The following is a 72,089-nucleotide window of genomic DNA, read 5'->3' as shown; positions in this document are numbered from 1 at the left end:
TACTCACATAAGATGAAGAGTTGAATAAGGACAAGGCTAATAGTCCACGTGGTAAAACAGTTAGGAATAACTTAATTTTATCAAAATAAACTTATGGTAGATCTTGCTTTGAGAAATCCATAGACATGTAAGAAGTATGTCAAGAACATGTAAGGAGTATGTCAAGAACATGCCTTTCGTCTCATAGGAAACCTCAAATCAAAAGATGATTATGTCAAGAACATGCCTTTCGTCTCATAGTAGGAAACCTCAAATCAAAAGATGATTTCCATGTGTTGGCTTTGGGAAGATATGATGCCATATTAGGGATAGATTGGTGTAACAAACCTCCGAGATTAAACAAGTTATGATTAAAGATAATCCTTAGTTTTGGATGCTACAGATTTCAATAATAAATTCCAGCAGGATTTCAGTGGTTTTTCACAGTAGTAAACATTCTAAGTGTTCAAATTAAGTGAAAATACAAGATTGAGTTTTCAATTAGTTAGTATACTCAAAGAAATCCTTTAAGTGTGTAGATAGACATGCAAATCAAAATTTAATTTAAAAAAGTAAAACATGACCTATTTTTGGAGTCAAATTTCACATATAACTAATTTTGGCAATTCCGCTCAAATTGGGTTGTAGACCGCATGTGTTCTAGTAATTTTAAGTACCCACATAACTAGTATCTGATAACTCTGCATGAAGTTATACCTGCTGTAGATTACAGCCCTGACAGCAAATCTGAGAGGCTTGCCAAATCTACAAGAAGTTCTTCCACAACTTCTAGAGAGTAGACATGGATTCCCTCAATCAAGACATCAGAAAAATATATCAGGGAAGTATACAAACACTCCTTCTATTATTTTTCTTTAGATTCTTGTGATATGAAATAAATAAATTGATAAGTGTATACGAGAGAATCTGAGTTGATATAGGGCGTACTATACGATGAGTATTTATTAACTTTATTAATTATACATGGTCATCCTGATCTATGAGACTCATAGCATAAACACTTTTGGTGGGGTAAAGAATTAGAAGATAGAATATTTGACTAGTTTATGACTAGATTCTAGGAATAACCTTCATTAGGGGCTAGTTTGCAAAGAGTCTATGTGTCTGTGTGTTTAGAATCAGATTTTGAGATAAACACGAAAGTTTTAGAGGACAAGAAACTCTACAAGAGTGTAAGAGATTATAAAAAGCCAAATCCCTTTTATTTTTAAGTTATTCGAGTGCAAACTGGGGCACTTAGCTCTTTTTGGTAGTTTTATGCTAAAAACACAACTTTGGCTGTTTTGAATACTCTCAAAGAGACTTTAGAACTCTTTTTTAGAGAACCATCACTGAGACGTGCTTATAGAGCATTAGAAGTCCTAAAACTCTGTAGTTTTGACTTTTCTCTAATTCCAAATAGATTATTCCAAATAGATTGGAAGATATTACTCTCCCAAAGAGACCAATTGTTAGACTTTGCCTTAGAAATTGCTATCAAGATTGACTACCTTGTCTATATAGACCGAAGGACTAATGCATAAGCAAAGTTAAGACTTATTATAGTGACTAGAGATGACCTCGCTCCTTAGAACATGATAATTGATTATGCTTAAAACAAGGACTCCCATGTGACTTAAAAGATAAAGACAAGTTAAAGACTCTTTAAATTAAAAGCTTGTTTTATACTTGAAATTGATTGTGATTGATTTGAATATGCATGCCTTGAAAAATTATGGACTAGAGATGATATGTATGAGTTATGATTGCTTTGTTTTGAGATAATGATTGACATGCATGCATATGACTGATTGATATGTGTGTGTACGATGAGACTCGACATGAGATTTTGAGATTGGGCCGATCGTCTACCTAGGCAGGGAATGCCAGACAGAGAACGTGATTTATGCCCTCTGGGAGCCATTTGGTATAACCCAAAGTGGACGAGATTTACTAGAGACATACTCGGGATAGCCATGATGTCCAGTGTGGAGGTTGGGTGGATAGGCATTGGACAAAGTCCGAGATTGGCTGGATTTTGTTCATTATGAGACTAACCATGTTGTTGAGCATGGTGATGATGATAGAATATTTGAGATAGAAACATAAATGGTCATTGATTGAGATGCTAACCTTCACATTCATTATTCTACATACACATCCATGTTCGTACATCCACATCATACATCAAATCATACATCCAATCCCATATCCGCATTCATACATACACATCCATATCCACATCCATACATCCACATCCACATCCACATCCACATCCACATTCACATCCATACATCCACATCTCCATGCAGACATCCACATTCACATTCACATTCACATCCATACATCTACATCTAGATGCATACATCCACATCTCCATGCATACATCCACATCCCCATTCACATTCACATCCATACATTCACATCCACATCCACATCTCATCCATACATCCACATCTCCATGCATACATCCACATCCACATTCACATTCACATCCATACATCTACATCTACATGCATACATCCACATCTCCATGCATACATCCACATCCACATTCACATTCACATCCATTCTCGCCCTATCACAACCCATATACATCTTATCCCGTCACATACACTTCTTACCTCATCCTATACACATCTTATCACACCCATTCTCGCCCTATCACAACCCATATACATCTTATCCCGTCACATACACTTCTTACCTCATCCCATACACATCTTATCCCGTCACATACACTTCTTACCTCATCCCATACACATCTTATCACATCCTAACTCATCCTATCACATCTCATACACCTCTTATCACATCCTATCACATCTCATACACATCTTATCACATCCTATCACTTTTCATACGCATCTTATCACATCCTATCACTTCTCATACGCATCTTATCACATCCTAATATCTATTTATAGGATACAAGAGAATTCTTATATTTGATATAAGATTTCTTTACGCATCTATTTATGCATGAATTCCATTTCAAGGAGAATAACACTTTCAAAATAAAAATCAATCTTTTATGCATCATTCCTATGCATAAATTCATTTTAAATGAGAATGATACTTTTGAATTAAAATTCAATCTTTTATGTATCTTCCTATGCATAAATTCATTTTAGATGAGAATGACACTTTTGAATTAAAATTCAATCTTTTATGTATCTTCCTATGCATAAATTCATTTTAAATGAGAATGACACTTTTGAATTAAAATTCAATCTTTTATGCATCTTCCTATGCATAAATTCATTTTAAATGAGAATGACACTTTTGAATTAAAATTCAATCTTTTATGCATCTTCCTATGCATAAATTCATTTTAAATGAGAATGACACTTTTGAATTAAAAATCAATCTTTTATGCATCTTCCTATGCATAAATTCATTTTAAATGAGAATGACACTTTTGAATTAAAAATCAATCTTTTATGCATCTTCCTATGCATAAAATCAAAATAGATGAAAATAACTCTTTTGAACTAAAAATAGATTTCTTTATGCATCTTTCTATGCATAAATCCAATTTAGTAGGAATTACACTTTTAGAATAAAAGAATTTCTCTTATACATCTAATTTATGCATACCTCTGCATGAAATCCAAATATGATAAAAGTAACACTTTTACATTAAAATAATAATCTTTTATGCATACCTCTATGCATGAAATCCAAATATGATAAAAGTAACACTTTTACATTAAAATAATAATCTTTTATGCATATCTCTATGCATGAAATCCAAATATGATAAAAGTAACACTTTTACATTAAAATAATAATCTTTTATGCATACCTCTATGCATGAAATTCAATTATGATAAAAATAACACTTTTACATTAAAATAATAATCTTTTATGCATACCTCTATGCATGAAATCCAAATATGATAAAAGTAACACTTTTACATTAAAATAATAATCTTTTATGCATACCTCTATGCATGAAAATCAAATATGATAAAAGTAACACTTTTATATTAAAATAATAATTTATCTTTTATGCATATAATTAAAATGCATCTTTTATGCATGAAAATGATACTTTAGAATATAGAAACCGTAAGGATTACTCTTTTAGGATAATAAAAGATGAATTTTATCTCACTAATTTCTAAAAATTTTACCATAACCTCCTTTGTATGGCTGACCATTTTTTAAATTTTTAAGTCATTAAGACTAATTAAAAGTGCACCAAGAGTATTGAAATTATCCTAAAGTAAATATTTTTTCATTTAATTAAGACAAATATTATAAAAACTTGACTTTAGTCATTAACCATTCACCTAGGATAGAGAATGGTTGGTTTGGCTAGAGAAGAGAGGGGAATGCCTTTTTGTAATGAGGCATAACATTTTTAGAGAAGACATAAAGCATAAAAACCATTTAAAACCATAAAAATAAGTTTAAAAAATAGAAGAATCACCAACTTACTAATGACTTTGATAGCTTTCCTTTGGCTTGATGGTTTGAGGGTTCAACTCTTGTTTGGACAAGAGTGGCCACCAATCTTTGGAAGAGGAAAATGTCAAAAACTAGTGAATTATTAATAAATTCACAGTTCTTGGCTTGGGAGAAGTAGAGTAACAGTGCATAAAATACTATTGAGTTTCAACAAAGGGGAAGGCCTCTATTTATAGGAAAAACTGAGCTCCTAACCAAACAAACTGATTCTAGAATTTTACAATTCAATTTGGTCAATTTTTGACCATTTTTAGGTCAATTGAGCTAACTTTTTGCAAGTAGACTTGAAGTAGGAGAGAGGAGAGATGAAATATCTCAATTTTTGAAGATTTAAAACTCAATTGCACATGTGAAGTAGGTGCCTCATTCATGAGGGGAAAATCCCCATGCGAAGGTGTCAAAAATGCATGATTACTTCTAAATATCTCCCCTTTTTAACTATTAGCCTTGTCCTTATTCAACTCTTCATCTTATGTGAGTATTTACTTCTAAATATCTCCCCTTTTTAACTATTAGCCTTGTCCTTATTCAACTCTTCATCTTATGTGAGCATTTACTCATTTTTGGATACCCAAAATATCTTATATTTTTTATATTACGCATAGTTTCTTACTAATAAACCTTGTACATAGTCAACTCTTCATCTTATGTTAGCATTTACTCATTTTTTGGTATCTTCTTTTACAAATTGGATTTATCTCCTCCCCACACATGGATTGATCCTATTGGTCCACAGGAACCTTAATCGGACCATAATCCAAAAATTTCTGAAAATCTAGACCCTTAGGCTAAGGTCCTTTATACCCATTTCCAATTAGTTCCAATTGCACATTGGAAAGTTCTTTTTGAATTTTTGTTTCGGGAAAATTCATTTTAATAAGATGAGATATTTTTCTATCCAAAAATATTAAAAATCTGAATATTATCTCTCTAGAATATTTTCTCTCTCTCTATGTTAAAGCAGTTAGAGACAAGATCTTTTATAGTTCTGAAGAGGGATTGATTACAAGGGAAGATGCTGGATATCTTGAGAGGCTGGGGAGGAATCTTACAATATGTATCACCTAAGACCTGTTACATCCGCAATTGAGTGTTCTCGCTGCCCAACCTAGTAGGCGCTGATACCAACTATGACGGTCCTGAATCTAACCATATCTTAACTGTACAACTTAATCTAACCATATCTTAACCGTATAACTTAATATAAGAATTCAACTCTTGTTTGGACAAGAGTGGCCACCAATCTTTGGAAGAGGGAAATGTCAAAAACTAGTGAATTATTAATAAATTCACAATTCTTGGCTTGGGAGGAGTAGAGTAACAGTGCATAAAACACTATTGAGTTTCCACAAAGGGGAAGGCCTCCATTTATAAGAAAAAGTGAGCTCCTAACCAAACAAACTGATTCTAGAATTTTCCAATTCAGTTTGGTCAATTTTTGACCATTTTTAGGTCAGTTGAGCTAACTTTTTGCAACTAGACTTGAATTAGGAAAGAGGAGAGATGAAATATCTCAATTTTTGAACATTTAAAACTCAATTGCACATGTGAAGTAGGTGCCTCATTCATGAGGGAAAAATCCCCATGCAGAGGGGTCCAAAATGCATGATTACTTCTAAATATCTCCCCTTTTTAACTATTAGCCTTGTCCTTATTCAACTCTTCATCTTATGTGAGTATTTACTTCTTAATATCTCCCCTTTTTTAACTATTAGCCTTGTTCTTATTCAACTCTTCATCTTATGTGAGTATTTACTTCTAAATATCTCCCCTTTTTTAACTATTAGCCTTGTCCTTATTCAACTCTTCATCTTACGTGAGCATTTACTCATTTTTGGATACCCGAAATATCTCATATTTTTGATATTACACATAGTTTCTTACTAATAAACCTTGTACATAGTCAACTCTTCATCTTATGTGAGCATTTACTCATTTTTGGATAATTTCTTTTACAAATTGGATTTATCTCCTCCCCACACATGGATTGATCCTATTGGCCCACAGGAACCTTAATTGGACCATAATCCAAAAATTTCTAAAAATCTAGACCCTTAGGCTAAGGTCCTTTATACCCATTTCCAATTAATTCCAATTGCACATTGGAAAGTTCTTTTTGAATTGTTGTTTCAGGGGAATTCATTTTAATAAGATGAGATATTTTTCTATCCAAAAATATTAAAAATCTGAATATTTTCTCTCTCTAGGTTAAAACAGTTAGAGAGACAAGATCTTTTATAGTTCTGAAGAGGGATTGATTACAGGGGAAGATGCTGGATATCTTGAGAGGCTAGGGAGGAATCTTACAATTCTAAAAGTGTCATTTTCATTCATACATAGAAAGATGCATATTGATTAATTTTTATAAAAGAATGATTTTCAATAGAATTAAATTCTATGAAAGATACTTATTGATAATTTTTTTATTATGAAAGTGTTACTTTCTTCATTATTGATTTTTATGCATAAAAGTATATTTTTTTATTACATACTAAAAGTGAGATTTTCATCATAAATTATTTTTATGCATAAACATATGCATAAAAGATATTATTTTTATATTAAAAGTGTGATTTTCATCATAAATGATTTTTATGCATAAATGGATGCATAAAAGAAATTCTTTCATATTAAAAGAGTGCTTTTCATCATAAATGATTTTTATGATGATAAATGTGTGACTTTCATCAGAATTAGATTTTATGCATTAATAGATGCATATAGAATGATTATATTTAAATAAGGGCTCTCTTAATCCTCTGTTTAATTTTCACAAAAATCGTAAAAATGAATAAGTAGATAATCTGTGAGAAGAAATGCTACCGTTTCATATTCACTAAGATGGTCATGAGAAAATTCAATTAAATTATCAAAGTTGGAGATCGAGATAAATGATTATTTTATTCCTCATAAGAAATTCATGTTTTAGAAATCTGTAAGCAAATATTCGTTGAACGAAATTTAGAAAAAGAGAAATTGAAATAGTACCTTTCGAGAAAGTTTAGGAAGAACCTTTCCAGACCCAAACTCTGATTCAGACTATTGACCAAGACCTAATTCCTTCGTCAATGACGATGTGCTCAGTTCAGGAAAAATGCACTCAAAATACCCACCGAATCTGAAACTAAGTTAAGACTTTTGATTTTGATCTAAGGATCAAGTTAATAGAATTCGAGGAATTCTGTTTGGAATTCTGACCTGGATCTAGAAGTATTGAGATACGGATTTAAGATTATTCATGGTTTTCAAACAAAATCAAAATTGAAAACTTGCATAGCAACCCTGTTTTCTTAAACGACTGTCTTACGCCTGAATGCTGGAGGGATCATTTGGCATATATGTTTATCTAAGGGAAGTTCGGTTGCAATGTTCAGCTCTGGCGGGGAGTGTTCGAGGGATAGCTCACGTGGCAAAAACCTGCCCAGGTCTTGACCAGCCTGGGTATGGTGAAAAATGGTGTGCTTCCGGTACAATGGGCGAGGGTCGACGAAGCGGTCGCTGAGTGAAGTACCATGACACCTAAGGAGGATCCTGGAGGGTTCTGACCAGGCGATGCACGGGCTCGCAGTGCTTAGGACACCCATATGTATGTCAAGGAAGATATATATATGAATGTTGACGAAATGATGATTGTAATCTGTTACTGGATCTCGTTGCTAACCAGCTAGTCCCAACGGAGAGTCCAGAGTGGAACTGTTTTCGTGAAACAAGGGATTGAATGAAAATTTTGAGTTATGAAATCTGTGATCATACTTGTTTGTCAATGGATTATTATTTTTATTAAAGTTTTAAAGAGGAGTGTGTGCGTATCTGTTTTCTAAAGCTAAAGTTAAGAAAAGCATTTCAATTATGGGTGGGTGAGTACTTGTTTGGTTCTACCGATTCCAGTGGTAGGGTGGTGGCTAACCCATGGGCCGGATGGGGTTAGGCTGGAATCAGTGGAGTTTTAATAATCAAGATGAAAAATCTTAGGATTACGCTAGGATTCAAGTAGCCAGTTAATTCCCTGATAAAATTCTCAATTGCGTGGATCAACGGCTGTGACTGATCTTGATTAGGAAAAAAGCGTTGAAATTACTCAAATGATCAAATTATATCAGTGATAGTTTCCTTCTATCTCATTTATTCAGGTGAAGGATAGTTTAGAACTGATCTCGTTAGAAAAATTTGTTAAGAAAAATAAAAAAGGTGGAATCGTCCCCGCGCCTTTCTGAGCGCATGGGAAATTTTCCCGCTTTTAGTTTTTGGAATGACCAGCAGCTTAGTCTCGTGCTGCCTGGACATTCGAGGGCGAGGCCCCGAGTGAGAAACCCTGCCCCGCGCATGAGGGGGCTGCTTCCGCTGTCAGCTTACTGGGCGTCAGGTGCGCGGAGGGGGCATAGGGATCTCACAGTTGGTATTAGAGTGAAGTTGAAAGCTAATAAGGATAAACAAATTCTTATCATAAATTGATAATAAAAACTCAGAAAAAGCATTTTTCATAATGTATTTTCATTCCGTAAGCTTCTTTAATGAAGAATTTTTAATCAAAGAAATTGTTTTTATAGATGGAAATTTCCTATTTATCTGGTATTCCCGACCTCACCCAGTCTCAAGATATGACTACGTTCGCCTTCGAGCATCTCATTTCTTCCGCTTCAACTCGAACAAGCCGAGCAAGACTCGCACGCCATTTTGAGGATTTATATTTTCCTAACCCAGTGGAGAGACTACAACATAAGTGGTTTGCAGGCAGTATGTCCACGCCTCTTGCGACCACCGTGCAATGCTATGGGGGCAGAACCTCTCATTGGCTATGATTCTATTAAAACTGAAAATGGTGCGTGGCATCATTCTATATCATTCGACGCCTCAAAATTTCAGACTTTCATGCCAAGTCTACAGACTCCTTAGTTGTTTTATTCCTAAGGAGAAAATAATAGCTCCCTTGTCAGTAAGTGAAAGTTTGTATCGGGGCATGCCTATGACCCAGTACCGTCCTCTTATGCAACTCCCCAGGAGATTTTGAATTTTGGAGCCAAGCTGCTCTATGTACATATTGCAACTTTTATATAAATAAAGAAATGTTTTCCGGAGAAAAATTCCCTGTTGTATAAGTGATTGTTTATGGACGATCTGATAAAGAAAAATCTGTTATCGGACATATGTCATAGATCTCCAATAAGATCATTGTCTTGTTTAAGAAATTATTTTTCGAACCTCTTAAGTCTTAGGATATTGTGGATAATATCAAAATAAAAATTTAATAATATATAAATTTATAACAGAATCATGAGACGAGAAAACCGTGGCCGCACAGCCAGCAGACCCTCTCTCTGAAGATGACGAGCTTGATCCTAATGTTCGCAAGGCTCTTCATAGGACTCAGCCCAGGACCCTTCAAAGGAGAAGAGGAGAACCTGGGCGAGGCTGTGGAGAAATGGGTGGAAGCCATGGAAGAATATTTTGACATCACATGCTACAATGAGCGGAGCAAAATGGCTCTTGCCCGGCTGAAAATAGTGGAAACAGCCAGGGTAGCATGGAGGAACCACTGTGACACCAACCGTCTGGACAGAATTACTCAGTCCTGGAATGACCTAAAAACCTATCTAAGAAAGAGATTTTGTCCTCCTGGATTTCTGGAAATCAAAATGAACGAATTCTTATAGCTAAAGTAGGAGAGCAAAACCATCGAGGAATATCACCAGGCCTTTGCACTTCTACTCGAATATTCACCACCACTAGATGAAGAACAACTCATGGCCAGGTTCATTCGGGGAATGAACGAACCCTTGGACACACTGGTCAACAATTCCAAGCCACTGTCCATGGCTGAAGCAGTAAGAATGGCAGAAGATTTTGCCAAAGCCTTTGTAGTAAAGGTCCCGCCAAAGCCTGCACCCTCTAACTTTAAAAGATTCCAAGCCCAGGGAAGTACTTCAAACTTTCCACCCCCGAAGAGGCAGCAAGGCCCGAATAAGAATCAGGATGCAAGAAGATTCCGAAGTGAAGGAAGACCCTTCCTCGCGAGTACTTTCTCAGGAGCCCCACCTCTTTCAAGAAATCAGAGGGATGAGCTCAGAAGTGAAAACGGATGTTTTGGATGCCAAGGTTTTGGTCACCAACTGAAAGACTGCCGACTCCTGCCATGTCAAGTGGACAGGGAAGTCAAGAACCTTGAGCTCAGAGACCAACCCCTTCATACCAGTCTAATCAGAGTCCGTCTCACCCAAACCAAGGAAACCCCAAAAGAACTCCAGCTCAGCCATCCGCCTCTGTCCAGAGTAACCTCAGAACTCCTTTCCAGAACTAGGGGAAACCAAAGAGAAAGAGTTCCACCTCAGACTGCAGTAGCCAGAGCAGTCACAATTTCAGATGTAGTAGAAGAGGAAAGAGGGCAGATCTATGCTGCAATTGAAAACCAAGGGCCTAACTGTCAATTCTCAGTCATCAATACTCCAGCAGAATATCAGGGTAAGCCTTTTAAGCTTTTGATTGATTCAGGCAGTTCTCATTCATTCATTGCCCCTGGATGCTTGCGTAAGCTAGTCTTAGAACAGAAATCAGGGAAACCTATGCAAGTTGAATTGGCCAGTGGGAAGATTCTTTTCACTCACCATGAGACAGATCTTATCCAGTTCAATCTAGATGGTAATGTAACCGACTGTCAGTTCAAAGTTTTACCTCTGGGAGTTTTTGACGGGATCCTTTGAATGGATTGGCTCCACAAAAATCAAGCTGACATACACTGTCACAATGGAACCATTTCCTTCCATGACCTTCACGGGAACAAAGTTCAAGGAACTGGGATCCCCATACCTTCAGTTAGTAAAAGCTTCTAGGTTGCTGAAAGGACTTAGAAAGAAGCAGCAAATTTATGTTGTCAAAATGAACCCAGTAGACTCAAAGCTTAAGGCTAAAGAACCAGAATGGTTAAGTGAATTTGATGATCTATTCCCAGCAGAACTAACTGAAATGCCTCCAATTCGGGAAGTAGATCATGTGATTGAATCGACCCTCAGAGCTCAGCCAGTAGCCCTGCGCATGTACAAAATGCCAGTTCCTGAAGCCATTGAACTAAAGGAATAGCTTAGACTCTGTGTGGACTACAGAGGTCTGAATCAACTGACAGTTAAGAATAAGTATCCTATCCCAAGAACTGATGAGCTTCTGGACAGGCTAAATGGATCCCAGATCTTCATAAAGATAGATCTCAAATCAAGGTATTAATGAGCAAGATATCCCGAACACAGCCATCAATACTCGCTATGGGCATTATGAATTTATTGTCATGACATTTGGATTGACAAATGCCCTAGCTACATTCAATCGCTTAATGCAGGACATTCTCAGAGAATACTTGGATGATTTTGTTCTAGTTTTCTTTGATGACATTCTGATTTACTCAAAGAATGCAGCTGACCATGAGACTCATGTCCGAAAAGTTATGGAGATTCTAAGGAAGCACCAACTCTTTGCAAAAAAGAGTAAATGTACTTTCTCTACCGACGACCATGTTGAATACTTGGGCTTTCTAGTATCAAAAGATGGGATTTCTCCACATTCCGCGAAAGTCCAAGCAGTCATAGATTGGTCTGAACCAAAGACAATGAAAGAAGTCAGAGGATTCTTGGGATTGACTGGTTGGTATAGAATTTTTATACCAAAGTATGCTCTCATAGCTTCCCCCTTGACTAATCTTCTCAAGAAGAATACCCCGTTTCAATGGTTTGCCAGGTGTGTGCCAGAGTGCTTTTGATAAGCTGAAGACCGCCGCCTTGGTAACCACTCCCGTTCTGAAGCTACCAGATTTCTCTCTACCCTTTGAGGTAGAGTAACTGATGCAAGTGGTTTTTCCCTGGGAGGTGCACTCATGCAAGAAGGTCATGCAGTAGCCTATGAATCCGGAAAGCTCCGAACGCATGAGAGGAATTATGCTGTCCACGACCTGGAATTACTTTCAGTAGTCTATGCCTTAAAGTTGTGGAGACATTACCTACTGGGAAAAAGATTCACTTTGATGATGACATATCATCAGAGCTTAAAGTGGATCTTTACTCAGAAGGACCTCAACATGCACCAAACAAAGGTGGATGCAGACCCTGCAGGAATTTGATTTTGAAATCAAGTACCGCCCAAGCAAAGAAAATGTGGTAGCAGATGCCCTCAGCAGAAAAGCCTCCTTGCTTGCAATTACTATAATATCAAATTCTTTGATTATTGAAGCAAGAGAGAAGATCATGCAGGATAGATTCTTTGGCCCTATTGCTACCCTACTTATGCAGCAGGAAAGCAAAACTCCTCAGGAGTTGAATAGAGTTCAAGGGTACAGCTTGGATGATGGCATTATGTATTATAATCGTAGGCTTTTTGAATGAAGCCCATGATAGCCTTATAGCAGGACATCCAGGTTTCATCAAAACCTACATGTCTGTAAGAAAAGCTTCTTTCGGCCTGGTCTGAAAAAGGATATACTGAATCATGTACATCAATGTTTGACATGCCAGAAAGTCAAAGCTGAAAGAGTAAAAATGCCTGGGAAGTTACATCCATTGGACATCCCCCAGATGAAGTGGGAATGTATCAGTATGGACTTTATTACTGGATTACCTTCAGTGCAATCAGGTTACAACTCCATTTTCGTGGTAGTTGACAGACTAACCAAAGTTGCCGATCTAATCCCAGTAAAAGAAACCTACACTGCAGTGGATGTGGCCAGAGTGTTCCTCAAAGAAATCTTTAGATTGCATGCCCTACCCACACCAGGAGAATAGTTAGTGATCGAGATCCCAAGTTTACTTCAAGGTTCTGGACTGCATTTTTCGAAGCCGTGGGAACTTTTTTAGATCTCAGCACAGCTTATCACCCTGAGACCGATGGTCAAACTGAAAGGGTAAACCAAGTAATCGAAGATATACTTCGGTCATACTGTGGTAGGGAACCCAAGAAATGGCTAAGCTATCTGCACCTAGTCGAGTTCGCCTACAATGCTTCTTATCACCGAAGTATTGGGATGAGCCCTTTTAAAGCTTTGTATGGACAAGATTGCTTAACTCCATTAACTTGGTCCGACCCATTGATTAGGGTCGAGATGTCCAGACAGATGCTTGACGACATGGAGCAGCAGATGTAGTCAATTTGTAAAGATATAAAAGCTACCCAGGATAGACAGAAGCAATATACAGATAAGAAGAGGACATATAGAGAATTCAAAGAAGCAGATATGGTCTTCATTCGAGTACGGCCCAAAAGAAGTTCTTTATCCCTTGGAAAGTACAAGAAGTTATCCCCTAGATATTGTGGGCCATATCTGATTACAAATAAATTAGGTGACTTAACCTACGAGATTCTTCTGCCTCCTCATCTCAAAGTTCATAATGTATTTCATGTAAGCCTTCTAAAGAAATATGTGCCAAGCCCAAATCATGTGCTTAATGATGATGAAATCCTAACCTCTTCAACCACCAAGGGCAGATGGAACTCCAACCTGAAGAAATTCTCGATGTTCGAGAAAAGATTCTCACGAATAGAATTCTCAGAGAATTATTGGTAAAATGGAAGTTCTATCCTTTTGAAGATGCTACCTGTGAGAATGAAGCCGATCTGTTTGCGGGACTACCCCCAGTTTGCGAGATGAGGGCATCTCACGTTTTTCAAGTGGGAAAGAATGTAAGATTCCTCCCCAGCCTCGCAAGATGTCCATCATCTTCGCGTGTAATCAAATCCCTCTTCAGAAATATAAAAGATCTTGTTTCTACCAGTTTTGGCCTAGAGAGAGAAAATCTTCTAGAGAGTGGTAATTCAGTTTTTAAATATTTTTAGATAGAAAAATATCTCATCTTATTAAAATAAGCTCCCCTGAAACAAAAGTTCAAAAATAATTTCAAAAGGTACATTAGAATTAAGTATAATCTGTTCAAGAGGCATTATCCTGGGGGGTGAAGATTTTTTTCGAAATTTTAAATTAAGGTTCCTATGGACCAATAAGATTCATCCAAATGTAGGGAGGAGATAAATAGAAGAATAAAAGAAAAATCCCCCAAAAATGAGTAAATACTCACATAAGATGAAGAGTTGACTAAGGACAAGGTTAATAGTTAAAAAAGAGAGATATTTAGGTGAAATGATACATTTTTGACACCTCAGTATGGGGGAATTCCCCTCATGAAGGAGGTGCCTATTTCACATGCTTTAATGAGTTCTAAAGTCCCAAATAATGAGATATTTTTATCTCTCCTCTCTCCTGTTTCAACTAGATCCAAAAAGTGAGCAAAACTAACCTAAAAATGGTCAAAAATTGACCAAACTAATCTGAAAAATTATAGAATCAGTTGGCTTGGTTAGAAGCTCACTTTTTCCTATAAATAGAAGCCCTCCCCTTTGTTGAAACTCAATAGTGTTTTGCATTGTTACCTTGTCTCTCCCAAGTGTCAAAAACAATGAATTTTACTCATAATTCATTAGTTTTTGACCTTCCCTCTTCCAAAATATTGGTGGCCACTCTTGTTTCAAACAAGAGTTGAACCCTCAAACCATCAAGCCAAAGGAAAGCTCTCAAATTATCTATGTAAGTTGGAGATTCTTCTCTTTTCTAATTCTTTTATGGTTTTTTATGATTTTTGTCTTCTCTAAATTAAAAATGATGTTATGCCTCATTGCAAAAAGGAATTCCCCTCTCTTCTTTAGCAAATCCAACCATTCTTTATCCCAGATGATTGATTATTGGATAAAATCAAGTTTTTCATAATGTTTCTCTTAATAAGTAGAAAATGTTTACACTAGAATGATTTAAATACTCTTGGTGAACTTCTAATTAATTTTAGTGAATTAAAAATTGAAAAATGGTCAGCCATACAAAGGAGGTAAGTGTCATTTTCATTCATGCATAGAAAGATGCATATTGATTAATTTTTATAAAAGAAAGATTTTCAATAAAATAAAATTCTATGAAAGATACTTATTGATAATTTTTTTATTATGAAAGTGTTACTTTCTTCATTATTGATTTTTATGCATAAAAGTAAATTTTTTTATTACAAAAGAGTTACTTTCATCATATTGATTTTTATGCATAAAAAAATATTTTTTTAAAAAAGTGTTGTTTTTATCATTATTGATTTTTATGCATAAAAATATGCATAAAAGAATATTTTTTTTATTATAAAAGTGTTACTTTTATCATTATTGATTTTTATGCATAAAAGTATGCATAAAAGAATTTTTTTAATTATAAAAATGTTACTTTTATCATTATTGATTTCTATGCATAAAAGTATGCATAAAAGAATATTTTTTTACTATAAAAGTGTTACTTTTATCATTATTGATTTCTATGCATAAAAGTATGCATAAAATTTTTTTAATGATAAAAGTGTTACTTTTATCATTATTGATTTCTATGCATAAAAGTATGCATAAAAGAGTATTTTTTTAATTATAAAAGTGTTACTTTTATCATAAATGATTTTTATGATGATAAAAGATATTTTTTTATAAAGTGTGATTTTCATCATAAATGATTTTTATGCATAAACATATGCATAAAAGATATTTTTTAAATACTAAAAGTGTGATTTTCCTCATAAATGATTTTTATGCATAAAAGATATTTTTTTATATTAAAAGTTTGATTTTCATCATAAATGATTTATATGCATAAAAGATATTTTTTATATATTAAAAGTGAGATTTTCATCATAAATGATTTTTATGCATAAACATAGGCATAAAATATATTTTTTTATACTAAAAGTGTGATTTTCATCATAAATGATTTTTATGCATAAACATATGCATAAAAAATATTATTTTTATATTAAAAGTGTGATTTTCATCATAAATGATTTTTATGCATAAATGGATGCATAAAAGAAATTCTTTCATATTAAAAGAGTGATTTTCATCATAAATGATTTTTATGATGATAAATGTGTGACTTTCATCAGAATTAGATTTTATGCATAAATAGATGCATATAGAATGATTATATTTAAATAAGGGCTCTCTTAATCCTCTGTTTAATTTTCGCAAAAATCACAAAAACGAATAACTAGATAATCTGTGAGAAGAAATGCTATCGTTTCATATTCACTAAGATAGTAATGAGAAAATTCAATTAAACTATCGAAGTCAGAGATCGAGATAAGTGATTATTTTATTCCTCATAAAAGAAATTCATGTTTTAGAGATCTGTAAGCAAATATTCGTCGAACGAAATTTAGAAAAAGAGAAATTGAAATAGTACCTTTCGAGAAAGATAGTTTAGGAAGAACCTTTCCAGACCCAAACTCTGATTCAGACTATTGACCAAGACCTAATTCCTTCTTCGTCAATGACGATGTGCTCAGTTCAGGAAAAATGCACTCAAAACACCCACCAAATCTGAAACTAAGTTAAGACTTTTGATTTTGATCTGAGGATCAAGTTAATAGAATTCGAGGAATTTTGTTTGGAATTCTGACCTAGATCTAGAAGTATTGAGATACAGATTTAAGATTATTCATGGTTTTCAAACAAAATCAAAACTGAAAACTTGCATAAAAACCCTGTTTTCTTAAAGGATTGCCTTACGCCAGAATGCTGGTGGAGGGAGCATTTGGCATATGTGTTTATCTAAGGGAAGGTCGGTTGCAACAGCTGGCGAGGAGTGTTCGAGGTACAGCTCACGTGGCGAAAACCTGCCCAGGTCTTGACTAGCCTAGGTATGGTGAAAAATGGTGTGCTTCCGGTACGATGGGCGAGGGCCAATGAAGCAATCCTTGAGTGAAGTACCAGGACACCTAAGGAGGATCCTGGAGGGTTCTAACCAGGCGATGCACGGGCTCGCGGTGCTTAGGACACCCATACGTATGTCGAGGAAGATATATATATGAATGTTGACGAAATGATTATTGTAATCTGTTTACTGGATCTCGTTGCTGACCAGCGAGTCCCAACAGAGAGTCCAGAGTGGAACTGTTTTCGTGAAACAAGGGATCGAATGGAAATTTTGAGTTATAAAATCTGTGATCATATCTGTTTGTCAATGGATTATTTTTTTTATTAAAGTTTTAAAGAGGAGTGTGTGCGTATCTGTTTTCTAAAGCTAAAGTTAAGAAAGGCATTTCAATTATGGGTGGGTGAGTACTTGTTTGGTTCTATCGATTCCAGTAACCCATGGGCCGGATGGGGTTAGGATGGAATCAGTGGAGTTTTAATAATCAAACTGAAGAATCTTAGGATTACGCTAGGATTCGAGTAGCTAGTTAATTCCCTGATAAAATTCTCAATTGAGTGGATCAACGGCTGTGCTTGATCTTGATTAGAAAAAAAGCGTTGAAATTACTCAAATGATCAGATTATATCAGTGATAGTTTCCTTCTATCTCGTTTATTGAGGTGAAGGATAGTTTAGAATTGATCTCGCTAGAAAAATTTGTTAAGAAAATTCAAAAAGGTGGAATCGTCCCCGCTTTTCAAGCATGGAAAATTTTCCCGGTTTTGGTTTTCGGAATGACCACCAGCTTAGTCTCGTGCCCAGACATTCGAGGGCGAGGCCTCGAGTGAGAAACCCTGCCCCGCGCATGAGGGGGCTGCTTCTGCTGTTAGCTACCGGGAGTCCGGTGCGTGGAGGGGGCAGAGGGATCTCACACTTCTCTCTGGCCGTCCTGGGAAATGGTTCAATTGCATCCACCCCCCACCTCTCAAAATTGTCATATACCAGCATGATATTCCTCGGCTCCATTTTTAAGATTCTTTTTCCCATTCTCTGGCACTCATGGCAATACCTACACCAGTGTTGAATATCCATTGATACTTTTGGCCTTTTTTGAGCTCCTCGAGCAAGCGACCTGAGAGTAAGTAATCCACCACTTTAGACAGGTATTCTCTCCCCCTGTATAATGGCTCTTCAATTTTTACAATTATTGGGTCCTGATAAATTACCTCCTGGGCTAACTCATGTGCAATATGATTGTCCTCCCGCCGCACATGTTGAATACTCCATGCTGTAAATTGACGCAGCAGCCTTCTAACATCGGTCAGACATCCTTTTAATCTCGGATTCTTCATCCGCCAACTACCCAAGACCTGCTTTACAACTAACAAGGAATCTCTTTTTATAATTAGCTTCTGAATTTTTTGTTTTAGAGCAGCCTGCAGCCTCTTAAACAACGCTGCGTATTCAGCCTCATTATTACTTTCGGCTTTCAAACGTATTCCATCTTTTCGAATCAGCCCGCCTTCTGAATCCTAGATTATATAACCCCGGGTGGCCTGATGTATACTCCTCTTATACGAACCATCAAAGAACAAGACATGAGCTCCGGGAATGATAATTTGTTCCTCTCTTTCTATCTTTGAATCCACTTCCTTCACTAGGATCGGGCCTTCCTTATGCGTCAGATCTCCAAGAGTTGCCTATCTTCAAATAAAAATGAGAAATCATATTCTTGAAGCTCCACCAACCATCGCATCATACCTTTTGAGAGCGAAGTACCATTCACCAACTGAGGGAGAAGAGTATAGTTCGCGTCTCAGAACCACAAATGGTCTTGTCAAGAGATATAACCTGAACTTCCTGCAGGCATATACCAGACTTGACAAAACCAATTCAGCCTCTGTATATTTCCTTTTTGCTTCCGTCTTCACTCTACTTGCATAATATACAGGTTTCATGTATCCGGACTCATCTCCTCTCTGCATTAAAATTGCTCCAACCACATCCGGACCAAAAGATGGATTCACATAAAAGACCTCGGAGAAATCTGGGGCTTTTACACTGGAAATACCTCCCAATACCTCCTTCACTTTCTCAAACACTTCCTCGCATTCTTCATTCCATTGCAATGGTTCTTTCTTCATGGCCTGTTGAAGAGGATAAAGCAATTGAGATACTAAATGAATAAATCTCGCCATATACTTTACCTTCTGGACAAAAGTCTGCAGCAACAACTGCCTGGATGTTGATGGTGCAGATAATAAGATAAGAGCTTTTATTTTCTCTTGATCAGCTTCAATTCCATTTTGAGATATCATATGACCCAACAGCATCCTAAATGACATTTTTTTAGGATTCAACTGTCCACCTGCATCATCCATTTTAGAAAATACTTGCTCCAATTTATTGCCATGCTCCTTTTGAGAACTATATACACATATATCATCCAAAAAAGCTCTCACAAAATCATCCGTAAGAGGTGCAAGTACTCTATGAGTATTCCCCTGATACAATGAGGGCGCATTTTTCAAACCAAATGGTACTACTCGATAACAATAGCAACCCCACGGTGTAATGATAGTGGTTTTAGCTTGGTCTTTTTCAGCAAATTGAAATCTGAAAACACCCAGAGAAGCCATCGCATAAACTATGCCTCTCGTATCCAGCCATCCTGTCTAAAATATCATCAACAATGAATGGCAAAGGATAGTGATTGCTTATTGTTGTAGCATTTAGAGGCTTGTAATCAATACAAACTCTCCACCCACTTGTATGCTTTGGAGTAATGACCACTGGATTTGCCCAATCTGAGTGATCTACTGGATAAATTAATCCTGCCTTTAATAATTTACTCAACTCTTCTCTCAACACGGGCAATAGCTCTCTATTTATTCTTCTCAACTTCTAAAATACTAGCTTCACACCCTCTTTCAATACTATAGGCATTGGTTCTCATTTGAATCCTCGGATCTCTTCATATGAGGTAACGAACGAATCTGGAAATTTATGTATTACCTTCATATATTCCTCTTTTTCCACTGACTGCAAACTGGGATTAAACATACCCTGTAATAGCTTCTCTTTCTCTGCACTGGGTGGTGGAGGCTGCATCAGACTGTCCATATCTTCAAGTCTACTTTCTTCTTCCTCCTTTGACATCTCTTCAGCTTGCATTATATACTCATCTTCTTCTTTCACTAAAAATGATACTTGACCTTCATTATCAGAAGTAGAACTTTCTTCCTCAGTTTCACTATCTGTATATTCATCAACACTTGTTTCTTTAGGCTCACTCTCGATTTCCAGCTTGCTACTCATATTGAACTTCCTGGCTCTTCCTCTCGTATTATGTACAGTTATAGTACCCTTCCTCCAATTTTGGATGGCACCCACTTGTCTGAGCCAAGGCCTACCTAAAATCAGCGGATAAGCTCCCAAACCAGCCGGCATAATATGGCAATTTATGCTGCAAATCACACCAAAAGCAGTCACACTGGTACTCCTATACATATACCCAGACACTTCACTTTTGCTCGAAGTCTAAAATCTGAATTAGCAATTCAGCTTTAACCCCAATCTCTCCATTTAGGACTGAGTCATTACGCTAATTTGTGCACGGCCATCCACCTATGCCTCTCCAACACTCACACCTCCACACCAAGCATCAACCCACGGACAGATATCAGGAAGGTCTTCCACAGACATCAACTCCATTTCACCTTGCGTGGGCTCCTGCTCATTTGCTTTTCTCGGATTTGCCAACATCTTCCACTCTCTCTTGAGCTTCGGACACAATCCAAGCAATTAGGCAAAAGTTATTTTGGCTGCCCTTCCTTTTAAATCACCCATCAGGGTGTATTCTTCCTGACCTTGATCGATATGCAAATCTGAAGTTTTATAGCGTCTTCTTGGATTTCTTTTCTTCTTCTCTGGTTGAGGGCTGATGTCAAATTGGACATGTTTTCCTTTCTTAGATGACGGTTCACCTTCTGTCATTGCACTTCTTGTCCTCTTGGCCATAGGCATGATCTCTGGAATAGTCTCCACTCCTATCAAGCTAAGAGCCGGTCCCTTTCCTTTATCTTCTCGTTTAACTCCACTGGTAGAGGGCTGACTTGGATCTTTTACCTCAATACTGTGATCTCCTGATCTATCATTAGTTCTTTCCATCACGGGATACATTTCACCACCCACCCTGGCCGGTTTATCACATTGAGGGCTGATATGTCCCTGCTCCCCGCAATTCCAGCATTTGACATTGCTTAAATAATAGCCTCGTTCTCTCCCTGATCCTCCCATATTTCCTTCACCTGTTGGCAAAATATCTCTTCTATTATTCGGAGCACCCCGGATCCTTCCCCTTCCACCTGCTTCCATCCAATTCAAACTTAAAGACTTCATGAGTTCCACTGCATCATGAATGTCTCTCTTCAAAGTATCCTCCTGTTCCGGAACAACAGCAGCTTCTCTTTCAGGATGCATACTCTCAATCTCTGGCATCTTCACAAACTTCTTTGGCACTTCTTGTATTCCCAACTGCCTCAGACGCTTCACCTTCCACTCCTTCTCTCGAGCAACTTTGACAGCTTCCTCAAAGCTATCCAGATTCTTCAGCTCCACCTTCAGGCGGAGGGTTGGCTCCCAGCCACAAACCGGTCTCTCTTTATCATCTGCGGGGGTACTTCACGAATCAAAGCCTCACACCATAGACTCCACAGTCTACCAAACTCAATCAAATACTGATCCACATCCTGTCCATACTCTTTCCACACATCATTCGGGCTTCTTACACGGGCAAACTGTGTCAAAAATGCAGCTCTAGCTACACGGTACTTAGGGTCCTGTTGATGAGCATTCCTGTGTGTAGTCACAAACATCTGTAACCATGCTTTTGCATCACCCTATAAGCAATAAGTCAAAATCTGAGAGAGGATCTTCGGGGTTGCCCTGTCTTTCATCAAAGCTGCTCCATCTTTTCCAGAAATTTAAACGCACTTTCATGCGGTAATCCCCAATATTCTGGAAATTCCTCAGCCATCTCTTCAATCTTTCTTCACACAAACCCTTGTCTTCTTTCACAAACCGAAGGAAATTTCTTCCTCTATGGAGGCACCAAAAAGTGATGACACGGAAGCGGTATAGCTATATATGCCTTTATAGGGTGTCACACTTCCACACACTGATACAAACACACCTAGAACACCAGACCCAAGAGTATGTACAAAACTTTATTTCAATTCAAGTCTTCATCTTTACAGAGTTGTACATCCATTACATCCTCAGAACCATCATCATCTAACACCCATTCATAATCAGCCCACTCCCCCTCAGCGATATGAACTATGACTGTCCAGTACCCTGCATCACTCTCAGAATAAACAACCTCAAACATAGAACCATCTTCAAAGTACAGTTCTTCGATATCCGGACATAACTCCAGGACAAGATACAGATCAGAGGTGGGCTATCCTCAAAGATTTTCTTCAAATTTACAAAACTATATTTTCAGGACAGTAAACTATTACAACACAAACAACCGCAAAAAAACCCTTACAAACACTGAGAACAACTACTCAGATGTCTATTGGAAAGATCCTTCACATTCTTTGTCAGACATTGTCTCAAAGACAAGTACTCCAGCTGAGAGCATGTGAGCAGAAAACATTTGGAAGTTCATCCATTGCTCATCTCTGATATGCAAAATCACAGAGCAAATATAACCATGCACTTCTGAAAACACTACTATTGGATTGATTTCATCTCCAAGGTTTATGGAATTAACCCGTGGTCCCAACTCCAAGATCAAATACATTCCTTAGATGTAATTCATTTTCAGCATTAAAGCCTCCAGGAAAATTCAGCAAACACTGTGTCTCCTTTGCTATAACTGGGCCAGGCAATTCAGCCTTAAAACAGTCCACTTCTATTGCATGTAACTGCAAACAAACTCCACAAAACTCTTCCAATTCAACTCCTTCTGCTACTACTGTTTTGCTATAGCTACCATTTCAGATCAGAATCAGCTTTTTCCCCTCCTGTTCTGGACCTAAAACACCGCAAAAACACCTTCCCAGGGCCGTCGCACTTCCAAATACCCAAAACAGTCCTGGATTTTACTGTTTTCAGCAAGTATATTCACAAAAAACTCCCCCACAGGTCTCTCAAATCAGAAATACAGCATCCGCATTCGAATACTAACAAAAGACGGCCTCTAGGCACAAAACCAGCCCAAAAACTCCTGGAAACATCTTGTTTTTATTCAGGGCAGATTTCAACAGTCTCCTGCAGCTCCTTTCTACATGCCGCCTTCTTTTCCTGGCTCCTGGCACGCAACACCTCGGGAACATCTCCACAAAAATACAACAAATCAAAACACCCAAAACAGATCTGAAATTCTCGAAATTCACCAACGTTCCTAGCCAAAACCTCCTCTTGTGGCTTCTCCCCTGGCCCACACAAAATCTGAACTGAAAATTCTTCAAGAACCCAGCAGAACACAACCAAAAAACACCTAGAAGTAGCTCGTTTTTGCTCAAGGCAGATTTCAGCAACCTCCTACAGGCTTTTTCTACAGGCCGCCTTTTTTCTGGTTCTTTGCACCTGGCTTGTTTTTACCTTTCCTGCTCCCGAAAACCTTCAGCGTGGCCCCCAAGCTGGTCGCCCTACTTCTTGGTCTCTTGCCTCTGGAATCTTCAAAAATCACCTGTTCCTCGACGATGGAAATGCAATTCTTGGCTCTCTCTTGTTTCCCACGGCCTCCTCTCAGCAGATTCAGCAACTCTTGCTCATAATCTGCTCTCCGGGCATCCGTAGCAAGCTCCACAACCGGTCTCCTCTGTATCCACAGCTTCACAGCTCCTCTGACAGCTCCTCCAAGCTCTCCATCTCCACGCAAAACTGCCAAATGAGCTCTCGGAGGCTCTAAAAATCGGGCGCCTACTCCAAGAGGCTTACTGAGCCTTCCCGTGCTAACACTTGGCGTCCTACATGTCCTCCAGGTGTGTGGAACTGACACACACAGGCCTGCATGCCTGCAACCTACTCCAAATCAAGCTCCTACTGACACACAGGAGTCCAGTCACAACCCACCATCCATGTCATAGGGTACGTTAATTCCTCTTCAAAAACCTTGGAAATTGTGCTAAAACCTTTTCATTTTCTCTCTTTACTTTCTCTCTCCTGTACATTGAATTTTATCTCAACCAAAACTCAAAACTGACTCAAACTGATTACATATTCCTGAAGCTCTTAGTATTCTGCACAGTATATACACATCATCGGTCTCTGTTTTTGTCCACACAACGTGTTCTTCTTCAATTTATGATTATGATTTCATGTCTTACAAGATTGATCTTTGGTAACAGTTTTGTGTAGGGTTGATTGGTTCTTTGATTATATGTTGCCTGCATGATTTTATAGCTCAACTTGTTGTAATTATAATTGTTTCTTAATTGCATCCTTAAAACCAAAACTAGTGCTGGTGCATAGATGGTACAGTGCTGGTGAATCCTATCAAAACGGTTTGTCAATCGGAGTTCTGAGTCAAAAGTTAGGACAGTTCAGGCAAACTGCATCTAAAACAGTAAAACAGGTCCTTTGTGAGAGCAAACAGGTAGTTGTCTCTGAGTCGGTTGCTTCAGATGGATGCTTGCTGTACAAGCTACATTTAGATACAAAACTTGCCGTGCAAGATTTGATCATCAAAGCTTTCTGTGAAAGCTTCAGATGGATGCTTGCTGTACAAGCTACATTTAGATACAAAACTTGCCGTGCAAGTTGTGTCATAACGCGGTGTTTTTTCTTAGCGCGGTCCTTTTTATTATTATTATTTTCATCTTTTATGGACCTCTAAGTTTGCTTATGTGCATGAGACACAAGTCTCCACTTTTAGAGTTCTAATTTTGGTTCACATTCTATTCTTTAAACGATCACTTTATGCTCGTCGTCTGGTGCATGCCTATTTTTGGCTATGTTTCTCATATCTCGTACATGGGTCTACAAGTTTTGCGATCTTATCTTGTACGTGTTCTCACAATTCGACATGGCAAACACCATACTTGTTAACGGATCTCCTTCTAGGCAGTGTTCTGTTCCTCTTTTCCAAGGTCAAGGATTTCCTGGTTGGAAATACAAGATGCTATTAATTTTGGAAGGAGACGAATTGGCAGATATTGTTCTTGGTATTCTTGCATGCCCTCCTCAACCTATTGATCCACTTCAAAATGATGTTATTATTACCGAAGGTCCTATTTTTGAACAGTGGAAAATTGATCATACACATGGATTCTCTCGTGATAAGGCTACTCGTCGGTATATACTTTCTGCCCTTAACGATTCACTCATGCTAGATGTTTATATCGTTATCCACGTCATATGCTATATGGGACTATCTTATCACTATGTTTGAGAAGAATACTATTATAGAGATTTTGTATCTCCGTAATCTTCTTGGCAAGCTTCAATTCAAGGCAGGTACATCCATGTCTAGTCACATTGAATCATTCAAAGGTATTATGAATCAACTTTCTGCTGCAAGGGATCCTATTCCTCGAACTCAATTGGTTACACACCTTCTTGATACGGTGAAAGATCCTTTGTATGATAATATTGTCACTATATTATCTAACAAAAGGATGGAATTGACTTTGTATTTCTTCGATTGAATATTCTCAACATCATGATCGTCAGAACGTCGGTAACTTATGAAACGGTCATGATTGCCCAAGAGTACACAGAATCAGAGACAGCCTTTGCTATCCGAAGACGTCCATTTCAGCAACGCCCTTCTTCCTCCTCCCAATTTACATCTCATGGCTTCCAAAGAGGAGGTAATTCTTCTCGTTTAGATTTCCTCAAAAGCATTGTTCTTATTGTGACAAAACTGGTCACTTGGTATCTGAATGTTGGGCACGAGAGTACGATGAAGAACACGGTATTACAAATAAGCAACCTCGTTTATCAAGGGGTTCTTCCTCTTCTGCAACCTGTGAATATTGTGGGAGCACAAGGCATTCATCCAATCGATGCTTCAAGAGGCATTATGATGAAGCTCGAAATCAAGCTTATGCTACTCAACAAAATCCTCATGATGAAGACAATGTTCATCAAGAGGCTAATTTAGCTCATTATAATGTCTCTCCAAAAAAGGTACTACATGTTCGTGATGATTCTCTCTTTATTGTTGATTCTAGTGCTACTGGCGACATGACATATCAATTGCAATGGCTACACAATTATCATCTAATTCCTATCAAGAAAGTGGTTTATCTTGCTGATAATACAACTTGCCAAGTAATGGGTATTGGGGCGACTTGTATTTGGGAACTTCTTCCTCAACCAAAATACTGCGAGGAGTTTTATATGTTCCTGAATTACAAAGAAACTTACTTTCTGTTGCATGGCTTGTGGATCTTGGTCTATTTGTTGAATTTGATAATACAAAGTGTCGCATCGAAAAGGATGGCACCACTATTGCGGTTGCTCCTCGACATGGTAATCTCTTTGAAGTTTCATTGAATGAGGATGTTGCAAATGTTGTTACATTTCTAGAAGATCTGGATTGTAAGCTATGGCATTATCGGTTTGCTTACTCAAATATCTCAAAGCTTCTTGATATTTATCGTCATGATCTTGTGAGAGGTATGGACCTCAAATCTCACCCACATATGGGGATATGTGAATATTGTGCTCTAGGCAAACATCATTGTAAGCCATTTCCAATGTCTACAAATACTCATTCAAAGAATCTTTTGGATCTCATTCATACTGATATTTGTGGACCCTTTCCTCCATCCAAGTCTTGCTACCGTTACTTCATTACTTTTATTGATGACTATTCACGGGATACAAATGTCTTTTTGCTATGACATGAATCAGAAGCATTGGACACATTTAAGAGGTACCAAATATCTGTGGAGAATCACATTGGTCAAAGAGTCAAAATTCTTCAAAGTGATAATGGTGAATATATTTCTAACTTATTTCATGATCATTGCATCAATCACGGCATCCACCATAAGTATACCATTCCATATTCTCCCCAACAGAATGGAGTTGCAGAGCAAAAAAATCGTACAATTTTGAATGCAATCAGATGCATGCTTATTCATTCTGGATTATCTCGCTCTTTTTGGGCAGAAGTAGTATTGACAGCCGTTTTTGTTCAAAATCATCTTCCAACTACAGCACCTTCTGGTAAGATTCCAATCACAGCTTGGACAGGCCAAACTCCTTCTGTTGCACATTTCAAAGTCTTTGGGTGTATTGCTTATATTCATGTCCCAAAAGAGACACGACACAAGCTAGAAACTTCAGGTTTGAAGGTTATTTTGACAACTCAAAGGGTTACAAGTTTTACGATCCACGTTCTCAAAAGGCAATTGTTAGTCGAGAATCGAGATGTTATATTCAATGAGCAATTGATGGGAGGTTTGTGGTCCACAGACGATGCTGATGATACAAAAACATTACTCACTTCTTTTCCTTTTCTACTTTTGGACAATGATTTGCATGATGACAAAACTCTTTTGATGGATATTGGAGACAAGTCCATCCTACGGTTTCAAAGGAGACTGCTACAGATCTATTATTGTTAATTAAGTTATGATTCCAAGAAGGCTTGTTTATGACATGGATAGTGATGACTGATTTACAAGATCAAGATACTTTGTGTAATGCCTCGAGATCTATCTAGTTTCTTATTTAGAGTTAAAGTTTAGGAAATTAAGACGAGTTTAGGAGACCTGCTAGACTCTAGCATATACATGACTAGCTTAACATATAAAATCGTTTATCCAAGATAAGATCTATCGAAGACATGAATGAAAGAGAGCACAATACTAAGAGAAAAGAATCTTATAGTATTGAGAGTCTAATAGATGCAGTGAATACGGAGTATGTTGATTTTATCCAAGAAATAGGTAAGAAATGAAGAATTAAGTTAAAATCTTATTATATCAAGTTATCTTAGATAAGCAAGTTGTCAAGCCATTCTTTCCAAGGCTACTTGAATAAATCTCAAGACGAAGACATATAGATATTTATAGTTTTCTTGAAAGTCAAAAGCATACGACTTCTCAAGTACTATATCAAGTATCATAGTTGAGTAAGAAAACCTATTTCTCAAGGTCTAATGATTGAGGATAAGATGTCTTATCGTCGAGGACGAAGATTTGTTATTGGGGAGAGAATGTAATATGCCTCGAGATTAACCAAGTTATGATTAAAGATAATCCTAAGTTTTGGATGCTACAGATTTTAGTAATTATAACACTTTTTCAGTGGTTTTTCACAGTAGTAAAGATTCTAAGTGTTAAAATTAAGTGAAAATTCAAGATTGAGTTTTCAATTAGTTAGTATACTCAAAGGAAGCCGTTAAGAGTGTAGATGGACATGCAAATCAAACTTTGAATAAAAAAAGTAAAACATGACCTATTTTTGGAGTTGACTTTCACATACAGCTGATTTTGAGAATTCCACTCACAATGGGTTGTCGACCGCATGCGTTCTAGTAATTTTAAGTACTCACACAACTAGTATCTTATAATTGTGGATGAAGTTATACCTATTGTAGATTACAACCCTGACAGCAAATCAGAGACGCTTGCCAAATCTACAAGCAGCTCTTCCACAACTTCTGGAGAGTAGACATTGATTCCTAAATAATCAATCAAGACATCAGAAAATATATCGGGGAAGTAATCAAATACTCTTTCTATTATTTTTCTTTAAATTCTTTTGATATGAAATAAATAAATCGATAAGTGTATACGAGAGAATCTGAGTTGATATAGGGTGTGCTGAACGATGAGTAATTCTTAACTTTATTAATTATACATGGTCATCCTAATCTATGAGACTCATAGCATAAACACTTTTGGTGGGGTAAAGAATTAGAAGATAGAATATTTGACTAGTTTATGACTAGATTCTAGGAATAACCTTCATTAGGGGCTATTTTGCAAAGAGTCTATGTGTCCGTGTGTTTAGAATAAGATTTTGAGATAAACACGAAAGTTTTAGAGGACAAGAAACTCTACAAGAGTGTAAGAGACTATAAAAATCCAAATCCCTTTTATTTTTAAGTTATTCGAGTGCAAAGTGGGGCACTTAGCTCTTTTTGGTAGTTTTATGCTAAAAACACAACTTTGGTTGCTTTGAATACTCTCAAAGAGACTTTAGAACTCATTTTTAGACTGAGACGTGCTTTATAGAGCATTAGAAGTCCTAAAACTCTATAGTTTTTACTTTTCTCTAATTCCAAATAGATTGGAAGATATTACTCTCCCAAAGAGACCAGTTGTTAGGCTTTGCCTTAGAAATTGTTATCAAGATTGACTACCTTGTCTATATAGACCGGATGGACTAATGCATAAGCATAGTTAAGACTTAGTTATAGTGACTAGAGATGACCTCGCTCGTTAGAACATGCTAATTGATTATGTTAAATACAAGGACTCCCATGTGACTTAAAAGATAAAGAGAAGTTAAAGACTCTTTAAATTATAAGCTTGTTTTATACTTAAAATTGATTGTGATTGATTTGAATATGCATTCCTTGAAAGATTATGGACTAGAGATAATATGTATGAGTTATAATTTCTTTGTTTTGAGATAATGATTGACATGCATGCATATGGCTGATTGATATGCATGTGTATGATGAGACTCGACATGAGATTTTGAGATTTGGGCCGGTCGTCCTAGGACAGGGAACGCCCGGTTAGAGAACGTGATTTATGCCCTCTGGGAGCCATTTGGTAGAACCCAGAGTGGACGAGATTTACTAGAGGCATAATCGAGATAGCCGCAATGTCCAGTGTGGAGGTTGGGTGGACGAGCATTGGAGAAAGTCCTAGATTGGCTAGATTTTGGTCATTATGAGACTAACCATGTTGTCGAGCATAGTGATGATGATAGAATCTTTGAGATAGACACATACAATGGTGATTGATTGAGATGCTATGTTTTAATTGATAGAGATTTCTATTATGTGAATGTTTGTTCGAGATTCTACGCTTCTTTGCTTATATGATAAGAATCTTGGAAATGGCATGCATGCTTATTTTGCTATTTAAGAAGGTTGATTTTATTGTGTTGTTATGTGGAAATTAGATTAAGTGAGTTTAATGTTTTCTTAGATTAAGTTGTATGATTAAGATATGGCTAGATTAAGTTGTATGATTAAGATATGGCTAGATTTAGGACCGTCATAGTTGGTATCAGAGTGTAGGTTGGGCAATCCACACTTAATTGCGGATATTGCAGGTCTTGGGTAATTGATATTATTTTTTCTATTCTTTTTTCCTGTGATACAAACAAAAGTTTATTTCTTTAAAAAAAGCTTTTGCAATTTTGTTGTATGGTCACAAGATGGCTCACAAATCTATTTTATGATGAGAAGGGAAATGTTATGCAGAATGAGAGATTACAGATAGGTCACATATTTGTTCCCAGCGATGATAAAAAAGGTGTGGCGTGATTTCCACTGTGTACAAAAGGTTCATAAACTAATGAGTGCAAAAACAAGCCAGTACCACGTGAGGTGCGTGACAACGCTTGTGGAGAAAGAGGAAAAGTTGCTGTAAATTGTGGTTGAGGAGATTGACGAATATGCACATGTCAATGTTGTTGTTCAAGGTAGGCCGAAAACCAAGGTTCAATTATTAAAATTTCTATTAAGATTGCAAATAATGTATTTCAAGTGTTGATTAATTTAATAAGCATGCATAGTTTTTAATCACGACAAGGAATAACTAAATTTTATCATAAGAAGCTTATGATAAAGCTTGCTTTGGGAAAGCAAAAGATGTCTAAAAGTATGTTAAGAATATACCTTTCGTATAGATGACCTCAAGTCAAAGTGGATTTCCATGTGCTGTCTTTGGAAAGGTATGATGCCATATTAGAGATAGATTGATTAGTGCCTAGAAAGGCCAAGATATTGTGTCATGAGAAGCGGGTTTGCATGATGATAGTAAAGATTATTACTTATAGGGTCAAAGATGTGATGTGATTAGTTCCTAGAAAGGCCAAGATATTGTGTCATGAGAAGCGGGTTTGCATGATTGGAGATGATAGTAAAGATTATTACTTAGAGGGTCAAAGATGTGATGTAGAATTTAGCATAATATCTGCTTTGCAGCGCACAGCAATAAAATTATTTCATGTAGTATACTATTTTCTTATTAAGTAGTAAATTATCATCGTGAAGTAAATAAGTGTAGATTGGAAAATCTATATCTATTGTGGAGATTGCAAGTGCGTCAATAGAAAGATTGTGTAACTACATTTGTCATAAACTTTAAAAGTGTTTCTCTTTGTAAGCTCCTTAAGTGAGGAAAGAATAGAGGATCCTTCTCTTGAGGAAGAAATTCGACTAAGTCTAAAGCTATAAGCACAGTGAAAATAAGAGTTTGCAAATTGTTTGATTACCTTGAAGTTCAAGACAATACGACGATGATGTTTTTCATTAGATTTATTATTGTTTATTAAGTTATGATTCCAAAAAGACTTGTTTATGACATGGATAGTGATTGACTGATTTACAAGATCAAGATACTTTGTTTAATGCCTCGAGATCTATCTAGTTTCTTATTTAGAGTTAAATTTTATGAAATTAGGATGAGTTTAGGAGACCTGCTAAACTCTAGCATATACATGACTAGCTTAACATATAAAATCGTTTATCCAAGATAAGATCTATCGAAGATATGAATGAAAGAGAGCACAATACTAAGAGAATAGAATGTTCTAGTATTGAGAGTCTAATAGATGTAGTGAATACCTGTTGAAATTTGAGCATTGTGATGAGCTATGGTGGATCAAACACTAGAATCAACATCATTAACAAAGTGATTAGTAAATAATTAAGACATAATTAGTGGGTAATTAGCAAATAGATTAATGTAGGCATGGATACTCAAAAACCAGCAAATTCTCATTAGGGCAATGCCTCATTTTATAGAGTTTACATCAAGCATCTAATCCCACTGATTTCTCCATGATTCACTTCACCTCTTTTCCCTGATTCTCTCCACCTCTTCACTTTTCCCAGAATATCTTCCAGAATATCTCCACACTTCCTAAATCTTCTCATGCTACCCTTTATTCTCTCCCAGTAGATTTATCTCACCTTTTCACAGGTTCTTTCACATTTACACATCCTCTTTTACAGCCTCTAACCAAGGGCTTGTTCCCGCACACACCCTATTCACTTGTATTTTCAACAAGACCGAGTATGTTGATTTTATCCAAGAGATAGGTAAGAAATGAAGAATCAAGTAAAGAGCTTATTATATCAAGTTAAGATCTTAGATAAGCAAGTCGTCAAGTCATTCTTTCCACGACTACTTGAAGAAATCTCAAGACGAGACATATGGATATTTATAGTTTTCTTGAAATTCAAAAGCATACGACTTCTCAAGTACTATACCAAGTATCATAGAGCTGAGTAAGAAAACCTATTTCTCAAGGTCTAATGATTGAGGATAAGATGTTTTTATCGTCAAGGACAACGATTTCTTAGCGGGGAGAGAATGTAACATACCTTCAAGATTAACCAAGTTATTATTAAAGATAATCCTAAGTTTTGGATGCTACGGATTTAAGTAATGAATTCAAACACGTTTTCACTGGTTTTTCATAGTAGTAAAGATTCTAAGTATTAAAATTAAGTGAAAATTCAAGATTGAGTTTTCAATTAGTTAGTATACTCAAAGGAAGCCTTTAAGTGTGCAGATGGATATGCAAATTGAAATTTGATAAAAAAGTAAAACTTGACCTATTTTTAGAGTCGACTTTCATATACTACTGATTGGCAATTCCACCTACGTTGGATTGTAGATCGCACATGTTCTGGTAATTTTAACTAGTTTCTCATAACTGTGCATAAAGTTATACGTGTTGTAGGTTGCAACCTTGACAGTAGATCTGAGAGGCTTGCCAAATCTACAAACAGCTCTTCCACAACTCTTGGAGAGTAGACATGGATTCCCAATCAATCAAGACATCAAAAAATATATCGAGGAAGTACACACACTCTTTCTATTATTTTGCTTTAAATTCTTTTGATATGAAATATATAAATCGATAAGTGTATACGAGAGAATTCAAGTCGATATAGGGCGTACTGAACGATGAGTAATTCTTAACTTTATTAATTATACATAGTCATCCTGATCTATGAGACTCATAGCATAAACACTTTTGGTGGGGTAAAGAATTAGAAGATAGAATATTTGACTAGTTTATGACTAGATTCTAGGATTAACCTTCATTAGGGGCTATTTTGCAACAAAAAGTCTATCTGTCCGTGTGTTTAGAATCAGATTTTGAGATAAACACAAAAGTTTTAGAGGATAAGAAACTCTACAAGAGTGTAAGAGACTATAGAAAGCTAAATCCCTTTTATTTTTAAGTTATTCGAGTGCAAAGTGGGGCACTTAACTATTTTTGGTAGTTTTATGCTAAAAACACAACTTTGACTGTTTTGAATACTCTCAAAAAGACTTTAGAACTCATTTTTAGAGAACCATCACTGAGACGTTCTTTATAGAGCATTAGAAGTCCTAAAACTTTATAGTTTTAGTCTTTCTCTTATTCTACATAGATTGAAAGATATTACTCTCCCAACAACGAGACCAATTGTTAGGCTTTGCCTTAGAAATTGCTATCAAAATTTACTACCTTGTCTATATATACTAGATGGACTATTGCAGAAGAATAGTTAAGACTTAGCTATAGTGACTAGAGATGACATCCCTTATTAGTACATGATAATTGATTATGTTAAAAATAAGGATTCCCATGTGAGTTAAAAGATAAAGAGAAGTTAAAGATTGTTTAAATTAAAAGCTTATTTTATACTTGAAATTTATTGTGATTGATTTGAATATGCATGCCTTAAAATATTATGGACTAGAGACGAGTGTGAGATGATATGTGAATGATTGATATGCATGCGTGTGACTGATTGATATGCATGCGTGTGACTGATGAGACTTGGCATGAGATTTTGAGATTCGGGCCGGTCAGCCATCCTTAGACAGGGAATGCCAGACAGAGAACGAGATTTATGCCCTCTGGGAGCCATGTGGTAGAACCCAAAGAGGACGAGATTCAAAAAGAGGCATAGCCGGGAGGATAGCCGCGATGTCTAGTGTGGAGGTTGGGTGAACGGGTATCGCAGAAAGCCCTAGATTGGTTGGGTTTTGGTCATTATGACTAACCGTGTTGTCGAGCATGGTGATGATGATAGAATCTTTGAGATAGACACATACATGGTGATTGATTTGAGATGCTATGCTGTAATTGATAGAGTTATATATCATGTGAATGTTTGTTTGAGATTACATGATTCTTTGCTTATATGAACCTTGGATATGGCATGCATGCTTGTTTGCTATTTGAGAAGGTTGATTTGATTGTATTGCTATGTAGAAATAGCAAGATTAAGTGAATTTAATGTTTTCTTAGATTAAGTTGTATGGTTAGATTTAGGACCATCACACCTTTGCAATTGCATCATCAACCTCTTCACTTGGGTTGGAAAATATCTTCTTCATGTTTGCACATTGTGCATAGACCCGCCGACTATATTGCCCACTCCCTTTGAATAACTCATGAAGTGGTTTGAGAAACCTCACATGCTCACGTGCTTGTTTGGTTTTCATTTATGGTCCGGCAACAACAGTCTTAGAGCAAGCATTGCTGCCATCTTGTTATTGTCCTTCTCCAAACCTTGCATTTTGCAATGTAGTTCTGCATTTCCTACCTTGACAACATGCACCGCATTTTCTATCACATGCATTTCATCTAGTAGACTCTCATACTCTCTCTCCTTTTCACTTAGTGATTTTGTGAGCCCCTGTAATCATTCCCTATTTCTAAATACAAGAAAATATTATTTTTCCTTGTTTTTGCCTAGAGAGATGAAGAACTCTAGAGAGAGGTAATTCAATATTGAGATATTTTTGGATATAAAAATTCTACAAATATCAAAAATATATTTCCTTGAAACAAAAACCTAAAATGAATTCTCTAAGGTGCATTAGGAATCAATTAAAAATGATTTAAAAGACCTTAGCTGCCTAAGGATCAAGATTTTCTAAAATTTTTGGATTATGGTCCAATTAAGGTTCCTATGGGCCAATAAGATTAATCCAAAGGGCGCATGCTCGCGCTGACTGCACGCCATCCCCCCACACTCACCCTTGCGTCTGCTTGTCTCCCCCCGCAGCCCTCGCATTTGCCCCCTCTTCCTCGCCTGGCTGTCCTGCGTGCCCCAGCGCAGCAGCGCCCGCCGTCCCCAGCTCCTGATCATCCCTCTTCGCGCCCTATAGTCCTTCTCCAGCGCCTCGCTCCCCCTTGCGCCGCCGTCGCCTTATCTTCCCCCCCCCCGCCCCCCCTTTTTTTTTTTCTGCTCATCCCCCTCCTTTGCGCTACTTCCGCCTAGGGGCTTTTTTGTCTTCGCCGTCTTACCCCCCCCTTTTTTTTCTGATTTTCCCGTCCCCTGGGGCTTTCTTTTTTGCCTTCCGCCTTCCCCCTTCGTCCTTCGTGTGCAGCTTGGTTCTTGCACGACTCTCCGCATTCGTCGCTCCGCCTTCCACATTGCTTCAGACTCTGCTGATGGAGGCTCCTCCCGACCCACCTCAGAGGGACTCTTCCGCAGCCCCCTCGCCCGCCCCTGAGGATACCCCCATCAGGCTTTCTCTTTCGCCAGAAGAGGAAGCAAGCCTCGCCGCAGAGGTGGAACGCCTCCAGGCACATTCCACCATCTGCCATATAGTCGGCACTCGCCCCAGCAGAGGGGAGATCCGGGATTTTCTCCAAGCCCGCCTTCTTGCAGATGTGGGCAAGATCCTGGACGTTCAGCTACTGGATTGTGGACACTACCACATCGAGTTCGAGATAGCCTAGAGCGTGGCAAAGGTCCTAGCCATGAGTCCCCTTGACATCAGGGGTGCTCGGGCATTCTTCAGACCTTGGCAGCATGGCTTTGACCCAGTAGCGGCCAAGTAGGGGGAGCGCCTTTTCCATGTTACAGTTTGCTTCCCTGGACTCCGCCGTGAGTACCTTCCGCTCCTTTCTAGGCTAAGAGCATTGGTGGGTTCGGTGCTAGAGATTAGCCCCACAACAGCTTCAGTGGTGGCCAGAGCAGCTGGGCTACCTTCGGTCAGGGTTTTGGTTCTCCACATCTCCTCCCTTCCGAAGGTCATTCAGCTACCTAAGATAAGGGGGGGCTGGATTGATCAGAGAGTGGAGTTCTCGGGGCTCCCGAACTAGTGCTTTATTTGCAGGCAGGTCGGCCATCTGGCCAAGGCCTACCCTCGCAGGAGACCCCGACCTTCACCGCAGCAGCAGGCCCCTGATGGCCCGCCCACAGATGCAGCTCGGCAAGCAGCCTCCCAGACACCTGCTCAGGCCATAGAGACCTCGGAGTGGCAGCCTGGACAGAGGTACCGTCGCGGGAGACAGCCACAGCAGCACGCCCAGAGACCGATGCAGCAGTAGCCACAGTCTCAGCATCACTGGGTTCCCGTGAGGAACAGCTTTGCTCCTCTCCAGGAGGAGACCCCTGCGACGACTGAGGACCAGGAGATGCCAGCACCCCCTCCTTCACCACCCCCACCCTCGTCCCCCCCTACCACCTCGCTTCCACCTTCGCCTCCTCCCGTCCCCGCTCCGGTTCCGGCAGCGGCTCCTTCTCCACCCCCCTCGCCCCCCCCCGCCCGCCTCAATTCCCCGGGAGGCCCTGGCAGTCCCCTGGTGTTCACCTGCAGTCCGGAGGGCTCTGAGCACCGACCTTGCTCGAGCACCGCAGAGGAGACTTACCATGCCGATTCGGGCTTCATGAATATCATCTATCCGCAGTAGGCTGAGTCGCCTCAGCACTAGACAGCGCTCGGAGGCTTTTGATTACTCCTTCACATGGCTTTTTGAAGCAGAGGGCCCACATAAGCCAGCACCCATCAGAGTTCATGTAGTGATACCTCCGACCTGCGGGGAGGAGGCACTTGATTCAGCGGTGGCCTTCTCGTTCCCTCTCTGTGGCCCATGCGACCAGGAGTGGACTCTGGAGCTCGCTCTTAGCACTTTGAAGACTCAGGCAGTTGAGTTTTCTCATCATGTGAGCGATTTGGAGGTGACAGATGTGATAGGCCGACTATGGGAGTTGGCTCATTTTTTCTTGGATCCCGGGAGTGTGGATGCCTCAGGGATTTGTCATTTGGTCGTTCTCATAGTGGCAGACTTAGCACGCGACCCTGGATATGTATGCATACACGAGGTTGCTCTCTCTGAGCGGGAGGCAGTCGCCATGGGACACAGCCCACTGGCGCCTGATCCGTGATTCTTGCAGCACACCGGGTGGGCAGATTCATAGCCGCTCGGATGGGGAGTATTCTCCATCCAAGCCGCTTGCGAAGGCTGCCGTACGGCTGAGACAGCATCCACCTCAGCAGGTCATCCATGAGGATCATCTCATGGAATGTACAGGGCCTTGGCGGAGCACATTATATACGCTATCGTGGTTGCTTGAGGCAGGAGCTTCAGAGATGCCTGGTTGGTGGCAGTATTGATATCTTGATGATGCAGGAGCACCACTTGGGTGAGCAGGATCCGAAGATATGGTTCGGTGATGCCTGGTAGATGGGACACTTTTTGGTCTATAGGGTTTGGCCCTTTGGGTGGACAGGGAGGAGTATGCATGGTAATTGGCGGCAGGCCATTGTGGATTGAGGGATCATTGTGCCTGGTAGAGCACAGTATGTCATTTTGAGGATGCATGATGAGCTCTTGGGCATGCTCAACGTCAATGCGCCCAACCATGCTAGTGCCAGAGCAGAGTTCTGGACCCAGGTTACGGATGCATTGCCAAAGGCCGCACATTGGTGTGTCGGGGGAGACTTCAACATGCTTGAGGACCTGGCCAATAGGGTGGGAGCCAATCATGTTACACTGCACGGCACGGAGCTTGCAGCTTGGGAGCGATTTTGCATGTCACTGAGGATCACTGATGCATGGCAGCATGGGGCCTTCTCCCGCTCTCAAGACAGTCTTAGTTTCTCTCGGTCGGATCGCCGACAGGGAGGGACTAATCTATCACGGATTGATCGCTTTTATGTGGGCGACTGGTTAGGGGAGCGAGGGGGCTCCGTTGGCATTCTCGCTGGCACCTCATTTTCAGACCATGCGCCAGTTATTTGACACTTGAGGAGAGGACACGGGAGCCCAGCTTGCAGTTGAGGATCCTAGAGAGGGTACTTACAGATCCTAGTCTCGCTGAGAACATTGAGAGGATTTGGCATGATAGTCAGTGCTCTGACCAGGATGCAACAGGCCAGTGTGCCCAGGGACTCATCGAGCTTAGCTCTTTTCTGCACGTTGCAGCTTTGACACGGCTGGGAGAGACTCGCGAGCGGGAGCATCGACTGAGACGCAGCCTTGCATCGCTTCAGCGCCTTCAGGAGCAGCAGCCTGCATGTGAGTGGGTGGCGTCCCAACTGATCCAGGCATGCCAGGAGGTTAGAGAGGCAAAGGAGTAGAGACATGAGTTTTACTATTGTCGCCAGGCCTCTCAGTGGACGCAGCTTGGTGATAGAGTGACTGGGGAGTTTTTTGAGATTACTGGACCCCGCCATGCTCGAGCAGGAGTCCGTCAGCTTGGGAGGCCGGACGGATCGGTAGCTACTGAGCCCGGGGAGATTAGAGCCATTGCCAATGGGTTCTATAGAGACCTGCTTTCAGCGGAGCCAGCCCCACTGAGGCTCGGGAGGCTTGCAGACAGATTGTGTGGGCCCATGTGCAGAGGAGGGTCACAGATCGTATGCGTACAATTCTGGGTGAGCCTCTTTCTGCTTGCTGAGGCCTTGAGGGTCCTACCGCGCCATAGTTGCCCAGGGGAGGACGGATTGACGCCGGCCTTTTTTATGCGCTATTGGGACCTTTTGGGGCCAGGCCTCCACAGGGGCTTTCAGTATGTTTTGGACACTGGGGTGATGCCACAGAGCTTTTCAGAGGGCTTGATCTTTCTTATCCCCAAGGGGGAGGGAGTATCAGATGATATTCGGCATTGGAGACCTATTATGATCCTCAATACTGTCTACAAGGTCTTGGCAAAGGCCTTGAGTTTGAGGATCCAGCCCTTCTTGGGGGAGTTGATTCATGCTACCCAGACAGGATTCGTCAAGGAGCGTAGTATCCTTGACAACATTTTTACCTTCTGGGAGGCGACGGCCCGAGCTAGATTTCTTGGTGAGGACTTGGTCGTGATGCTTGTCGATTTTGAGAAGGCATACGATAGAGTCGATTGGGGTTTCTTAGAGGGCACTATGCTTCGCCTAGGCTTTGAGCCAGGTTGGATCAGAGGGGTGGCGGCTCTGTATTCCACAGCTCGTAGCTAGGTGTTGATTGCAGGAGGACGGGGGCCGAGTTTTGAGCTGACCAGATCAGTCCGTCACTCACGGGTGTCCTCTCGCCACGTTTCTTTTTCTCTTCTTTGCTGAGGCTATGAGCATGTATTTGACGGCAGAGGAGGTTGGTTTAAGAGGACTCCAGCTCCCAGTCCGGGGGGAGGACCTATTCGATGCTGAGTTTGCTGACGACACGGGCTTATTTTTGCATGGCTAGGAGGCCAATCTTCTTCGGGCAGAGCAGTCGCTCCAGGTTTTTAGTGCAGCTTCGGGGGCATTGATCAATTGGCGCAAGATAGTGGCCTCTTGGATCCGTAGCGCTCCCACTCCGGCATGGAGCCCAGACCCAGGTTTTAGATGGATTCCTCCAAGCACAGCAGTGCGATATTTGGGATGCCAGATTGGACTAGATTTGTCACCTGAGCAGCAGATTGCCCCGCTTCTTCTGAGCATTCGGAAGAAGCTTTTATATTGGAGTACAACTCAGCTATCCTTGGCTAGGAGGGTGGTGGTGGCAAATCAGGTGCTTTTAGCGACCATGTGGTACATTATGTCTTGCTGGATCTTCTCGAGCTCTTGCATCAGCCAGGTACAGAGGCTGATCAGGAACTTTCTTTGGTCTGGGCGGGACGGTCAGCCAGCCTGAGCAAAGGTTGCTTGGGCAGTTATTACACTTTCGCTGGCCCAGGGAGGCTTGGTAGATCCAGCCGATCAGAGTAGAGCCTTATTGGGAAAGCATATTGTTTGGGGACTGCTTCTAGGCGCTGAGCCTTGGAAAGAGCTTCTTTTGCAGTGGCTGCAGGCTCGCGCTCCCCCAGTAGGGGGCACTTGGGCACCAGAGATTCGATGGATCTTCATATAGATGAGGAGGACAGGCCTCAGTAGAGGATGGGAGGACAGATTTGCCTTGAGCATCCTGAGAGCTTGGGAGCTGCTGAGACCGGGGCTCTCTCAGAGACCTCCTTCTTGTGTTGAGGAGCGGGCCAGACAACCGCTCATCTGGAGCCCAGCGATTCACACAGAACAGGGTCATATGCTGGGTTCTCGGCCTCGTCTAGCCTGGGGACCTTTGGCGGCAGGCCCAGCACGTAGCTTTGGAGACTGGCAGACCTTCTGCAGTCTTCCAGAGGAGATCCAAGTGGAGAGCCTGAGTCACTTCAGAGGGGGGTTGATTATGAGGGATGACATTCAGGAGGCACTCACAGAGGAGTGGTTCACGCCTCTCGAGCTAGTGGCCCCACGGCGGTGGATGGGAGCCTTTACACAGTTGGAGATCCTGATTGCTGTAAGAGCTTGCACTAAGGATGACAGATGCCTCTACTACGAGATTCAGGATGAGGGCAAACTTTAGAGAGTGGAGGTGGAGTCACCTTTGGTTCTAGAGTGCACCTTTCAGAGGATACGGGTAGTGGCCGCCGCTTCTCTAAAGTGGCATATTGACCCAGACCCTGCAGAGGTGCTCCCGGATTGGCGCATATGGGCATATGCAACGCGTCCCTTGGCCCGGCTCCACCAGTGGGACCCTGGTGAGTACGAGTGGAATGATCCTTATGCATCCCTTGAGGCCACAAAGATCACCTTTTTCCACTATACTGTTCGGTTGGGGCGGCATATTTTGACGGTGAGGAGGATGGTCTCTCCAGCTGCAGCGGGGCACTGGCGGCTACAGGGACTCTCACAGGAGTTCCTGGAGGATTTTTGGGCCCCGCTCTGGGCTAGTCGATAGGCCCGCAGGATCTCGACTTTTCAGTGGGCTGGTCGCCCCCACAGGGGCTCAGCAGTTGGCACTTGTATACAGCGGTCTTCCGATGGCCTGCGTCCGATGCGGCCACCCTATGGAGACATAGAGACATTGCCTATGGGACTGCCCTCAGGCGCAACAGATTTGGCTGCAGATGCTGCGTATTCTGGCCCCCCTCTCTCCATAGGGTATGTATACGTGGGGTGCCATTGTTGGTCGCCCACAGGGGCTCAGCAGTTGGCACTTGTATACAGCGGTCTTCTGACGGCCTGCGTCCGATGCGGCCACCCAATGGAGACAGAGACATTGCCTATGGGACTGCCCTCAAGCGCAGCAGATTTGGTTGCGGATGCTGCGTATTCTGGCCCCCCTCTCTCCAGAGGGTATGTATACGTGGGGTGCCGCTGCTTGGTCGACTTCGTCAGGGCCTACTATGGGCTATGAGATAGAGCAGGACAGCCAGGCCATCAGATTCATTAGGGGCCAGCCTCGCCTTATTCCTTCACCGGATTTCTCGTCCGACAGCTGGACACAGGAGAGGGATCTATGATGGGAGCTCCTCAGCAGCCTCACCATCTGGTTTACCTGGAGGGCCCGGTGTTTCAGGGCCTTTGAGGGGAGACTGTGGAGCCACCAGCAGAGACTGTTCAGGGGGATTTGGCAGGAGTTGATCCACACCCTCCTGCTGCGAGGACAGTATGACCACATCCGAGGTGACTCGGGATGAGGCCATCTTGCAACGCCAGGCCTTTCACACCACCTGGCACAGCGGCCCTTCTATACCCTACATGCGGGGTCCACCTGTTTGGCTTTTCCCTCCTCCTATTGTATGATATAGTCCCTCATTTCTTTGTACTGATACTTGTACTTTTCAGCACCACCTAGGGAGAGTCTCCCTGGCTACCTTGCTTTGTTCTCTGCTCTATTTTTCTTGAGAGCAGGAGAGGATCTTTTGTAGCCCTACGGGCGTTTTTACATAACTAATGAAAGGATCTTTTCTCGGGAAAAAAAAATAAGATTAATCCAAGTGTTGGGATGAGATAAATCCAATGAATGAAAAAAAAATCCAAAAATGAGTAAATGCCAACATAAGATGAAGAGTTGATTGAGTACAAGGTTTATTAGTAAAAAATTATGAGATATTACTAAAAAAATGAGATACTTTGGAATAATGATACATTTTTTACACCTTGCTAAGGAGCGGGGGAGACTTTAAGGAGGCGCCTATTTCACACATGTGGATGAGTTTTTAATTCCAAAATATTAAGATATTTTTATCTCTCCTCTCTCGTGGATCAAATCGAATCAAAATGGGAGCGAAACTGGTCCAAATCTTGTCCAAATTCAGCCAAACTGAACCTGGAAAATTCTAGAGCTTAGTTGGACTCAGTTAGTGGCCTCCCTCACCTATAAATAGACCCTCATTCTTTTGTATTCTTATCTGTGAGCTAGACCATGCTAGTATTACATTAAAATAAGTATATTTTCTATTATCCCTTAAAAATCCTCTACATTTTGGAGAGATTGGAGCTTCTCTCTCTCTTCAACCTTCCTTGGAGCTTTCCTCTCAACACACTAACCAATTGATTGGTTGGGGACTTCTTCTAAGAAAGAGAAGCAAGCAGAACAACAGGTAAGATACAATTTTATGGTTTTTTCGCTAATATTCGCATGTGTAAGATTCCTCCCCAGCCTCTCAAAATGTCCAGCATCTTCCCCTGTGATCAAATCCCTCTTCAGAAATATAAAAGATCTTGTTTATACCAGTTTTGGCCTAGAGAGAGAAAATCTTCTAGAGAGTGGTAATTTAGTTTTAAATATTTTTGGATAGAAAAATACCTCATCTTATTAAAATAAGTTCCCCTGAAATAGAAGTTCAAAAAGATTTTCAGAAGGTGCATTAGAAATTAAGTATAATCTGTTCAAGAGGCATTATCCTGGGGGTCAAGATTTTTTTGAAATTTTAAATTAAGGTTCCTATGGACCAATAAGATTCATCCAAATGTAGGGAGGAGATAAATAGAAGAATAAAAGGAAAACCCCTAAAAAATGAGTAAATACTCACATAAGATGTGAAGAGTTGACTAAGGACAAGGTTAATAGTTAAAAAAGAGAGATATTTAGATGAAATGATGCATTTTCGACACCTCAGTATGGGGGAGTTCCCCTCATGAAGGAGGCACCTATTTCACATGTATGGGAGAGTTTTAAACTCCCAAATAATGATATATTTTTATCTCTCCTCTCTCCTGTTTCAACTAGATCCAAAAAGTGGACTAAACTGACCCAAACATGGTCAAAAATTGACCAAACTGATCTGGAAAATTCTAGAATCAGTTGGCTTGGTTAGAAGCTCACTTTTTCCTATAAATAGAAGCCTTTCCCTTTGTTGAAGCTTAATAGTGTTTTTGCACTGTTACCCTACTTCTCCCAAGAGCCACAAAAATGTGAATTTACTCATAATGCATTAGTTTTTTGACCTTCCCTCTTCTAAAGATTGGTGGCCACTCTTGTTTCAAACAAGAGTAGAATCCTCAAACCATCAAGCCAAAGGAAAGCTCTCAAATTCCTTTGCAAGTTGGAGATTCTTCTCTTTTCTATTCATTTTATGGTTTTTTATGATTTTTGTCTTCTCTAAATTGAATATGATGTTATGCCTTGTAAGATCCCGGTCTCCACCGTGCAACGGATTCGGGGTACTAGCAGCGGAAGTAGCACATCGTGCGTGGGTAGGGGTCTCACACTCGGGGCCTCGCCCACCACGGATATCCGGACAAGAAACTAATCCGTCGGTTTGTCCAAAACCGAAACCGGAAAAACTTCCTTTACCCAGAAAGCACGGGCGATTCCACCAGGATAACTCTTTACTCTAACGTAGTCAAGATCATTACTGATCAAACTGATCTGACTGCACCTTTAACGGTACTTGGTCAAATCAAGGAAGAAACTTGCACTTGGATCATTGGGATCAACGCTTTTTTCCCGCCGTTGATTCCTATCCATAGAACAATTTCTATCTGGGATTTACTTCATCTATCGTAATAATAGAAAATAAATCCTCGATTTACGGATCCATCAGTCCAGCCTAACCCCATCCAGTCCCATGGGTTAGCCAATCGCCCAACCACTGTAGTGATGGGATCCAATTAAGAATTTGGTTAGGTTTTGTCCCGGGTACCAAGGAAAAGAGTTCCAAGGCCCCCTGGCCGGAAGTTCATGCAAACATAAAACTAGTCACACCACTTGCCTTTTTCTTAGCATCAACTAGCTTTAAAACAATCCTTTAATAAAACCATTATGTCACTGATGACAATCCTCAAAGTCTCTGGTTGAATCCTTATTTCCAGTCATTCTTTCATCGGTGTACTTATGGCATCATTGGCAACCAGAACGCTCACCACCTGTTCTCTCAGGGGCCTTTTCCATAGTTCCTAGCTCATAGTAACCGGCAATATATTCATATAATAGAATGGAATCTCTGTGGAAGATCAGCAAGATCAACCCACAGATCCATATAAAAGAGCCATGGACTCATCCGTTGAGGACCAGCAAGGTCAATCAACCAGATCCATGCCCGGTTTCAGAAAACAACTCTTACTCCTTGTTCCAATATCTTCCACGACGCACGTGTGGGTATCTTCGGCGACCCAGAGCCCGAGCACCGTATGGTCAGCACCCTCTAGGATCCTTCGCAGGTGACCTAGCGCTTCACTCATAGGCCGCTTCCTTGGTCCCTCATCCACCGTACCGCGGAAGCTCACCATTTAAATCGAACCGAGGCTGGTCAAGACCTCGATCGACCTTGCTACGCGAGACGTCCTCCATTGACTCTCAGTCAGCAGTTGCAACTTTATCAGTTCGGTCTTCATGACCTTAATCCTCAAGATGGTCAAAATGCTTCTCCAGCATTCTTGACATAAAACAGTCATTTACAAACAGTCACAAAATACAGTTTCTATAACGAACTCTTGTCTTTCCATATTATCCATATAGACTACACATTATCTCACATACACCTTCATATTCATTATTCTACATACATATCCATGTTCGTACGACCACATCATACATCCAATTTCACATTCATATATACGCATCTACATGCATACATCCACATCCACATTCATACATCCATACCTCCATTTCCACATCCACACATCCACATTCATATTCATACATCCACATTCACATGCATATATCCATTTTCACATCCTCATTCATACATCCACATTTACATACATACATCCACATCCGTATCTACATCCATACATCCACATCCACCTCTTCATTCACATTCACATCCATACATCCACATCTACATACATACATCCATTTTCACATTCTCATTCATACATACACATCCTCATTCATACATACACATCCATATACATACATACACATCCGTATCCACATCTACATCCACATCCACATCCACATTCACATTCATACATATACATCTACATGTATACATCCACATCACATTCATACAACCATATTACATCCATTCTCGTCCTAACACATCCCATATACATCTTAACACATCCTAACTCATCTTAACACATTCTATCACATCTCATACACATCTTATCACATCTTTTCACATCTCATACACCTCTTATCACATCCTATCACTTCCCATACGCATCTTATCAAATCTTATCACATCTCATACACCTCTTATCACATCTTATCACATTTCATATCTTTTTTAAGAGAATTCTTATATTTGATATAAGATTTCTCTACACATTTATTTATGTATAAATTCCATTTAAGGAGATCACTAACACTTTCGAAATAAAAATCAATCTTTTATGCATAAATTCAATTTGGTAGGAATTACACTTTTAGAATAAAAGAATTTCTCTTATGTATCTAAGTTATGCATAAAATCCATTTATGATGAAAATCACACTTTTAGTATAAAAAGAATATCTTTTATGCATACCTCTATGCATGAAATCCAATATAATAAAAGTAACACTTTTATAATAAAATAATCAACTTTTATGCATACCTCTATGCATGAAATCCAAATATGATAAAAGTAACACTTTTATAATAAAATAATCAACTTTTATGCATACCTCTATGCATGAAATCCAAATATGATAAAAGTAACACTTTTATAATAAAATAATCATCTTTTATGCATACATCTATGCATGAAATCCAATTATGCTAAAAGTAATACTTTTGTAATAAAATAATCATCTTTTATGCATACCTCTATGCATGAAATTCAATTATGCTAAAAGTAACACTTTTGTAATAAAATAATCATCTTTTATGCATACCTCTATGCATGAAATTCAAATATGATAAAAGTAACACTTTTACATTAAAATAATAATCTTTTATGCATACCTCTATGCATGAAATTCAAATATGATAAAAGTAACACTTTTACATTAAAATAATAATCTTTTATGCATACCTCTATGCATGAAATCTAATTATGATAAAAGTAACACTTTTATGTTAAAATAATAATCTTTTATGCATACCTCTATACATGAAAATCAATTATGCATAATATAAAAATCAATTTCTCTATGATTAAAATGAATATCTTCAATTAATCTAGGATGATAATTCCTAGAATATGGTAGGAAGTCCTCTTTTCATGCTTTGAATGAAATTATTTTATGCGTAATTTTTATAAAAATTTTGCCATAGCTCCGCTGCTATGACTGATAAATCTCAATTTTTCTAAGGGATAAAGCTTAACATTAAGAAATAATTAGAATGATCCCTAATTGGATCAATATTCCATAATGGATTGAATCATCAATATTCATGAAATACATAAACTAAAAGCATAGAAAAAAAACCATTAATTTGGTCTCAAGCATAGATTAATCTTGGATTAAGGAAAAGCTTTATGAAAAGCTTCATTTGGATTGAGAATGGGTCATGAGTATGACCATTTCTTGAGTGAGAGAGAGAAATTACATAAAAACCATTAGAATTTAAACATAAATAAAAATTTATGTAATTCTTTACTATCATTAATCAATTAACTTCAATAGCATTCATCAAATTATGTAACTCTTCACTACTATTCCTCAATTAACTTTAATAGCATTTAAAAACCATACCAATTAAGCTTCTCAAGCTTGAGAGGGGTTGAGAAGAGAGAAACATTGTGAAATTATAGAAAAGATCAATATTCACTATTTACCTTATAAATTGCTTGATTCTTTGTTCACGGTAGAGGCCCCCAACCAATCAATTGGTTAAGTATGTTGATGGAGCCACCAATGGGGATTGAAGAAAGAGGGAAGCTCCAAAAACTAGTGAATTATTAATGAGTTCATAGTTCTTGGCTTAGGTGGAGTAGAGTAACGATGCATAAACACTATATATTTTTCAACAAGGGGGAGGCTTCTATTTATAGGAAAAATTGAGCTCCTAACCAAACAAACTGATTCTAGAATTTTCTAAATCAGTTTGGTCAATATTTGACCATTTTTAGGTCAGTTAAGCTAACTTTTTGGAACTAGACTTGAATGAGGAGAGAGGAGAGATGAAATATCTCAATTTTTATGAGTTTAAAACTCATTCAAGCATGTGAAATATGCACCTCCTTTAAAGAACTCCCCTTCCTTACATATGTGTCAAAATGGAATCATTATACCCAAAATATCTCATATTTTTAATATTGCTCATAGTTTTTTACTAATAAACCTTGTACATTTTCAACTCTTCATCTTATGTGAAATATGCACCTCCTTTAAAGAACTCCCCTTCCTTACATATGTGTCAAAATGGAATCATTATACCCAAAATATCTCATATTTTTAATATTGCTCATAGTTTTTTACTAATAAACCTTGTACATTTTCAACTCTTCATCTTATGTGAGCATTTACTCATTTTTGGATACCCAAAATATCTCATATTTTTAATATTGCTCATAGTTTTTTACTAATAAGCCTTGTACATTTTCAACTCTTCATCTTATGTGAGCATTTACTCATTTTTGGGTATCTTCTTTTACAAATTGTATTTATCTCCTCCCTACACATGGATTAATGCTATTGGCCCATAGGAACCTTAATTGGACCATAATCCAAAAATTTCTGAAAATCTAGACCCTTAGGCTAAGGTCCTTTATACCCATTTCCAATTAATTCCAATTGCACATTGGAAAGTTCTTTTTGAATTTCTGTTTCAGGGGAACTTATTTTAATAAGATGAGATAATTTTCTATCCAAAAATATTACAAATCTGAATATTCTCTCTCTAGAATATTTTCTCTCTCTAGGTTAAAACAGTTAGAAACAAGTCTTTTATATTTCTGAAGAGGGATTGATTACAGGGGAAGATGCTGGACATTTTGAGAGGCTGGGGAGGAATCTTACATTCTCTCCCACTTGAAAAACGCGAGATGCCCTCATCTCACAAACTGGGGGTAATTTCGCAAGATGCACAAGTATGAGACTGAGAGAAAATTTTTAATTAAGATTAATCACCAATTAAAAAAGTCTCAAAGAGAGTAAGGGTCAAGACAAGAACAAGATTTAAACTTTATTCATTCTTGGAACATATACAGTAAAGATAGAAGAACTCTTTACACTTCCATAAGCCCGTCCATCATATGATCACAAAAGCAGCACTCACAAGCTGCGCACATATAAGGTAACTCATCTATGGGAATGATTCTGTTGGTTATTGCCGCACCTATCTCAGTGGTATGAGGTGATCTAACAAAAGGACCTCTGAGAGTCAAGCCAAAAACGGGGTAAAGGCATATCTTCTGATGAGGAAGAAAACACGCCAGTAAGAAGACCCGCTCAGAAAACCCAAGATGTCTTGATCTCATGACGCAGTAGAATCGGGGACCCAAACCCAAAGCTTCAATAACCATGGCCAAGCGGACATTGTTACGAAAGTGTTGCTGACCCCACGGTGTTACCCTAGTTATGTCTTGATAGGTCCGCCATTTGGTTTGAGCTACAGAAGTTCCTAGGTGAGGAAAAAGTGAGCGCTCATACAGTTCCATAAAATCCTTCTTCACAGACTCGCTTGCGTCTTAAAGGTGAGAAATCATCATGGATAAAACTAATTCCTGTTGCCAAGCCATGAAGGAGATTAAGAAGAAGGAGATCGATGGAAGTAAGATTACTGTGAGCGATAAGTAAAAGTTACGACTTATATAAAGGAAGGAGTTAGCGTAAACTAGAAGCCAACGGTATCTTGCCACTGAAGTTTTACCATCTTTCCATGATTTGGGTTTGGCACATATTTCTATAGAAGGCGTTAAGAACTTTGAGATGAGGAGATAAAAGAAGTTCGTAGGTTAAGTCACTTACTTCCTTTGGTCCACAATATCTGGGGGATAACTACTTATACTCCCCTAGAGATAAAGAAATTCTTTTGGTCCGTATTCAATTGAAGACTATAACTGCTTCTTTGATTTCTCTGACTGTCCTCTTCTTATCCGTATATTGTCTCTGTCAATCCTGGGCAGCGTTTATATCTTTATGAATTGCCTGCATCTGTTGCTCTAAGTCGCCAAGCATTTGACTGGTCATCTCGACCCTAATCAATGGGTCAGACCTAGTTAATGGAGTTAAGCAATCTTGTCCGAGACGGACCCTGATTAGATTGGTATGAAGGAATTGGTCTCTGAATTTGGGTTCTAGACTTCCCTATGCCCTTTCCATGGTAGGAGTCGCGCAGTCTTTTTAACTGATGACTAAAACCTTGGTATCCAAAACATCGGTTCTCACTTCTGAACTCATCATTCTGAATCCTTAAAACAGGTGGGCTCCTGAGAAGGTATTCTGGGGAAAGTGTCTTCCCTTTTTAAACAGAATCTTTCTTTTATTTTAGAGAGGGAATAATTATAAGATCAGAAAGGGAGATTCTTACTCCTGTATGCCTCTAAGGCTGGGGGAGGAATCTTACATTCTACCCCACTTAAAAGGTGCAAGATGTCCTAGTAGAGGACAACTCTTTTGCTTAAGATCCAATTTATTCTGGGGTTCCTTATATTCCGGTCAACCCAACAGAATATGGGGATAAATATCCCTTATATAGAACTCATCATTAAATAACAATTCATTCAGATCAAATCATTCATATCTTTAACACGATAATGGTCCATTAGACCGAAAAATTTCCTTCTGAACATTCCTCCATGGGAATTTTAGTTAAGCAAGTTCTCAATTTGTCATCCCTTAACTTGATCTACCGTCTCAAGTATTAACAGTAGCAATTTGATAGCACAATCCACTAATCTCATAGTGATTTGCTGAATCATTTTCATCATTTATCATTACAGGGACTCGTCCCAATCATCCACATTGTGGTTTCGCTCAGCTTATTACATTTCAACCCATTTCAGGGATCATCATTTTTCAATCAGAATCCAAATCAATTCATCAGTTCCCAAACAGAATTAAAAATCATATCAACCACATTTGAAATCATCATCTGGATAGCATTAACGCTTATAATTTCAAGTCTTATATTTACTCGTATATACTGTCAGTAAAGAGCTGCAGTTATACTCTCGGTATATACGGGTAGTCATGATACTTGGAACTATAAGATAGATACCATCATGTCTAGGCCTCAAGCAAGTCAGGGTTCCATACAATTGCGGTACTTCCATCTGAAAACCCAATTACTAAATTACGAATTTTTCAGTTTGAATATCAAATTGTATGAATTATATCACACAATTACAACCTTTTTGTGTTTCTTGATAAATTTTTGACATATTTGGCTTCTCAGTTGATCTTTATTAACCAATTGCTCTGATGATTGTATCCTGTGACGTCAAAATACTCTTCCAAGGCTTCCACCCATTTCTCCACAGCCTCGCCCAGGTTCTCCCCTTCTCCTTTGAAGGGTCCTGGTTGAGTCCTATGAAAAGCCTTGCGAACATCAAGGTCAAGCTCGTCATCTTGAGAGACAGGGTCTGGCTAACGACCACGGTTTCCTCGTCTCATGATTCTGCCAAATTTTATATATTATTAAATTTTTATTTTGATATTATTCACGAGATCCTAAGACTTAAGAGTTCGGAAAACAATTTCTTATACAAGACAAGATCTTAATGGAGATCTATGACATATGTCCGATAACAGATTTTTTTTGTCAGCATGCTAATCAAGATATGTTAAAGAAAATTTGAAACATTTTTTTAGGGAAACTCTCTAGAATATAGAGCAGATCGTCCGCCATAAACAATCATTATTCCAACAGGAATTTTATCACCGAAAAACGTTTCTTTATTTATATAAAAGTTGCAATATGTACATAGAGCAACTCGGCTCTGAGTTCAAAATCTCCTCGGAAGACAAATAAGAGGACCGTACTGGGCCATAGTCATGCCCTGTTACATAAGTTCTCTAACTGCAAAGGGGGCTATTATTTTCTCCTTAGGGATAAATCGACTAAGGAGTCTATAAATTCGACATGAAAGTTTGAAATTTCGAGGCGTCGAATGATATAGAATGACACCACGCACCATTTTCAGCTTTAACAGGATCATAGTCAATGAGAGATTCTACCACAGCATTGTACAACGATCGCAAGGGGCGTGGACATATTGCCCTGCAAACCACTTATGTTGTATTCTCTCCGCTGGGGTAGGAAAATATAAATCCGCGAAATGGCGTGTGAGTCTTGCTCGGCTTGTTTGAGTTGAAGCGGAAGAGATGAGATGCTCAAAGGCAAATGCAATCATATCTTGAGACTGGGTGAGGTCGGGAATACCAGATAAATGGGAAACTTCCATCTATAAAAACAATTTCTTTGATTAAAATTTCTTCATTAAAGAAGCTTGTGGAATGAAAATACATTATGAAAATGCTATTTCTGAATTCTTATTACCAATTTCATATAAGAATTTAATTATCTTTATTAGCTTTCAATTTCGCTCTGATACCAACTGTAAGATCCCGGTCTCCACCGCGCAACGGATTCGGGGTACTAGCAGCGGAAGTAGCACATCGTGCGCGGGTAGGGGTCTCACACTCGGGGCCTCGCCCACGGATATCCGAACAAGAGACTAATCCGTCGGTTTGTTCAAAACCGAAACCGAAAAAACTTCCTTTACCCGGAAAGCACGGGCGATTCCACCAGGATAACTCTACTCTAACGTAGTCAAGATCATTTACTGATCAAACTGATCTGACTGCACCTTTAACGGTACTTGGTCAAATCAAGGAAGAAACTTGCACTTGGATCATTGGGATCAACGCTTTTTTCCCCATCAAGAGGCACAGCCGTTGATTCCTATCCATAGAACAATTTCTATTCGGGATTTACTTCATCTATCGTAATAATAGAAAATAAATCCTCGATTTATGGATCCATCACTCCAGCCTAACCCCATCCAGTCCCATGGGTTAGCCAACCGCCCAACCACTGTAGTGATGGGATCCAATTAAGAATTTGGTTAGGTTTTGTCCCGGGTACCAAGGAAAAGAGTTCCAAGGCCCCCTGGCCGGAAGTTCATGCAAACATAAAACTAGTCACACCACTTACACACCCAATATGAAATTGCCTTTTTCTTAGCATCAACTAGCTTTAAAACAATCCTTTAATAAAACCATTATGTCACTGATGACAATCCTCAAAGTCTCTGGTTGAATCCTTATTTCCAGTCATTCTTTCATCGGTGTACTTATGGCATCATTGGCAACCAGAACGCTCACCACCTGTTCTCTCAGGGGCCTTTTCCATAGTTCCTAGCTCATAGTGTACTTATGGCATCATTGGCAACCAGAACGCTCACCACCTGTTCTCTCAGGGGCCTTTTCCATAGTTCCTAGCTCATAGTAACCGGCAATATATTCATATAATAGAATGGAATCTCTGTGGAAGATCAGCAAGATCAACCCACAGATCCATATAAAAGAGCCATGGACTCATCCGTTGAGGACCAGCAAGGTCAATCAACCAGATCCATGCCCGGTTTCAGAAAACAACTCTTACTCCTTGTTCCAATATCTTCCACGACGCACGTGTGGGTATCTTCGGTGACCCAGAGCCCGAGCACCGTATGGTCAGCACCCTCTAGGATCCTTCGCAGGTGACCTAGCGCTTCACTCATAGGCCGCTTCCTTGGTCCCTCATCCACCATACCGGAAGCTCACCATTTAAATCGAACCGAGGTTGGTCAAGACCTCGATCGACCTTGCTACGCGAGACGTCCTCCATTGACTCTCAGTCAGCAGTTGTAACTTTATCAGTTCGGTCTTCATGACCTTAATCCTCAAGACGGTCAAAATGCTTCTCCAGCATTCTTGACATAAAACAGTCATTTACAAACAGTCACAAAATACAGTTTCTATAACGAACTCTTGTCTTTCCATATTATCCACTCTCGGACCACATTACTTATTCCACATTCCTTCAATGTGTACTCGTTCTCATCCATTCACTCATATAGACTACACATTATCTCACATACACCTTCATATTCATTATTCTACATACATATCCATGTTCGTACGTCCACATCATACATCCAATTTCACATTCATACATACGCATCTACATGCATACATCCACATCCACATTCATACATCCATACCTCCATTTCCACATCCACACATCCACATTCATATTCATACATCCACATTCACATGCATACATCCATTTTCACATCCTCATTCATACATCCACATTTACATACATACATCCAGTGAACTTCTAAATAATTTTAGAGAGTTAAAAATTAAACAATGGTCAGCCATACAAAGGAGGTTATGGCAAAAATTTTCTAAAATTGTGAAAAATAAGTTTTACTTTTTTTATTCAAAAAGAGTAATTCCCATCGTATATGTATTCATAAAGTGTTATTTTTCATCCTAGGTATAGAAAAATGCATACTAAAAATATTTCATTAAAAAAATGTTACTCTCTTTAGAATTAAACTCTATGTATAGAAGGAAGCATATTGAAATTTTTATTTTGATTATAAAAGAGTGATTTTTATCATAAATGATTTGTATGCATAAACATATGCATAAAAGATATTTTTTTATATTAAAAGTGTGATTTTCATCATAAATGATTTTTATGCATAAATGGATGCATAAAAGAAATTCTTTTATATTTAAAGAGTGGTTTTTATCATAAATGAATTGTATGCATAAACATATGCATAAAAGATATTTTTTAATATTAAAAGTGTGATTTTTATCATAAATGTTTTTTATGCATAAATGGATGCATAAAAGAAATTCTTTTATATAAAAGAGTGATTTTTATCATAAATGATTTGTATGCATAAACATATGCATTAAAGATATTTTTTATATTAAAAGTGTGATTTTCATCATAAATGATTTTTATGCATAAATGGATGCATAAAAGAGATTCTTTTATATAAAACAGTGATTTTTATCATAAATGAATTGTATGCATAAACATATGCATAAAAGATATTTTTTTATATTAAAAGTGTGATTTTCATCATAAATGATTTTTATGCATAAATGGATGCATAAAAGAAATTCTTTTATATTAAAAGAGTGGTTTTTATCATAAATGAATTGTATGCATAAACATATGCATAAAATATATTTTTTATATTAAAAGTGTGATTTTCATCATAAATGATTTTTATGCATAAATGGATGCATAAAAGAAATTCTTTTATATTAAAAGAGTGATTTTTATCATAAATGATTTGTATGCATAAACATATGCATAAAAGATATTTTTTTATATTAAAAGTGTGATTCTCATCATAAATGATTTTTTATGGATAAAATGGATGCATAAAAGAAATTCTTTTATATTAAAAGAGTGGTTTTTATCATAAATGAATTGTATGCATAAACATATGCATAAAAGATATTTTTTTATAATAAAAGTGTGATTTTCATCATAAATGATTTTTATGCATAAATGGATGCATAAAAGAAATTATTTTATATTAAAAGAGTGGTTTTTATCATAAATGAATTGTATGCATAAACATATGCATAAAAGATATTTTTTTAATATGAAAAGTGTGATTTTCATCATAAATGTTTTTTATGCATAAATGGATGCATAAAAGAAATTCTTTTATAATAAAAGAGTGATTTTATTATAAATGATTTGTATGCATAAACATATGCATAAAAGGTATTTTTATAATATTAAAAGTGTGATTTTTATCGTAAATGATTTTTATGCATAAATGGATGCATAAAAGAAATTCTTTCATATGAAAAGAGTGATTTTCATCATAAATGATTTTTATGATGATAAAAGTGTGACTTTCATCAGAATTAGATTTTATGCATAAATAGATGCATATAGAATGATTATATTTAAATAAGGGTTCTCTTAATCCTCTATTTAATTTCCACAAAAATTGGAAAAATGAATAAGTAGATAATCTGCGAGAAGAAATGCTACCTGGCAAGAGACATTTTGCTCCTCTCATTGTAGCCGGTGACATCAAAATACTCCTCCATTGCTTCAACCCATTTCTCTACAGCTTCACCCAGGTTCTCCCCTTCACCTTTGAAGGGTCTTGGTGGCTGAGTTCTATGAAGAGCCTTGCGAACGTTGGGGTCAAGCTCTTCTTCATCAGAGTGAGAGGGTCTCGCTGACGGCCATGGTTCCCTTGCCTCATGATTCTGCCAAAAATGATATATTATTAAATTTTTGTTTTGATATCGTCCACGAGATCCTAAGACTGTACAATCAACCTTTATATACATGGTGGTTCAAACAAAGAAGAGAAGTGTATAGACATGGTTCATCAACCCTAGTAGACTGAAATATCGTAGTGTCCACTTCTCCTTTTATTATAAAGGCCATGTACTTGGGCACTGATTGCAATTCCCAAACAAGGAAACAATAGATTAAAAGTAGTGGTAAAGGTATCTTCCTTGTTTTATAGAACTTTCTCTCATATTAAAAGTTTTAATGTCTCTTGTGTACAAGTTTTGATGCCATAAGTTTGTATTGTTATTTACTTTTTTGGGGATTTAGGTGAGGGCTATTTTAGGAAAATTTCTTTAAAGCCAAAGCGTAGAGGAGGTGCATGGTCAGTAGGCCTTGTTGTGATAGACTTAGCTAGAAGGGGTGCACCTTAAAATCAATTGTTGATATTCCAAAAAGGAATGTGATAGATGATGATTTGGTCCATTGCTCACTTGGAGTGACACATAATTATTTGGATGATGATGGTTGGGCACTAGCTTTTTCTGCCTTTAATAGCATTATAGAGAGACATTCTAGAAGCATTGGCCTTGATGTTGTTTATAGGTTTATCTTGGAATCTATGGACTCCATATATTTCGAGCATATTGGTGATGTAGTTATTCCAATAAGTTTTTTTCTCATCTTGTATTTGTTGAAATTATCAAGGAGAATTAAGAGGTTCGGAAAATAATTTCTTAAACAAGATAAATGATCTTATTGGAGATCTATGACATATGTCCGATAAAGAGATTTTGCTTTATCAATTTGTCAATAAACAATCACTTATACAACAGGGTATTTTTCCACAAAACATTTCTTTATTTATATAAAAGTTGCAATATGTACATAGAGCAACTCGGCTCCAGAAGTCAAAATCTTCTTGGGAGACGCACGATACAAATGTTTCCTTACTGCCAAGGGAGCTACTATCTTCTCCTTAGGAATAAAGCCACTAAGGAGTCTGTAGCGGGAAAGTCTGAAATTTCGAGGCGAGTGATATAAAATAACACCATGTATCACTTTCAGCCTCATCAACATCATGTGGTCAATGCGAGATTCTGCCTCAACATCACACGGTTCGCAAGAGGCGTGGACATACTACCCTGCAAACCACTTATGCTGCCCTCTCTCTGCTGGGTCAGGAAAATATCGATCCTTGAAATGGCCTGCGAGTCTGGCTTGGCTCGTTCGAGTTGTAGCGGAAGAGATGAGATGCTCGAAGGAGAACGCAGTCATGTCTTGTGACTGGCTGAGGTCGAGAACACCAGATAAGTGTGGAACTTCCATCTATAAAACCAAATTCTTTGATTAAAATTATTTGTTTATGAAGCTTATAGAATGAAAATATCATATCTAAATGCTCTTTCTGAGTTTTTATCACAGAAGAATTCGTTTGTCCTTATTAGCTTTCAACAAAGCTACCAGCTGTGAGACCCCCACACCCCCTCCGAGGGCGTTGGCGGCGAAAGCAGTCGCCCTCTCGCGCGGGGCAAGGATTCACACTCGGGGCCTCACCCGCGGATGTCCAGACAAGAGACTAGTCCGTGGTTCATCCGAAACCGAGCCTGAAAAAACTTCCCTCGCCCGGAAGGCATAGGCGATTCCTCCCCCAGGGAAAATCTTTGAACGGGAGAATTAATCTAACGGGTCAAAGTCTTAACTATTTAAACTGATCCGATCGAACCTCAAGTCACATGGTCAGATCAAAGAAGAGACTTGCACTTGGTCCATAGAATCACTGCTTTTTTTCTCTTTTAACGAGGCACATCCGCTGAGACCCTCCCACAGAACAAGGGTCTTCTCAAGACTTAATGTAACTAATGCAACTAATCCTATCTTAATGGTATCCTAGAAATCCTCCGATCCCAACCCCAACCGGCCCATGGGTTAGCCAACCACCCGACCACTGTATTTGTGGGATTCCGTTATAAAGATTTGGTTATGTTTTGCTCGGGTACCAAGATCAAAAGAGTTCCCAGGCCCCCTAGCCGGACGTTTCAAGCAAAATTTAAAGTAGGCATACCACGTACACACCCAATATGAAATTGCCATTTATAACAGATTCAACTATCTTTAAACCAATCCTTCAATGAAAATCATAATATTACTGATCATCATCCTCCAAAATTCTGAGTCCATTGTATTACAAAATATGTCCTCTAGACTCTTCATTGAAGACCATCTGACCAACCAACGAGATCCAATATCAAAATTTGATTCACAAAAGTCATTATTTTTAGTCCATCCAAATCTTCCTTGATGCACGCATGGGTGTCCTAGCAACCGTGAGCCCGTGCATCACCTAGTTAGAACCCTCTAAGATCCTACCTAGGTGTCCTAGCACTTCACTCAGGGACCGCTTCGTCGGTCCTCGCCCATCGTACCGGAAGGGCACCATTTTAACCATACCGAAGCTAGTCAAGACCTCGGTAGGCTTTGCCGCGAGTGACATCCCACGACGACTCCCCGCCAACTATTGCAAAACGAACCTCCTCGTAGTGAAACACATGCCAAATGCTTCCTCCAGCATTGTGGCATAAAACAATCCTTTAAATGAAAAACAGACGTTCTATGCAAGTAAAATTCTCAGTTTGCGATTGGTTCCACAAAACCCCTTTTTCCTTAATTCCCAATTTCATAGGATGACTAATCCTAGAATATGGTAGGAAGTCCTCTTTTCACATTATGCCTAAAAATGATTTATGTATTAATTTCTAAAAATATTGCCATAACTCCGCTGCTATTAGTGATAATTTTTAATAATTTTGGAAAGCATAAGACTTAGTAATACAATTATGATAGATTAACTGTCAATAGATCTAAATCCAATTTATGGATCTAAATCATAAGTTTATCATAATTTATGTAACATAAAAGCATTAAAAAACCATTTCTTTAACCTCTAGCTTAACTAGCTTAGAGTTTGATTTTAGAATTAAGAATTTCTCCATGAGAAGCATCATTTGAATAGAGAATTGGTCATAGGAATGACCATTCTTTTGAGGAGAGAGAGATATACTTAAAAAACATCCTAATTAAGCATAAATATAAACTTTTTGTGATTAATCGTTAGAATTCTTTGGAAAGCTTAATTTTCATTAAAAGCCATTCATTTAAAACTTCTCAAAAAGAAGTGAAAACATGATGTGAGATCCCTCTACCCCCTCCGCGCACTGGGACTCCCGGTAGGCTGACAGCAGAAGCAGCCCCCTCATGCACGGGGCAGGGTTTCTCACTCGGGGCCTCGCCCACAAATGTCCGGGCACGAGACTAGGCTGGTGGTCACTCCAAAAACCGAAACCGGGTAAATTTTCCATGCCCGAAAAGCGGGGACGATTCCACGTTTTTGAATTTTCTTAACGAATTTTTCTAACGAGATCAATTCTAAACTATCCTTCACCTGAATAAACCAGATAGAAGGAAAATATCACTGATATAATTTGATCATCTGAGTAATTTCAACGCTTTTTTCCTAATCAAGATCAGGCACAGCCGTTGATCCACTCAATTGAGAAATTTATCAGGGAATTAACTAGCTACTCGAATCCTAGCATAATCCTAAGATTTTCCAGTTTGATTATTAAAACTCCACTGATTCCAACCTAACCCCATCCGGCCCATGGGTTAGCCACCACCCTACCACTGGAATGGGTAGAACCAAACAAGTACTCACCCACCCATAATTGAAATGCCTTTCTTAACTTTAGCTTTAGAAAACATATACGCACACGCTCCTCTTTAAAACTTTAATATAAAAAAATACAATCCCTTGTTTCACAAAAACAAACCACTTTGGACTCTCCGTTGGGACCAGCTGGTCATCAGCAAGGAGATCCAGTAACAAATTACAATAATCATTTCATCAACATACATATATATATCTTCCTCGACATACGTATCGGTGTCCTAAGCACCGCGAGCCCGTGCATCGCCTAGTCAGAACCCTCCAGGATCCTCCTTAGGTGTCTTGGTACTTCACTCAAGGAGGACCGCTTTGTCGGCCCTCGCCCATAGTACCGGAAGCACACCATTTTTCACCATACCCAGGCTGGTCCCATTCACCAAATGACAAGTCATATGGTTTGATGCTCCAGAGTCCATATACGAAGTGTCATCATTTTCAACATTTTTCATCATAGATCCCACAACACGTTTCATGGCAAACAAGTGATTTGCGCTGCCATCATTACTGCTTGATGCATAATTTCCACCACCATGTTGTGCATAATGTCCACGATGTTGTGCTCTACCCCCTCTCAAATCATTTTGTTTGCGGAAACAATCACGTGCCATATGACCAAATTTCCCACAGTAATGGCATTCCACATCTTGCATAGATGTTTGTTGGCCTTGCCAACGTCCTCTACCACGAGGATTACCTCTACCTCTCTGAGGTGTATATCCACGACCACCTCTAGCACCATATGAAGGCTGAAAATTATGTTGTGGTAACCTGTCCTGCCATCCACGACCATTACCACAGCCACGTGATGCAAATCTCCCCCTGCCTCTAAATCCTCTTTGCGAATAGAAAGCCTGATTTCTGCCATTATCATCATGGCTAGTAGATGCATCCTGAAAAGAATCACTAAGTTTGATTTCCTCAACAAGCAAGAGTGAAACCAACTCATCAAAGTCTGGTAAACCTGTACTCCGAACCGAGATGGATGTATCAAAAGATTTATATTCCTTGCCAAGTCCACGCAAGGTAATGTCTACCAAATCATCATCAGGCATGGGGGCATTGATTGTTGCCAATGCATCTGCATACTTCTTTATCTCTTGTACATAATCATGGATGCTCCTTCTATTCTGCTTCACATTATGTATCTGTTGTCGCAACAACTAAGACTTGCGAGCAGTCGTGTCTATATCAAACAACTTCACCAATGTATCCCATGCATCCTTGGGATTCTCAGCATCATGTATGTGTATGAGTATAGCATCCGAAATACATATAGACAGATAATGCAACACTTTGAATGCTCTTTCTGACCATTGCTTATGAGCTATAACCTGCTGCTGTGTAGGTTGTCGGGGTAGTTCCGGCTCTGGCTCAGCACCTGTAATGAGATTCCAAAAACCTTTTCCCTTCAAAAAACTTTTGATCCTGTACTTCCATGCCTGGAAGTTCTTCCTATCCCAGCTTTTCACCTACAATTTGTACTGGATTATCCCACATATTGCTCAATGCAAATACACCTTCCACACACGTCCAAATCTGTAAACGAGCCTTCCTCAGCTCAACCACACTCCAATGGGTGTTCCAGATACTCCAAAGTAGTCAACAAACTTCAATTTTGATGTAGAAAATCAACCTGTATGCATCCAAAATGAACTGGCTCATGCAGTCCAAGATATCCTATTTTGATATGCTTTCCAAGGCTCCAAATTACAATTTAGTGGTTCAATCAAGTGTGCATAACTTACATTGACACCTAAACAACCTCAATGTTGAATATCAACACCATCCGAGGTGTGTACATACCAATTTTGTCAAACCCCCTTCTCTGTTCTGAGAAAAACTAGAAAAACCAGTAGAAAATTTGTTCTAATTTCTTGAATCCTTGTCCAGATTGAGAAACTAGGCATTCATTAGCTTAGCAATGATGTCCACTAACTCCATGTAAAAGGAATTAGACCAATTATTTAAGACCAAAGAGTGATTAGTCGATTAATCACTCTGTTTCACTACAACCAGTAGATAGCCTGTTTAATCAGCTCATTTCCAGCTCCATTAGGCATAATTGATGAATCCAATCAACCAAGTGTATGTAGCAACCAATTGCTAACCCAATTTTGGAATATGTCAAGCACAAGAGTTGTTTTTGGTCCTCCACCTATCAAATAGTATGAAAAATACTCTGTTTCTCTGTATGATGCTGTGCCGCCTGCTCTGTAGGGGGGAATTGGAGTGATTATGTTGCTAATTGATGATGCTATTAGATGCCTAACACACCTAGGCAAGTTTGCAATCCATCAATGCTCTGATTTTTGCCAAAAACTTGCTCCAAATTCATCAAAATTTGACCTCTTTTTCTCTGTTTTGTGAGAGCTCAAAAACTAGTAAATTTCACACATTCAAATGCATCAAAATTGCTCCAAAATCAGTGTAGGGCTTGTACATGAGTTGCCAATACATTCTTGCTTGTCACATACATGTTTCTTTGCCAGATTTACATCTATTTCACCATACATCACCGCTTCCAAGCTTCAATGGAAAGCTTCCAAAAAACCAGAATTTTCCTTTGCTTTGGGCAACACTAATTTGCTTTGTTTTTGCCGGAATCACCTGCAATCCGCTCAAGGATGTTTAGAATACCTTACCCGGTAGGACAAGCTCTCACATCTGATAGAAATCGGTGTGCTCCAAGCTTCACAACATCAATGGCAAGCTTCACAGCTTCTTCTCCCTCTTCTCTCACTCACTCATAAACCCTAATAGAGAGCACCAGGATTTGATACCATGTTGAAAAATAGGTAGAGGGAGAGGAGACACACACACGAGACACACACACAGGAGTAAGCCCTAATGTATATTACAAACCCTAACCATAGAGGGAAGCCATCTCCCTTCTCACACAATGCATAAAGCCATAATCCATAATACACTAGACACAATGCTATGAGTTGTGTCCACACACATCTAACCCTAGCTAATGTCCACACACTATGACCAGCTGGACGCGGTCATTTATGTCTCACACATGCTGCTACCTAACATGCCAGCACATAGCATAGCTAGCACACACTGACATCGAGCTTGAATCTCAGCAGTTTGTGGATTATAGCATTTATATGCCTTGCGATCCTGTGCATATCCACACATCTAACCCTAGCTAATGTCCACACACTATGACCAGCTGGACGCGGTCATTTATGTCTCACACATGCTGCTACCTAACATGCCAGCACATAGCATAGCTAGCACACACTGACATCGAGCTTGAATCTCAGCAGTTTGTGGATTGTAGCATTTATATGCCTTGCGATCCTGTGCATATCCAACAAACACACACTTTTCTGCCTTAGGATCCAACTTCCTCCTTCTCTCGTCACGCACATGTACATAAGCTATGCATCCAAACACTTTGAGGTGTCCAATGTCTGGCCTAAAACCTGTAAGCCGCATCTCTGGCGTACTTCCATGTATGGCTGCTGTGGGTGTCTTATTAAGTATATACACTGCAACTTAGCACATGCTTCTACCCAATAATAATCTAGCATGCTCTTTTCATTGAGCATTACCTTGGCCACTTCACAAATGACTCTATTCTATCTCTCAGCCGCACCATTTTGCTAAGGTGTATACCTGTAAGGTAATTGTCTTCTTATGCCATGCTTTCTCAACAAATGCTCAAAAGCATGTGAGGTGTATTCACCACCTCCATCTGTCCTCAAACATTTAATCCAACAGCCATATTGCTTCTCTGCAAAAGCTTTGAAATTCATAAACTTTCCCAACACTTCACTTTTCTCTCTGAGAAAGTAAATCCATGTCATTCTGCTGAAATCATCAATGAATGTCACATAATATAAACTGCCTTTAATGGATGCATTTTGTGCAGGACCCCATACATCGCTATGTACTATCTCAAGTGGCCTGCTACTCATGTTGCCTTCTCTAGGAAACCGCAACCTCGCCTACTTTCCAAACTGGCAGGCTTCACAAACATGCATATTCCCATCATACTTGAATCTAGGCAGCCACTAACAATGCCTCTTGCCTACATGTTCTTCCAATCCTTTTGTGCCACATGTCAATGTCCTGTACCACATTTCGGCTTTTAGAGAACATGGCTGATTTCAACTCAGGAATCCCAACATCCAGCTTAAAGAATCTGCCTTCTTTCTTTCCTTTGGCAATGACTCTACATCCATTTTTGAAATCCTCAACGAAACAACCATGCTTGTTGAAACAAACCTGTAGTCCCTGTTCCACCATTTGACCAACTGAGGCCAAACTTTTTGTGATAGAAGACACATATAATACATCTGAGATAGATTTTGATTCACCATTGTGCATAACCAATGGTACACTTCCAACATGTGTAATGGCATGCTGGGTATCATCTCCTGTCTCCACATAGCCTTTCACATCCATAGGCTTCATATGCTCAAACCATTCACCATGACAAGTCATATGGTTTGATGCTCCAGAGTCCATATACCAAGTGTCATCATTTTCAACATTTGTCATCATAGATCCCACAACATGTTTCATGGCAAACAAGTGATTTGCGCTGCCATCATTACTGCTTGATGCATAATTTCCACCACCATGTTGTGCATAATGTCCACCATGTTGTGCTCTACCCCCTCTCAAATCATTTTGTTTGTGGAAACAATCACATGCCATATGACCAAATTTTCCATAGTAATGGCATTCCACATCTTGCATAGATGTGTGTTGGCCTTGCCAACGTCCTCTACCATGAGGATTACCTTTGCCTCTCTGAGGTGTATATCCACGACCACCTCGAGCACCATATGCAGGTTGAAAATTCTATTGTGGTGACCTGTCCTGCCATCCACGACCATTACCACGGCCACGTGATGCAAATCTCTCCCTGCCTCTAAATCCTCTTTGTGAATAGAAAGCCTGATTTCTGCCATTATCATCATGGCTAGTAGATGCATCATGAAAAGTGTCACTGAGTTTGATTTCCTCAACAAGCAAGAGTGAAACCAACTCATCAAAGTCTGGTAAACCTGTACTCCTCAAAATGGGGATTCCCCCTCATGAAGGAGGCGCCTTTTTCTTCATCATTATTTTTCATTTTAAATCAATAAAATGAGATATTTCATCTCTCCTCTCTCCTAATTCAAGTCTAGTTTCAAAAAGTAAGCTAAACTAACCCAAAAATAGTCAAAAATTAACCAAACTGATCTGGAAAATTTTGGAATCAGTTTGCTTGGTTTGAGGCTCATTTTTTCCTATAAATAGAAGCCTCCCCCTTTGTAAAAGCTTAATAGTGTTTATGCACTGTTACTCTACTCCTCCCCAAAGCCAAAAACATTGAATTCACTTGATAATTCACTTGTTTTTGACTAATTCCTCTACAAAGAATTGGTGGCCACTCTTGATCCAAACAAGAGTAGAACCCTCAATCCCTCAAGCCAAAGGAAAGCTCACAAAACTCCATGTTAGTTATTAATTCTACTTTTTTATAATTCTAATCTATGGTTTTCAAAATTCTTTGCTTTTTAATGTGATTATGGATTATAAGCCTTGATGAAAAGGCTTCCCCCTTCTCTTCATTAAGAATTTCAGCCTTTCTTTATCCTAAAATGAGTAACAAATAAATTAAGTTAAACTTTTCCTATTGATTACTCTTTAGAAGTGAAAATTTGATTAGATTAGAGTGCTTTATTTCATCTTGGGATAAATTTTCAAGTAAATTTAGAATGTAAAAATTGAGAAATGGTCAGCCATATAAAGGAGGTTATGGCAAAATTTTCTTAAATTTTGTGGAAATAAGTTTTATCTTTATGTTATTTAAAAAGAATAATGTCCACTGTTTGTGCATTCTAAAAGAAATTCTTTTTATTTTAAAAGTGTTATTCCTATTCTATGCATAAATAGATGTATAAAAGGATTTTCTTTTATTATAAAAGTGTTATTTTCATTAGATTCAATTTCTATGCATAAAAAGATGAATATTGGATATTTTTTTTATTATAAAAGTGTTATTTTCATTAGATTCAATTTCTATGCATAGAAAGATGCATATTGGATATTGTTTTTATTATAAAAGTGCTATTTTCATTCGATTCAATTTCTATGCATAGAAAGATGCATATTGGATTTTTTTTATTATAAAAGTGTTATTTTCATTAGATTCAGTTTCTATGTATAGAAAGATGCATATTGGATATTTTTTTATTATAAAAGTGTTATTTTCATTAGATTCATATTCTATGCATAGAAAGATGCATATTGGATATATTTTTTTTATAAAAGTGTTATTTTCATTAGATTCAATTTCTATGCATAGAAAGATGCATATTGGAAATCTTTTTATTTTAAAAGTGTTATTCCTATTAAATTGATTTTATGCATAAATAGATGCATAAAAAAATTTATATCAAAATTAGATTCTCTTTAATTCTATGTTTAATTTCCATGAATATTTGATAAATGAATAAGTAAATACTTTGAGGAGAGGGAAAATTCTATCGTTTCATATTCACTCAGTTTGTAAAAAATTCAAGAAATCTATCGAAGTCAAAATTGAAAGAAAGTAACAGGGGTGGGTTAGTCCCTCACCAAGGGAGTGGCTCATGAAGGAGTCACCACTTAGCATCTCACGGGAGAAGCTCACCATTGATTCTTGGAACAGATAACATTATCATGAATGACCCATAATCCCATTTACATTGGTATTTATACTCCACCCAAGAGTTCACACCTACTTACTAGTTGTCCATGGCCTTGGGCCCATAATGCTTTCTTACAAACCATTCCTTCCCCAATGGTTTTGTCCTTGAAACCTCAAATGAATACCCCAAATTCGGAGAAGAATGTTCCATGTGGCTGAATTTACACCAACCTATATTGCTCTATCAATGCTTCATATCCCTCCAATGCTGAAATAGGTTGCCATGAAGCTTCTTCCTTAGGTAAACCTTTCCATTGAACAAGATACTCCACCAAGGTACGAGTGCGAAGTACCTTTTTCCTTGTACCCAAGATAGCTTCTAGAATGTATTCAATCATTCCCTCTTCATTCATTGGAGGTAACTCATCAACCATTTGATCGATCATACCCACATATCCTTTCAAGTGAGAGACATGAAGCACATCATGAATCTTTGTTGTAGATGGAAGTAAGAGTTGATATGCAACCTCCCCAACTCTTCGTATCACTTGATAAGGACCATAATAGCGATGAGCTAGTTTGGTGTTGGTGCTTCCCTTCAAAGACGCATATCTTGACTTTGGTATTCTCAAAAGAACCCAATCTCCCACTTTGAATTCCAATGGTCTTCGATGAACATTGGCATATTGTCTCATTTTCTCTTGTGCAACCTTCAAATTACTTTTGCATTATTGCAACAAAGCTTGCATCCTTTCAGCTTCCTCCTTGGCATTATGGTTAGAAGTCTCATATGTACCCACCAACATAGGCAAATTGACCTTGTAACCATATAAAGCCTCAAAGGGTGACATGCCAATGCTCACATGATATGTTGAGTTGTAAGCAAACTCAGCCAAAGGTAACCAATCATCCCATGTGCTTTGAGTATCATGACAATAGTGGCGTAGATATGTTTCCACCCATTTGTTTACTCTTTCTGTTTGACCATCGGTTTCGGGATGATAGGCGGTGCTTGGAGTAAGCTTGGTTCCCATATATTCAAACAATGTTCTCCAAAAAGTGCTCATGAATTTGACATCGCGATCACTCACAATTTGTGACGGCATACCATGCAACTTGAAAACCCCATCAACAAATTGCTTGGCAACATTTTGGGCTGAATATGTGACCTTGGAAGGAATGAAATGGGCCACTTTGGTCAATCTATCCACCACAACATACAAGCTGTCCCACCCTTTCTTTGTGCGCGGAAGGTTAGTAATGAAATCCATTGATATATGACTCCATTTGCCTTCAGGAATGGGCAATGGCTGAAGCAAACCTCCCGGTTTATGTGTAGGATCCTTGTTCAATTGACATGACCGGCACCCACTTACATAAGCATGAATGCTCTTCCACATCCCCTTCCAAAAGAAACTTTTCCTTATTGCATCAAAGGTTTTGTAGACACCCAAATGACCAGCCATAGGAGTACAATGCATCTCTTCCATGATCTTCTTGATAAATGATGAAGTAGGAACCAAGTAGACTTTTCCTTTGTAGTAGAGGAGACCATTTTTCAGCTCATAATGGGGTAACTCTTCACATACACCTTGCTGTAATTTCTGCACTATTTGTGAGGTTTCTTCATCAAACAAGTACTCTTCTTGTATCTCCATGATCCAATCTTTATGCACCTCAGAAATAGCATACAATGAGCAGGCCCACATACGAGACAAGGAATCGGCAACCACATTTTCTTTGCCCTTTGTGTATATGATTTCAAAATCATAGTTTTGTAGTGTTGCTACCCACCTTCTTTGCTTAGGAGACAAATTGGGTTGTGTGAGGAAATACTTCAGCACCCTATGATCACTTCTCACATAAAAATGACTCCCATATAAGTAATGGTGCCATTTCTTGATAGCATGGAGTATAGCAATCATCTCTTGCTCATACACATGGAGTTCTCTTTCTTTGTCATTCAGCTTTCTACTTTCATAAGCAATGACTCCATGGTCTTGGTAAAGTATCGCACCAATCCCTCTTCCACTTGCATCCGCCCTTATTGTGAAAGATTGGACATACCAAAATAGGTGCTGATGTGAGCATCTTCTTCATATCTTCAAAGCTTTTGTTGGCAATGGCATCCCAAAAGAAGGTTTCTTTCTTCAATTTGTCCGTCATTGGGGCTGCAATTTCTACATAGTGGGCAATAAAGCGCCTATAGAATGAAGATAACCCCAAAAATTCCCTGTAGTGTTTGAAGGAACCGGCCAATTCCTAATACATTCCACTTTCTTTGGATCCACACAAATGCCATCCTTGCTCACAATGTGACCCAAATATTCCACCTCATGTGCCATGAAGGTACATTTTGTCTCCTTAACATACAACTTGTTTTGCCTCAAGACCTCCAAAACCTCTTTCACGTGCTTCAAATGCACTTCCTCATGTTTGCTATAGATAAGTATGTCGTCGAAAAAGACCAATACAAACTTGTAGAGGAAAGGTTGAAGCACTTTGTTCATCAATGCTTGAAAAGTTGCCGGTGCATTGCATAATCCAAACGGCATAACCATGAATTGGTAAAGACCCCTTTCTGTACGAAATGCTGTTTTGAACTCATCACCACTTTTCATCCTTATTTGATGGTATCCGGAACGCAAATCAATCTTTGAAAAGCATGTGGCACCCTTCAACTCATCCAAAAGATCATCCACCCTTGGTATTGGAAAACGATTTTTGATGGTGATCTTATTCAAATCACGGTAATCAATGCACATGCGGAAAGTACCATCCTTTTTCTTCACAAGTAGCACCGGAGAAGCAAAAGGAGATTGACTTGGTTCAACCCATCCCATGTCAATGAGTTCTTTGACTTGCTTTGCCACCTCTTCCTTTTCAACCTTTGACAAACGATAGGGAGGCTTTTTGAATGGTTTGGCATTTGGTTCCAAATCAATAGCGTGATCAACACTCCTCTTTGGCGGCATTGATTTTGGCATGGTAAACACATCTTCATAATCCTTGAGTAGCTTAACCATGTCCACATTTTCGATGCAATCCTTTTTGCTATTATCTTCCTCTTTGCAAAGCTATAGTACATAAACATAGCCCTCTTTCTTGAACTCTTTCTTCATTTGAGTAGCATTGATCCTCATGAAGAGCTTGGACCCTTGCATTCCATTCAATGTAATAACCCCTCCATGATGCACAAAACTCATGAAACTTTTCTGTAAGTTCATGGTAAAAGAGTTCAAAGTGGACAGCCAATGACATCCAAGTACTATGTCAATTGGTCCCAACTCAATCACCAAAAGATCAACTTTGCAAGAGTAGCTCTTGGACAACTCCAATTCTGTACTTTGACACTTCATATTGCAACCCATTGAATCACCATTGGCCACTTGCACCATGTGCTTGTTTGGTAAAGAAGTTGGTTGCATTTTGAGAGTGTTCAAAGACCTTTTATTGACGAAACTATGCGTGCTTCCAGTATCAATGAGTGCATATGCTGTTCTCCCATTCACCTTGATCTTCAATCTCAATGTGTTGGCACCCTTACTTCCCGCATAAGCATCATGAGAGATTGTACACAAGGTAGTATGTGCACTATTGTTTTCATTCCACACGCATAGAGGCATCCCATCATCCATTTTGTCATGAGCAAACTTTAGTTTCCCACCCGGATCAAAAGGAAACTCGGGATTTTCTTCATCAAAACCATCATCATGAGAACCTCCACCCTCATGAGGATCTCCCCATCCTAAGGCATCATTGCATTCAAGGAATTCCTCCTCCTCATGATTAGCATTGTCCTCAGTGATAATGTAGCTTATGGAAATATCCTTGGATTTGCATACTTTGAAGTGATCCTTGTTCCATTTTTCTCCACATTTGAAACATAGACCTTTGAGCCTCATTTCATGCAAACGGTCCTCCTTGATAACCTTGCTTTTTGAACCCCCATTTGCTGGCTTGGACTCATTGTATGTAGCTTTGTTGGACATAAATGGTGGTTTAAATGGAAGTCTATTAGACCCTCTACCATACACGGTAGGAAATCTTGGAAGATTAGGTCTTGTGTTTGCATGAGAACCCATGTCAGTCCTTGTGATCACTTCCCCTTTGATATTCCCTTTGCTAGCCCACTTTGTCAAGTACTTCTCTTCATGAATTTCTGCAAGCATCATTGCTTTCTTCAAAGTGGCGGGTTCATGAGACTTGACATCACCACCAATAGGAGCTTTCAAGCCCCTTATATACTTGACAACAAGATAATGCTCATCAAAGTCATCCAAGTATAATAGAAGCTTTAGAAACTTATGAGAATATTCCTTCACGGTAGTGATTTGCTCTAGCTTGTCCCATTCCACAATGTGATTGTCCCTTTGCATGCAAGAAGTAAACTCTTCTCCCATGTCATTCTTGAATTCTTCCCAAGTAGTGATGACATAACCATGAGATTGCTTCCTCCTCCACCAAGTGTGAGCAAAACCTTCAAGATGAAGTGAGGCGAAGTAGACTTTGGCAATCTCGCTCCTTGGGCTGATTTCGAAGTAGAGATCCATCTTGTTTGCCCACTCTTCAAAGTCTTCGATAGAATTTGATTCTCCTTTGAACTTATTAAATATGATTTTGTCCTTCACAACATTGTCAAAATCACCATGCATTCTTGAACCCCTCTGCCGTGCTCTTGGATCATCAAATCCTCTTCCTTCACCCAAGTGTCTATGCATTTGCTCATCTTCCAATTGCCAATCACCTGCATCTTTAAATCCCTTCTGTTCATACCCTCTTCTTGCATCTTGCATAAAGGATGAAGTTCTTGGAATACTGGCATTGGATCTCTCATAAGAAGCATCACCCATAGGTCTCTTGCCCTTGTCCATGTAAGAAGAATGTGGCATCATTTGAGGTGGCATCATTTGTCTTACTTTGTTCTCTTCTGGCATAGAAGGCTTTCCATCATGTTTGGCATCATAATGTACACCATCCATTGCATTCATATCGGCTTCTTGGTTGAGCTTGAGAGGAGCCAATGCACTAATGGCTTTCTCCAAGTCTTTTAACCCTCTTTGCATCACGTCATCCAGGTAGTGGTGTCGCTTGTCGAACCGTTCCATGAGGTGTTCACCAAATTGTTGTTGCCGATTTGTTTGGTTATTTTCAATCCTTTGAAACATACTCTCCATAGCCATTAACATCATGTCCACTGTTAGCGGAGTAGTTCCCAAAGATTGAGGCATTTCCACTGGTTGAGATTCATCTGGAGATGGTGCTTTTATGGTTGAACTTTCTTCATTCCTCATTGATGAACTCGTTGCCATCATTGCTTCTGGTTGTCTTTGATCATTTTCATTCTGGGCTCCCTTGTTTTGACCTCCTCTAGTCATTTCCATGCGCGTAATTGATCCCTCCTTGCAAAGACCACTTACTTGATTTTTTTTTTCTCTATTCAAACGGTATCCGATTTGGGTGATCTTTATATCGATGCGAAGCTCTTGACGAGACGAATAAGAATCCCCAATAACAGATCTGAAAAAGTCAACAGCCTTTGACCAGTCAACTGTACCGGCTGAAAGTCAACTCTTGATGTTAACCGCTCAATTCTTATCCGATTTGGGTGATCTTTATATCGATGCGAAGCTGACGAGACGAGTAAGGATCCCCAAAAACAGATTTGAAAAAGTCAATAGCCTTTGACTAGTCAACTGTTCTAGCTGAAAGTCAACTCTTAACTTTGACCGCTCAATACTACTCCGATTTGAGTGATCTTTAGCTTGTTTGAAAGAGGTTTTCGGGTAGATTGAAGAGCTTTCAGGA

General features: G+C 38.9%; 1 pseudogene; it reads left to right on the top strand.

The window, feature by feature from the left end:
- The first annotated feature begins 40,578 nt into the window (after window positions 1–40,578).
- Window positions 40,579–41,264, top strand: LOC147612569 (uncharacterized; annotated as a pseudogene).
- The last annotated feature ends 30,825 nt before the right edge of the window (window positions 41,265–72,089 follow it).

This window comes from Cibotium barometz, chromosome 45, assembly GCF_041138505.1.
Source record: "Cibotium barometz isolate CiBa-2024 chromosome 45, ASM4113850v1, whole genome shotgun sequence".
Classification (NCBI taxonomy): Eukaryota; Viridiplantae; Streptophyta; class Polypodiopsida; order Cyatheales; family Cibotiaceae; genus Cibotium; species Cibotium barometz.
Note: the sequence above shows the minus strand (reverse complement) of the source record. Positions and strands in the feature narration are given on the sequence as shown.